This window comes from Myotis yumanensis, unplaced genomic scaffold, assembly GCF_028538775.1.
Source record: "Myotis yumanensis isolate MYYU_CA2020_CCGP unplaced genomic scaffold, mMyoYum1.0.hap1 SCAF_7, whole genome shotgun sequence".
Lineage (NCBI taxonomy): Eukaryota > Metazoa > Chordata > Mammalia > Chiroptera > Vespertilionidae > Myotis > Myotis yumanensis.
The window spans coordinates 29834198-29905875 of NW_027223758.1; the positions used below are offsets into that span (position 1 = coordinate 29834198).

Sequence of the window (71678 nt, forward strand, 5' to 3'; positions counted from 1 at the left end):
AATGTAAAAATTAAAATCATACAATCCAGTTTCACTTGGGGAACAAACTAAGTTCACATTTCTTATTTATTTAGTAAACTTATTTATTGAAGCATAATTAAAGTTTTTTAGCACAGAGGATTGCATGCAAAAGGAAATCACTAAAAGTCTGGTGAATGAACAAATGAATAAATGAATTAATAAATGAGCGAGCTATCTCATCTTGGGGACCAAGGCCTGTTTTTACTGTTAAGAATAAAAAATAATACTCTAGAATAAGTTACAATCTTATTTAATTCCTTTATTCAATATTAATTAAAAGTACTTTCTGTGATTTATATATTTTTAAATCAGAAAAGCTCACATAAAATCCAAATAAAGTTCTCCCTGCAGCAAGAGGGCTGTAATCCAATATGGCCAGCAGATGGCGCCAGAGGACAAAGTTCAACCAATGAGGCTGTTCTTGCTTCCAGAGACCCTGGGGTCAAGGGCAGCTCCTCCCCACCTCTCCCAGCCACGGTGAGAAGGGGAGCCAGCCCAGCCCTTCCTGTGTCTCCCTCAGCAACCTGAGACTCCCCACCAACAACACCGAGGATGAGGAAAGTGAGGATGCAGAGAGAGCATGTGTAGAAAATGCTAGTGTGAATTTTGACTATGAAGGAGAGGCAAGGGAAGGTGGTAGCAAGAGGAGGAGGGTGATAGGAAAGACATGAACACATTGAAATGTGGATGAAAGGATGTCCTAGAGAGAGGGGGAGAGGAACAGATAAGTTCCTGAGTTTGAGACATAGGATGTGAGGGAGGGGGTGTGGGGGGGATGAGGGGCGTCTAAAAGGACTGGGGTAAAGGCTGGCTATTTGTAGATTTGATGAGCAAGTTGCCTCCAATTGGCTTCTACTTTGTCTATGACACAGGAGACCATGTTGCCTGCTGACAGTGAAGAGGCAGGAGAGTCAGAGGTTGGCACCATTCATTTTGACTTCTTTCTTGTTCATTCATTCTGCAAATATTTGATAACCTACTATTACACCCGGTACTATTTTGGACACTGTAACTTACATTTTTGTGGGGGGGAGGGGAGGGGACGTGGGGATACAGACAAATAAATAAACATAAATAAACAAATACAAAATGACAGAGGGAAAGAGAAGGGCTAAGAAATGGATAAGGGGATGAAACAGTGTGCCAGAAGTGCTATGAAATGGGGTGCTTAAAGAAGTCTTCCCAGAGAAGTGACAGCTGAGTAGATATCTGAACAGAGTGAGGAAAAAAGACTTGCCAATACCTGGGGACAAGCATTCCAGATAAAGGGGACAACCAGGGCCAATGGGGGAGGGGAGGAGGCAGGAAGTGGGAGCCAGGGGGCAGAGCACATACAGCATTGGGAATCACCTTCTATGCTCAGTGTGGTAGGGGTCGTTGGAAACCAGGGAAACACATCACTGGATTCCTATTATAAAAGGGTCGCACTGGCTGCTGTGTGGAGAGCAGGCTAAGGGCGAGTGTGGAAGAAGGAACACCACACAGGAGGCTACAGCAGGCATCGATGGCAGAGATGAGAGGGACAGGGCAAAAGTTTCAAGTGATCAGATTCAGGATGTCTTGTAGGTAAAGCCAACATTTGCTGATGGCAAAACTGATGATCAGGTGTGGAATGGAAAGGAAAAGAAGTTGATGACTAAGGTGTTTGCTCCGAGCCAAATGGTGGAACCCCTTACTCAAATCAAGTAGAGTAGATTTGGGAAGGAGCAGATCAAGAGGTCTGCTTTGGACATGTGAAGTCTGTGGAAAGCTCCTGTAGGCAGTGTTGTGTTGCTTGCTTTGCTTTGCTGTGTTTGGGGCCAGCAGGTGTGGCTTCATGTTTTTCACCAGCTGTACCTACTGGTGACTCAGACACAACTGTGGAGAAAGCAGACAGTGGACCCACAACCGGGCTCTAACAGAACAAATGGCAAGAGAGTTGAGGATATCGGAAAGAGATCTAGTGAAATGATAGATAATTGAAAACCCCACTCCTGGGACCAATTTTAATTAGTCAGGACTAATTAACACTAGTTACAAAAGCCTAACCCAGGGGAGAGAACCAAGATGGCAGCATAGGTAATCACCTATACTTGCTGCCTCTCACAACCACATCAAAATTACAACTAAAAGGCAGAACAACTACCACCCAGAACCATGGGAAAGCTGGCTGAGTGGAAGTTCCACAACTAGAGAGGTGAAGAAAGCGCATTGAGACTGGTAAGAAGTGCAGAGGCACGGAAAGTGCTGGCACCTGGATATGCTGCTCTTTTAATCGGGAGAGAGATACAAGCTCCCGCTTGCTCTGAACTCCAGTTCCGGGCGAGACTCTGGGGGACCCAGACACATACAGGGAGAAACTGGATTGTCTGGCATCGGGACAGGAACACGAGGGCAGCTTTCTCTCAGAGGTGCTTGCAGCAATCATTGTTCCTGCACAGGGGCACAGGATGCGGAGACCCGGGGACCTCTCAGGTGCAGGGCTGACTGGCAGCCATTGCTGTTTTCTCCACCCTGGTGATTCCCAGAGACCCCGCCCCACCCAATTTACAATCCCACCCAAGCTGTGTGCATCTGCTTTTGCATATGAATGGCTTGTCCTCTCTCCACCTAAAACCTGTCCTGTCAAACTGCAGCTGGGTCAGAGAGCCCCAGAGCTTCCAAAAGAAGGCCCATGGCCAGCAGCAGCAGCCTTCCTTGCTTCACCGCTAGGCCTCGTCTGGGCACTTCCAAACCCCATACAAAGAGGAGGAATCTGCAGATGACTCTGTAGCACCTGCTGGGCGGCCCCAGGCAGTGGCTGACCTTGAACCTCCTTGGAGATCCAAGAGCCAGTGTACCCAGTGGTCAGAGTGAGACCATACCAGATTACAACTCTTCACATCCATAAGATTCACACTCAAGGGGCAGACTCAGTGAGCACCAAAGCCCCACTGAAGCAAGTCTTGCCCCAGAAGGGTGTCTCCTGTGCAACAGATCTTCCAGTGTAGACACAGCTGGTCACCACAGCCATTTGGCCTGGAGGTCAATTCCTCCCAGTGATACCAACAGCAATCAAGGGTTAACTACAACAAGACTGTGCACAAAGCCCACAAAGGGGTGCACCAAGAACATCCACCTCAGGTGACTGGGGAGGCTGAGCCACTGGGCCCTATAGGACACCTACCACCCAAGGCCACTCTATCAACTCAAGGAGACTTAGCAGCTACCCAGTACACATAGAAACAAACACAGGGAACCAGCCAAACAAAATGTGGAGACAAAGAAACAAGTCACAAGTGAAAGAAATGGATGAAAGCAAACTACTGGATATAGAGTTCAAAACCACAGTTATAAGGCTACTCAAGAATCTTCTAGAAACCTCCGAGAAATTTGGTGAGAACCTCAAGATATGAAAAAGGACCAATCAGAAATTAAGCATACACTGACTGAAATAAAGAATAATATACAGAGATCCAACAGCAGACAAGAGGATCCCAAGAATCAAGTCAAAGATTTGAAATACAAAGAAGCAAAAAACACCCAACCGGAAAAGCAAAAAGAAAAAGAACCCAAAAATATGAAGATAGTGTAAGGAGCCTCTGGGACAACTTCAAGCATACCAATATCAGAATTATGGGGGTGCCAGAAGAAGAGAGAGAGCAAGATATTGAAAACCTATTTGAAGAAATAATGACAGAAAACTTCCCCTACCTGGTGAAAGAAGTAGACTTACAAGTCCAGGAAGCACAGAGAACCCCAAACAAGAGGGATCCAAAGAGGACCACACCAAGACACATCATAATTAAAATGCCAAGAGCAAAAGACAAAGAGAGAATCTTAAAAGCAGCAAGAGAAAAAAAGTCAGTTACCTACAAGGGAGTACCCATACAACTGTCAGCTGATTTCTCAACAGAAACTATGCAGGCCAGAAAGGAGTGGCAAGAAGTATACAAAGTGATAAATAGCAAGAACCTACAACCAAGGTTACTCTACACAGCAAAGCTATCATTTAGAATTGAAGGTCAGATAAAGAGCTTCACAGACAAGAAAAAGCTAGAGGAGTTCATCACCACCAAACCAGTATTATATGAAATGCTGAAGGGTATTCTCTAAGAAGAGGAAGAAGAAGAAGAAAAAGGTAAAGATAAAAAATTATGAACAACAAAATGACAACAAATACATATCTATCAACAAGTGAACCTAAAAATCAAATGAATAAAAAACCTGATGAACAGAACAGACTGGTGAATGTAATAGAATCAGGGGCATGGAAAGGGAACAGACTGACAATTCTCGGGGGGAAGGGTTTGTGGGGGGTGTGGGAAGAGATTGGACAAAGAGCTTACACCTATGGACGAGGTCAGTGTGTGGGGGGGAAAGCCTGGAGTGGGGTGGGAACCGGGTGAAGGGGAGCTATAGGGGGAAAAAAGAGGAACATCTGTAATAATTTGAACAATAAAGATTAAAAAATAATAAAAAAATAAAAAATAAATAAAACAAAAGGCTAATATAATCTTTAAAACAAAAGAAAAAAGCCTAACCCAAGCTAAGCAAAAGGGGAACCAATAGCTGGTGTTTCGGGAAAGGGCACTGAAAGTGGCTCAGAAATGGGAAGGACAAGCTAGGAAACATCCGGTCTTGATCACGGCCTTGACCTAGGCATGGACAGATGACTATGTGACCCCATATGCCCCACACGAGAAGAGGAAGATAACAGATCCAAGACAAAAAGTAGTAATGGGCTCTGCAGTGAAATGGAGTGGGAACACCCAATCCAACCGATCAAAACCACTCACATACTGAGCTCATACTGAAATAAAACATGCCTGGCATGATCCCCTAACGGAGATCCAAATCTTGAACACGCTTGCAAAATCAGTGTTCAACAATCACCACTAGAAATGGGAGGCCAGAACAGCTTTTCTATCCATCATCTCCAGCTATGTAATATGAAGCAGGGCTGTGGCCAGCCTTTTTTTTTTTTTAATGTTTTTATTTATTTTAGAAAGAGAGAGGAAGGGAGAGGTAGAGAAATAGAAACATCAATGAGAGAGACAGATTGGCTGCCTCCTGCACACCCACTACTGGGGATGGAGCCCACAACCCAGGCATGTGTGCCGACTGGGAATGGAACCGGCAACTTCTCATTGCATGGAATGACCCTCAACCAACTAAGCCACACTGGCCAGGGCCAACCCTTTCTCTGTTACATGACATACCTAACATGAACTTAGATATCCTCGATGCCACCTTGGTACGGCCACAAATCCTTCTGTTTGATTTTCCTACACAAATCTCGAGGAGCCTCCACGAGCAGCCCAGCCAGTCATTATGAAAAAGCACTGCCTCATGTAAACACCACCATTATGTTCGGCAGACCATTCATTAGACAGGCAGCTCCGGAGAACTGCACAAGCAGCCCACCTCACTCTGCGCCTCAGGGTTACCCTCGGGCTCATCCCGACAGGCCCCAGTGAATGCAGGGTGAATCACACCAGAGACGCTTCACTCCTACGTTTGTGGGCAGGGCAGACATTCCAAATGGTTCTCGTAAAATGGGAGCTAACCTACTGCTCACCTGTCCAGTAGCAGCAAAGATAGTATCTGCCAAGTGCCCCAGGCCCCTTGAGGGAACATTTCTGAGGCTTCCACAAAACCACAACCGAACACCTTGCCCAAGGATTTACTGATGCTGATAGCACAGGAAACAATGCAAACAATTCTACACAGAATCCAGTGCCAGGAAAGAAGTTTCCTTTCAACTGACCTTCCACAGGTGATAGGAATTGGAGAGCAGGTGTTGGCCTGAGCATGCCACATTTTCCACCCCTGATCAAGTCCTTTGGGTTTCAATCAAGGCCTAAGCGGCTTCAGAAATAGTCCCAGCGAGGAACTCATGCTGTGTTGCTCCTGGTGCATCTAGTCCAGAGATGGCGAACATTTTGAGCTCGGCGTGTCAGCATTTTGAAAAACCCTAACTTAACTCTGGTGCCCTGTCACATATAGAAATTTTTTGATATTTGCAACCATAGTAAAACAAAGACTTATATTTTTGATATTTATTTTATATATTTAAATGCCATTTAACAAAGAAAAATCAACCAAAAAAATGAGTTCGAGTGTCACCTCTGACACGCGTGTCATAGGTTCGCCATCACTGCTCTAGTCTCTCCTCCCTTTTCGAAGACTCTTGCTTTTCTTTATCTGCTTTGAATCTGCTTTTTTTTTTTATTGATTTCAGAGAGGAAGGGAGAGGAAGAGAGAGATAGAAACATCAATGATGAGAGAGAATCATTGATTGGCTGCCTCCTGCACACCCCACACTAGGGATCAAGCCCGCAACCTGGGAATCAAACCGTGACTTCGTTTCAGAGGTCGATGCTCAACCACTGAGCCACGCTGGCCGGGCTGAATCTGCTTTTGAAGTTGCAACTCGTAAGTGCTACCCACATTACACAAGTATTTTCTGTGGAGGCAATGCATTGCAGGGCTGGCTGCTTTAGCAAACTCTCCAAGGCCACCCCTCCCGCACTGGTACCCATCTGTGTCCCCAAGTCACCCCCACTTTCCTCCCAGGGTCACTTCCTTCCCCTTAAGATGCCACAACCCCACACAAGTCCTTCTGGGAACCTGGATGTCCTCTGCTGGTAAACAATCCCCGCCTCCCTCATGAGGCCTCAGATGCCCAGAGGAGGGGGCACAGACAAGGGGTCTGGTAAATGGTGGCATCCTATGTAAATGCAAGGCCAGTCCCTATCACCAGACAGCAGGGCATCAGTAGGTCCTTCCTCCCTTATCTGCTCTCACAATGCAGCATCTCTGCTGCGAGGAAGAAATTCTCTGGGCCAACACAACACTATGTTTTGGGATGGGAGGAGCCAGAGAAGAGTATCCTCAGATTCTTTTTTAAACTTTTTAAATTGAGTTATATCATGCACACAGAAAGGTACATATATCTTCAGTATATAACCCAATGCATTTATACCAATGTATAAATGTAACCACCCTCTAGATCAAGATATGGAACATTTCTCTAACCCATAAAAGCACCCCTACACTCCCTCCCAGGCATTACCCATCCCCTCATTTCTAACAACACAGATTAGTTTTGCACATTCTTAAACTTCATATAAAAGAAAATATCTGGTATATACAAGAATACCTGCTAAGAGATACTGTGGTTTGGTCCCAGAGCACCGCAATAAAGTGAGTGTCGCAATAAAGCAAGTCATAATCTTTTTGCTGATGGAGGGCTTGCCTTCAATTGGTAAAAACTTACCATCTACAAAGCACAATAAAGTGAAGTGCAATAAAACAAGGTATGCCTGTAGCCTTGTGTCTGGCTTCTTTCACTCAACATATTTTTGAGATCAATACATGTCACAAATAGCAACTCATTTATTCTATTGGTATGCTAGCATTCCACTGGACAAATGTACTACAGTTTGTCCATTCTGCTATTGATGGACATCTGAGCTGTTTCCAGCTATTACAAACTGCTCTGCTATGAACATTTAGTGCGTATTTTGGGTGGACGCATGTGGGGCGCGGTTACGGTGTTTTGGCCAGGTTCAAGCCTCGGACTAATGAAAGGACAGGGTCCTCTCATTGCCACGTGCAAGTCCCAGCTGGAGGGCAGGGCCCTCCCAGTACAATTATAGCCAACGGCTGTGGTTGTAAGCTTGAACCTATGGTCCAAACACGTAGCCCCACGTGCCTTGTGATAGAGTTTGGGTGCATGTAGTTGAGTGAAGTTGAAACTCACGAGAATGCTGTAAACAACGTGATCACGCCCCTACTTTGCCTCGTGGCATCTGCTATAAAATAAAGACACGGCTTGTGGGCACTGTCGTTGTCTCCTCATCAGGGAGGCAGCGTCCCACCGAGACCCAGCTTTCATTCTCTTGTCTGTCTTTTCTCAATCATTTCACCCCCCCCCCACTCCGGATCACCCTTGGTCGTGCTGGCGTGGCACAAGTGGTGCCCGACCAGGGACTGAGTTCTGGGACCAGGGCCTGAGCTTTGGCCGTAACAGACGCATGCACTCATTTCTCAGGAGTGGAAAGGCTGGTGGGCATGTACCAGCTTTAGGAGAATCTGCCGCATGGTCTCGGCGTGGCTGTACCCATTTCCACTCTCTGCAGCCATGACCTAGGAGGGGGGTTGGTGTTTTTGTTTTATTTTGTTTTGTTTTGTCCCATTTTCTTTTGGATGGCACAAGCCTCTTTTTATTATGCAATAGAATGATCCTGCACTACGGAGTCAGACAGACTGCGATTCAAGTCTCAGCACCACCACCTACCTGAGTGACACACACTACCTGAGTAGTGTGTTACATTACTAACCCTGGGAGGTTTTGCTTCCCATGGGGATGTATTGCCCTCCCCAGCCTGAGATGTCCAGCATTTACAACTGACATCTTGCCTGGCAGGTGGTTAGCACTGAGCAAATATTCTCTCCCTCCCTCTTGCCCACACCGAAGCTCCCCACGTGCAGTCACCAAATAAAATGTTTCAGGCCTTTTCAACCTCAAGGAGTCCTTTAAAATTCCTACCCCTGTGATCCTGAGAATCTACTTACGACTTTCTTCCCCATTACTTACATGATGGGCCACTTCTGTCCATCCCATCACAGCTAGCGGGGGAAACCCAGGACAGAGGGAGGGTCCACGCTGGGTCAGTGCCTCCCGAGGTGAAATTAATAGAAGGTGCTTCCCACAAAGTAACCCGAGGCTAGGAGGGATACAGACACTCTGTGACCAAAGCAAGGTCCACATTTACATCGTCTGTTTAAGTACTTATTATAGAAAGAGCACCAAGATACATTATCTTAACTAAAAGGAGCAAAATTTAGACAGGATGACTACTTTGTCACTTTTGTATAAAAAAGACAGAGAAGGGTACAGTGGGGCCTTGACTTACGATTGTCCTGACTAACGAGTTTTTCGAGATACGAGCCATCTCTCGGCCGATTTTTTGCTTTGAGTTGCGAGCTAAAATTCAGGTTACGAGCCAGCTTCAGATACCCCACCGCTGGTTGGCACAGCGAACATCACAGTGACCGCCACAACATCAGCCCAGCATAGCAATCACGTGTCTCACTCGTTCACTTTTTGATTTGACATACGAGTAATTTGAGTTATGAGCTCCGTCACGGAACGAATTAAACTCGTAAGTCAAGGCCCCACTGTATATATCTCTACTGACATACCTAGAAATGGATATCTATGGGGAAATGTTTCAGTGTAGCCTTTTATAACTTTTGAGCTTTGAGAACCACATCAATAGCTCCTCTGTTCGAAATATTTTTAATGTCTATACTTATATATGTTTAAGTCGTGCATCAGGTGAATATAAATCCCTGACATAAATTCCATGAAGATCAACCCTGGCAGAGCAAGATGCCTGTTAGACACGTGCGTGCAGGTGAGTGTGCATGCAGGTGGGTGCAGGCGGGCATGCGCACAGGTGTGTCTACACATTGTACAGTCCCATCATAACCTGAGGTGATGGGGGAGAGGATGTAGAGTCATGTCAAGGGCAGTGCCCTAAACGTCCAAGAATAAGACCCAATCTAAGCTCATACAGAGTTAAACCAGGGGGCCCACTTGGCTTTTCACAACTTCCCCCACCACCCAACCCTTCAATTCTATAGGATTCAAACTCTATCAATAGAACTCTGGGGTAAAAATATGACTAAATGTTCTTTCAGGTTCAATGCATATGTGTGTAGAGGCAGCTGTGTATAGGTGGAAGGGTGTGAGATAGTGTATTTGTGTGTGGGGGGGGGAGGGCAAGTATGTAAGGGGTGTGTTTGTCTATGTGTGTGTTTTCACTCAGCAAAAAGAGCAGAAAAGACTACCCCCCAATAAGGGGTAGGCCCTTTGAACACAATAGGTGGGAAACACTGAGGGATATCTCGTGCCCCCAAAATGGCCAAACTGTCACCTTCCCAGAAGTCAACAGAGGCCACCTGAGGGCCTGACCCAGAGCCAGGTGATACTGATTAATAATTAACATAGCTGATCTTGGCACGGAGCCACAACAGGTGTCCTCTCCCACGGAACGCACCTTCATCCATGTGGCCATGTCATCCAGTTAAGCTCTGAGAAATCCAGTAAAGGGCCAGAGGCAGTTCCAGGCCTATCCTGAAGGAGCTGGGGTTGGGCAGTGAGGGGTCCTGATCCCCGAGGGGCCTCTCCAGGAGGAAGGCAAACCACCACAAAGGAGTGAGGGGATATCCCTTCCCGTCAAGGCAGGCACAGCCAGGCCACAGCTCCCCCACCATCCTCTCACTCAAAGGAAGTGCAATAAACCACACACACACACACACATACTAGTACATGTCTGAGAAAAAACAGGAGGAGCTGAGGAGCACAGGAAGGACAAGCCTCTTTTATTATCCCAAAATGCAAAGTATTGAAGGCACTTACAATAACAAGGTGGGAGGGGAGGGGTGGCATGGTAGGTCGGAGGTCAGAGCACAGAGGTAAATCAACAGGCCCCACCCTAGTCACCACCCAGCATGGAGAAAAAGAAAAGCTACAAAACCAGGTCTGAAGCCAGTCAGGGTGTCTAGCTCTACAAAAGGTACAAATCATTCTACAGAGGATTAGGAAATTAGGGGCACATGGCATCAAGAGGCAGGGCTGGCAGTCACGAGTTAGTGGTTCTTTAAGGAACACACTCAGCAGTAACAAGGGACCTCAGGTCCCCTGCTGGAAGAGGTCTCTGTACATCTCGATGAGACGAGCAGCTTCACGCTGTCCAGAGAGCAGAGCACCATGGGTGGTAGAGTAGTACTTGCGGTGGGTGGCCTCGCCGGAGAACAGCACCTGCATGGGCTGGGAGGGGGACAGGGAAATGAGGGTGGAGGAGTAAGAGAGGCCAAGAGTCTACCTATCTGCTCCAGAAATCCCCATCCATACTATAAGTCAGAGGTATGAGTAAGCAGGTATTGCTGCTTCCACAGGATGAGGAGTTGCCCACCCCACTTGGCCACCTTCCCCTGCTTCTGCCCCAAGCACCGGGCCTCAGTTCTGTCTGCTCTGAGGCTTTTAGAAATTCTGGCTCTGCAGTCTCAGAGGTTCACTGGACTGCTTTACCAGTGAACTCAGGGAAAGCAGTTTAACCTCCCTAAGTCTTGGTGTTCTCATCTGTAAAATGGGTTCCTACCACCGCTTCTGAGGGTTGTTTAAAGGATTAAATGAAATCATGTATCTAAAGCACTTAGAACCTGGAAGAACATAAGCACTCGATAAAGTTAGGTGGTAATTTAACAAACCTTTATGGAGCCCCTGTTAGGATCCAGGGACTGTTCTGGGCACTTGGAAGAGAAAAGGTGACCAGGCTGCTGCTCTGAGGAGCCTCCTTGCTGGTGGGGAAGCCAGACACGAAACCCAATTATTAACAGTGTTATATGTGGCGTGATGGGTGTCTGAGTGAGGCGCCGAGAGCCTAGAGGAGAGGCTCATGGTTGCGGGGCACACAAAGCTTCCCAGACGACAGGACCTTTGGACTGCTTCTTGGAAAACGCTGGGTAAATGAACAGGCAAAGGACGGCAGGGAGAAGGAAAGGGGGGCAAAAATGCAGCAAAGCAGACCGTGTTCAGGGGACAGGGGCAATTTTGGTAGAGCCAGGCCTCAACCTCGAGAAAGCAGGCTGTCCAGCCGGGCTCCAGGCAAAGCACAAGTGCTCACATCTGAAGCTTGAATGTGGACTTTCCCAGGGCTTCTCAAACGGAATGTGCAAAAGCACCAACTGGGGACTCCGGCGGAGTGAAGTTTTTAACTCAGCAGGTCTGGAGCGGACTGAGAGTCCGCATTTCTAACACATTCCCACGTGATGCTGGGGCTGCTGGCCCACAGACCACCCGCTTTGAGTAGCGAAGCTTTAACCCACCAACAAGGAGCACACAGAGCGGGTGAAACTGAAAGGGGGGACTCATATTATGGCAGAGGGCAAGCTGCCTACTCCCACACCCATTCTCCTTTCTCTTCAGTAACAAAGCCCTGATTTTTAACGGGGTCCACTGCCATCCAGAATAAAAATGATGTATCCTAGCCGCTCTTGCAGCTGGTATAGTCATGCGGCTAAGTTCTGGCCAATCAGCTTCGGTGTACTGTTGCTTAGAGACACTGATTCAGCCCCACGTGTCCCCCCCTGACCTTCCAACCTGAAATGCAGATGAGAGAAGCAGCCTCTGCAGCCCTCTTGGGCCACTAGGAGGCCTTGAAGATGAAGCAGGTTGCTAATGGTATGAGGTCCTGACACCTACTCTGGATTTCCTTTTGTGTGATGGAAGTAAACTTCTGTCTAGTTTAAGCCACAGCTATTTTTATTTGGTTTTGCTTCTTAGGAGGATGGCGGTAGCAGCAGTGAGGACCTTGTCCTTTCTCCCCGGAGCACAGCCAGGGCAGGCACCACGCACCTTGCTGGTTGGCTGACTCCACATTGGCGGATGGAGAGAGGCCAGTGGAAGCACCAATTCCACCAAAAAATCGTTTTAAATGTAATTCTGTTGGGGTTTTAGCATTTATTGTGTGTGCAGAGAGGGACTCAAGAATACTTTATGGGGACAGAAATATACATATAATTATTTCTCTCCTAGTTATTATCTTTCTCTATGTGTTATTTATTATAAAGTTGATATAATTTGGGGGAGGAGAAGTATTCTCAATTTTATATCCTAAAACATCTTGGCAGGTGGGGTGAAAACATACTGGGGAAAATTACTTTCATGGAATCAATGCTCTCCAATAGAGCTTCCCATGATGATAGGAATATTCCATAGCTACATAATCGAACATGGTAGCCACCAGCCACAAGTGGCTACTGAACCTGAAATGGAGGTAGTGCAACTGGGACCTAACATTTTAATTTATTAATTTAAATTTTAATTAATCCCATGAAATGTGACCAATGCCTACCATGTTGGACAGTACAGCATTAAATGGCCATTTTTATCATCTCAAGAAAGCGTTTAACACCTCAGTTTGATTCCATCTTTTCTTCCAGATGTTAAGTGCACAATTTCTTGTTTTCTCTTCCATTACAGGAGGTATTCCAACCCTGTCTCACCTGGTACCCCTCCGTGAATACACCTCCCCCTCCTCCGCCTGGACAAACACACATGCAGAATACGCACCAGCAGCCCTCCCAGGCCCCTCCCCACCCTGCCCCCCACACTCACCGCGGTCTTGGAGCTCTCGGTGTATGGCAGGGGCTTGGCCAGCTTCTCCACGTCAGTCCCAGTTGAGCCCACCTGCGTGTACGAATAGGAGCCTCGGAAGTAAGGGTTGCTGCCCCAGGCCGAGCGCAGGATTCGCCGAGGTTTGGGAATGTTGGGGTTCCCTGTAGGAGAGTCAGAAGAGCAGAGAGGAAGGAGGATAAGCAATGGCCACACAAAGACACCCTGAGTAGAGCACTCCCCGTCCACCTCTGGGGTTCCAGGAGGGCCGGGCTGCTGTGGAGAGGCTTGGGGGATGGAGGAGGGAGGCCGAGTTCAAGCTGCGTACCCCTTGCCTCCTCGTGACCCCGGCAAAACACCTCATCTCCCTGGGCCCTAATTTTCCTACCCGAGAAACATTCTAGATAATCCTGTTTCCTCCCAACTTCAGGGGTTCCTGTGGGGCTTTCCCAGGATAGTGGCTGAAAGATGTTCCACTAAAAGAATCCGACAGTAAAGCACAAATCCACCTCTTAGCAAGGCAATGGCTAGGATGCGGGCAATCTGAGGTTTTGCGGTGACATCCCAGTTTTTACCATCAACCCTTAGAGGAAACACAGAGCCTATGGTTTTGGGTGTCTCCGGCTCCAGGCAGGGGGGAGAGAGCCCACAATTTAGGAGCCCAAGGCTGAGACGTGGCGGCCGGTGGCAGCTCTCCCAGTGGCCGTGCCACCTCAGTTTCGCAATCTGTGGAGAGGCGAGCGACCACACGGTTCATGGGATTCAGAGGGTCTGGCCGGGGATGGTGGGTGGGTGGCTGGAGAGGTGGGTGACTGGAGAGGAGGGTGGCTGGAGACGTGGGTGGCTGGAGGGGCGGGTGGCTGGAGAGGTGGGTGGCTGGAGGGGCAGGTGGCTGGAGAGGTGGGTGGCTGGAGGGGCAGGTGGCTGGAGAGGCGGGTGGCTGGAGGGGCAGGTGGAAGCAGGCAGCGGGCGCAGGGCCGCACCTGTGAACTGCCGCAGCATCTCTGTGCAGATCTCGGCCACTGCCTCATCGTCGCACCTCTCCATGACGAGGGCCTCCTCCCCACAGATCCAGCCGCTCAGCACGTGGCCGTAGCGCTCGGGTGGGTAGAGGACGTCAAAGCCGCAGATCTTGCGGTACCAGAGCTCGGGCGGGTAGGTGAGGGTGCGGCTCTCCGCCTCGTCCTCCCACACAAACTGTAAGCTGTTGCACTCGGGGCCCCAGAAGGGCTCCTCGAACTCCAGGAAGATCTTGTCGGTGGTGCCGATGCCCAGGCGGTGGATGGCAGCCACCTTCTCGGCGGGCAGGCCCGGGCAGAAGAAGCTGGCGTGCTGCTTCTTGAGCACGCCCAGCGACACGGTCACGATCACATGGTCTGCCGGGATCACCTCGCAGTCCTCACACTCCACCAGCACCGGCCACAGCTCGTCCTCGTCCGGCCCGTGCCCCTGCAGCTCCCCGCCTCCCTGGCCGCCCTCGCCGGCATTGTGATTGTGGTCACCCTCACCGCGGGGCTCGATCTCGGGACCCCGGGGGCGGCCCGAGGCCTGGTCCCAGTGCACGCAGCGGACGGCCTTCCCCAGCTGGATGACGTGGGCCGGGATGCCCTCGGCCAGCAGCTCCACAACCCTCATGAAGCCGGAGGGGATGATGTGGTGGGCGCCGGGGATCTCCGTCCACTCCCCGAAGGCGCTCAGGGACACCTCGTCCATGCTGTGCGAGCTGCTCTCGCAGCTCTCCACCTGTGGGAAGAGCCAGAGAGAAGCCAGGTGACTCACAGGGCTGGGCAGGGGGCAGGGCTGGACCTCCGGGCAGCGTGCCCTCCTCGGACCCAGATTCCCGGGAATGGTCTTCCGGGCTCTGGCACCTATACTCAACTGAGCTCCCACCGGACAACGATACCTTCAGATACTGCTGGATCATGGCGAGCTTCAGGCGCTTGGTGGCCTCCGTGTCCTCAGGGTCATTCCTGATGCGGTTGCGCACCTCCTCCCGGGTGAACACCCCCACGCTGTTCTGACTCTCAGCATTGACTGGTTTACCATGCCGGAAGAACTCCTGGGTCAAGTTATAGACCTGCCGGAGAGACCCGAGGGGGCTGAGAACACACTCCCTCATCTCCCCTCCATCTCAGACCCAAGGGCCCCAACACTTCCCAGATGTCCCCAGAGAGGCCACGCCCACGGCCCCTCTCCCTTGGTGCCTCAAGGTGGTGCTCCCCACTGCACTGAGACTCAACAGGGTCCTGGTTCAGGGATGGCAAGCTCCCTCCCGTGGGCAGCCAGCCTCGTCCAGACGCTGCCCTCTAAAGCCACCCGGGCCTGTGAGGGAGCTGGGTGGGCCCTGGAGGCTCCGTTGCTGGGCCCCTGCTTAGAAAAGGGAAATGTCTGGTGCCTGTACAGTTTGTGGGAAAGGACCCACCCCTCGTGGGTTCTACGTGGCCAAGCCGACAACCCACTTTAGAACCTAGATCTGCACACTTTTCCCTTTTCCAGGAACCAAATGCACAAACCGCTTCCCTGCCACCTCTGCCCAAGCCTGCCTACTTCGCTCTCTCCCAGGAGGGCAGTCTGGGGCGGTGGCCTGGCCAGTGTTTTGAGGGAGAGAGAGCAGAAGGGGCCCTGAGGTCTGATCTCCCAGGAGACGCTGCCTGGCTCTGCTCAGATCCACACAAGGTGCTCCCTTTACGGTGGGACTCAGACTCAGGTAAGGAAGATGCCATGCTGGGGCAGGGTATGTGGAGGGCAGGGAGGCCCCAGTGCGCCAAGGAATGGGAATGCACTTCACGGGCACATTTTGTCAAGAACTTCAACCCACATCTCATCAACAGAAAGACACTAACAACCCCTGGCCTACTGCCTTCCTGCCTTTGTGGGATATCACCCCCATCAAACACTGGGCAGGTCTCCCTGAGAAAAGGAAGCCAGTCCTGGATCAGGCATGGGATTCCCCAAAAGGCAAGGCTTAAGCTCCAACATTCATCAGCAAACGTTCACTGGGCTCTTTGCCAGACACAGGTTGTAAAAGTGAACTAGACAGAGTCCTAAACCCCTGCCCTAAATTTGGGAGACATCATAAAATGTGCTGTGACAGGAAAGAGCCCAGGATTTGTGAGATCAACCCAGATAACCGTGGACAGTTAGGATAGAGTCAGGTTGGCAGTGGGAGGGAGAGGAAAGGTATTTCGGACAAAAGGAACAGCATATTCAAAGATGAAAGAGGAAGAAGGGGAGAGAGAACGTGAGATGCCTTGTGCTGAAAGTGGTTCGATGTTGCTGAAGTGAACAGCACGGGAAGGGATAACTTTGGAAAGGCAGGCAGGAGCCCAGCATGAAGGACTAAGGGGCTTGTCAAGGACTCTGGACTTTATCCAAGGCCCTGGCATCATTGAAGCGTTGTGAGCATAGCCACACACCCACTCTCCCTCCCGGAACACTGGAAATGCAGGCTCCCTGGCCAAACATCTGGGGCTGGTGCCCATTAACGGTGTGCTTCCCTTCCTAAAGTGTTCGAATTTGGTCAAGCACACACATTCATGGGAATGATCTGCCCTTTAACCCAGCCCTGGCACAGACTTTTGGGCTGCAGGGTGGAGGAAGGAAGATGGCATTGCCCATTCCCAACCATATATCTCCACAGGAGATATAAACATGAGTTAAACGTCTCTGAAGTATAAAATATAAAGAAGTAAATGAGTGAAATTGTTTATATTTCCTCCCTTCAGTCACAAGATGCTGGGTGTTTGGCCTTAACTAGAGTTCTCAGCAAATTCCTCACCCAGCACTACTGCCAAGGAGTCAGGCTTTCAACTTGCCTCCTCCTCCATGGGTTTTTCCTTGGGTGATAACCAACATGGTACCCAGTCCTTACCTTATGTTGACTAGAGGCCAAAATGCCAGCTGAGTAACAAATTCAGTCCATCTACGTGACTCTTCACCAGTGAGGACAGCCTTAACTGAATATGGGTTTTTCATATGGGTACAGTCTCCTGACCTGGGTCAAATGACACCTTTCTAATGTCACCCAAGGGAAATGAGACAAGCCTATAACAGCTAATACTCACCCCAATTCTCATTAAGCACTTTTCAACAGGATCTCATTTAGTCATCGTGACATTATAAAGTAGGTATAACTATGTCCCTTTTACAGATGAGGAAAGCAAGGCTCAGAGAGGCTCAATAACTTGCCCGAGATTACACAGCTAATAAAGGGTCGAACTGGTATTTGAATCAAGGCAGTCTCCCTCCAGAGAGTGAGCGCTATGCTACTGCAACTCATTTATTTGTTAACAAATATAATGCATTCAAATGAGAAGCCCTTCAAAGTCATCACCTTTGGAGGGAGGCTGCCTATCTGTTAGGAAACCACCCTCAGGCAGGGCTTCATGTGCTTAGAGTGCACCAGCACTGTTAACAGCCTCCAGCACTGGTTAACAGCCACACGGGGAACTCTATCTCTGGACCTCATGGTTAACACCCTTTCCTTCTCACATAAAGCATCACCCCCAGACCAATAACCCACCTTATCCATCTTACTTTCTACAACTTACACTCTTGATTTTCAAATATCAAGCCCACAGCAGAAGTTGATGATGATCTATTTTTAAGGGTTTAAAAGAGCAAGTCAGTCATGGACCCTGAGGGTCATTCTCAAAAGGCATCCATGCTTGAAATACTCACAATCAGAGCATGACTGATTCCCAGTAGACCAGGAAGTTCCATTTTGAAGAATACTAGTTCTTATCTACTCATCAACAATTCAGTCTCTTTGTACATGAGTGAAAACACATAATACCATGGGATTGCACACAACATACCTTGTGGGTGCACACACACTGAGCCAGCCTCCCTGAGCAGGAACTACCTCAAAACAAAGGTCATATCTCCTTTCCCATGCCCATAGAAAATGTACAATAGGTGTTTGTTGGCCAATTTGTGGGCCTAGAGTGAAGGGCTGTTATATTATAAACAACAAGGTATCAGAAAACAGGGACTACGTCAGTGATGGCGAACCTTTTGAGCTCGGCGTGTCAGCATTTTGAAAAACCCTAACTTAACTCTGGTGCCGTGTCACATATAGAAATTTTTTGATATTTGCAACCATAGTAAAAAAAAAAAGATTTATATTTTTGATATTTATTTTATATATTTAAATGCCATTTAACAAAGAAAAATCAACCAAAAAAATGAGTTCGTGTGTCATAGGTTCGCCATCACGGGCCTACATGTTACCTTGCTTGTCCAGTGCAGTTCACAGCACCACTGAAAGATACTAAAAATATTGACATATTTTTAAAAACCTGATAAGACAAGGATGTGTGCCACTTCTATCCAACACTATACTGGAGATACTGGCCAGTGGAAGAAAAATAAATAGTCTTAGGCTGTGCTGTTCAATACAGTAGCCACTAGACACTTGTAGCAATTTAAAATTAAATAATTAAATATTTACTTACTCAGTTTTACTACTACATTGCAAGAGCTCAAGAGCCACATGTGGCTAGTGACTACAATACTGGATAGTACAGGTATAAAACATCTCCATTATTGTAGAAAATTCTATTAGACAATGCGGGTCTGAGGATTAGAAAGGAAAAAATAAAATTCTCATCTATTTTTGTATAGAATTATATACATAAAATTCCAAAACATTATTAGAATATAAATTAACATAACATATCAACAAATACAGTATTAGAATTAAAATAATAATTTACCAAGGTAGTTGAAATCAATACATAAAATCAGTTATAGTTCTATATTCCAGGAACAACTAGAAAATAAAATTGTTTTTAAATTACCATTTACAAGAGTACCCAAAAGCAATAACAACAATCACTGCCTAAGTACCTAGTAATAAATCTAATAAAAGATGTTTAAGGCCTTTCTGGAGAAATATTTAACCATGTGTACCAACAATCTCTTAACTAGTAATTCTCCACTCACCATCTTCATTCTATCCACAAATTGTCCTGATATTCCAAATGCAGGGCCCAGAGAGTGTGCAAGGACATGACCAGGACCTTAAAGGACTTCCTGCACACTGCCAGGGGGTTCCCTGCCCCCTGCTCTATGCCTAGCTGGCCTGTTAACACCTCACCTCGTTGTATAAATCGCTGAATTCCTCAACCACGTCCTTGGGGATCCGGCGGCCGTGGTTGGTAAGGTAGCAGGCCACGCCATTCTTGGAGTAGAGGCTGATGCGGCCCACGCTGCGCTCCCCATCAGTTGTCTCTTCCAGAAGGCCATTGGCTTCTGCTAGATGATAGATGGGATTCCCCTGGGAGCCATGGATCCAGGTGGCTCCCAGCTCAAAGGTCGAGTGTCCTGATGGTGACAACAATGAGACCTTAGAGGGGTAGGGGTTTCTGCAGAGAGGGCTAGAACACTGCCTCACCCTCCTTCCTCCAGGAGAATCATTCCACCCCCACAAAAGGCAAGATGGGGGTTAGGGTCCCCCTCTGGCAACCAACCAAAGTGTGCAGTGAAACTGTATGTGGCACAAAATGGATTCCACTTTATAGCTGAGATAACTTCTCCCTGAATGACTCAGGGATTTGCCCACACTGGACTAATCAGAAGTGGGTAGACCAGAGGACACCAAAAGCCAAAACCCAGTGCCCTGCTTCTAGTGGGTTCCTGGTGGGTCCTGGGAGCATTTTTTACTAATCAATCTTTAGAGCCTCAGGTTTGAGGCTCCCTAAGAATCTTGCCTCGTATTAGCTCCCAATAGGGACAGAATGGGGCCAGCATCCTGGAGACCCTACTAAACCTGGGGACCCTCCCCGGGGCAGAGCAGGGAGCGCCAAGTCACACAGCCACTGGGAGGTGATGTCTAGGAATATGGTACCCTTCCTGGCTCCAGACACTCAGCAAAAACAGGAACAAGGGGAGTAGCTTGAGGTCAGCTGCAAGGTCAGTGCCACAGCCCTATCCACGAGGCTCTGCCAGGAGGTGGGGCAGCCCAAAGCAGGTCCCAGTCTGAGGATATTTCCTCTCCTCTCCCACATGCTTCTCCGCCTGTGTCATCCTTGCTACACCACTGCATCCAAAGAGTACCAGTTACTATCTCCAGGTCTACACACAGTGTCCCTGGGGCCTCTCGTCCTTGACCCCTGCTCTTATCACTGAGATTCACAGCTACAGTCTCACACTGCAGCTAGCCCAACTGCAGCCTGGGCTTTCAGCCCTGGGTGTCAGCACACACAACCCATGCACATATGCCCTTGCCTGGACACGCTCTCCCCTCTCCTGGCAGGTCTGCCGTGGTGTTCCTCACATATATCATTCCACAAGTATCACCTCATCCTTCTCACTACTATCCAACTTCCCCCAACACTTGAGACCCACCCAACCTCCCTCTCCCAGGGAAGGCTTCCTGCACGATTGTGCATCCTCTCAGGCTCCTGCAGCCCCATCTCTCCCTCCTCACTACCTGTACCATCATTTCACTGCACAGCATGTCTGGGCTGTCAGCTACCACTGAGACTGGGCTGTTTGCCCTGCCTTCTTCTGCTTCCATCTCAGAATGTCTTATCAAGACTCAAGAACCACAAATGCAGCAGCCCCCACTCTAAGACTCCAGGCCAGCCAATCAGGTGTTAAGCAAAGAGTCCCCCCCTTCCCTGCTGGCTGTCCCCACATTTACAAGTGCCTTGGATGCACTTTCATCCTTACTGCTAACATACTCTCCTGTGTGTGCCAGGGGACAACAGATGCAACTTCATGTACGCTACCCAGTAAATGCTATAGGGGAGGAGTCCTAATGTGGCCAAAGCCTCCGAAAGAAGAAAGTGCCCAGGTGTCCTCAACCTCTGCTTATTCTAAGCCTGACCACCTACTTCTCCTGCCCCATCCATCAAAAGTGGACACACAGAATCTTCTTGGCCTTGCAACCCGTGAGGGAACAGCCACAGACACAAAATCCTATGGTCAATACAGCCCACAGTGCATGGCCCCTACCTGCTCAATCTCCCAATGGCCAGACCCCCTGGCTGGGAAGCCCTGGCCTCCAGCGGCATTTCAGGCAAGTCCCCATCTGCTAGAATCCCTGGCGTAATCTGCCCACCCCTGTGGTAAGTCTCTTACCCGGCTGCTTTCTCCAGAGTCTTCATTACTCTGCAACCTGGACAGACCCTTTCCCCAGAGACCTGCCATAATCCACAAGGAGGCCCAAAATCCCCTTACACATCCACTGCCCTCAATTTCTATTGTCCCAGCTAACTCTCGGTCATGATACACTAATTCACACTCAAAAGTTAATGACTAATAGAAGCTCACAGAATTCCCCTTTTTGTGAACTAGAAACTGGTCCATCCACTGCTAAGAGAACTTGGTTCTGGATATCCCCTCCCTCCTAAACACTGAACCCTAGGTCATATTCCAAAAACGGAGGCCAGAACCCTGTCCTGCCTACCTCAGAGGGCTACTGAGAGGACAAAGGAAGCTTCTGGAAAACATCCAGGCAGCATGCATGGTGGAATAACTACCCCAGAGAAGCTGCTAAAGTAATGAGATTTCAGGCAAGGCCAAGGCATAGGGGATAAGAAGTGGCATTGGGAGGTAGCTGGGCTGAGGTGGCACTCACCGAGTTTCACGCTCTCCACACGGCCTCCGATGCGGCTAGAAGCCTCAAGCACAGTGACATCCGTGAAGCCCTGTTCCAGAAGTGCTTTGGCTGCAGCCAGGCCAGCCAAACCGGCACCGATCACTACCACGCGAGGCTGTCCCCTTCTCCGTAGGCCACGACTGAGAGGGTCATCCGCACTGTCGCCACTGGATTCACAACTTTGCATACCGTCCGCACTCGCCTCCTAGGAACCTGCAGGGAACAGGAATGCCGCAGCTCACCTACTATACCTTCACTTCCCACCTGCCCCAAGGGGCATTCACGGGCTCTGCTCTCAAGGAGAGACCTCGAGTCCACCCTGTCCTCCTCAAGGACCTGGAAATAAAAGCCATCTCCAATGGATGTGGGGAGGGAAGAAGAGAAACACAGAGGGAGAGTAGGAGGAAGGGATGCACTGTGGGCCCTCACCGGCAAGCAGGAGAGCTGGGGGCCCACCTGGAGCCCCTGAAAGCCATCAATCCCATTCAAAACCTGTTAGGCACTACCTCTTGCCCAAGGCTGAGAAACAAGAGCCAGCCAGGGAGAGAATGACCAAGAAGGTCAAAGTCAAGAGAAACTGCCTGGCATTGGACCAGCTGGGCCAGCACAGCCGCTGTGGTTCAGCCCCCACCAAACTGAGGATGCTCACACTGACCCCAGGATGCTTGCATGGACTTCAGGATGCTCACACCAACCCCAGATACTCTCCCTCTTCTCTCCCTCCCTTGCCTAGTTCTTCCCTCACACTCTCTCTTTCTTGCCCCTTCTCTTCTCCTCTGGATTTCTGTTGCTCTCTCACAGCCTCAGTGAGGTGGCAATTTGGTGGGCAGGACCTAGTCCCGCCCTCCCCCCCAAAATGCCACGAGGCCAGTATTGGATGAGCCTCTGCTATTCCGGGTAGACCTCTGGTTGTTTTCCCCAGCCACCCAGCCCCTCAGTCACCACAAAGCAGTAAGGAGCCCAGGAAACAGTGAACCGTGAGGACCGTGGCACCAGAGGCCAGACATCAAATTGACAGTTACACTGAGCCAGCTTGCTCAGAGACGCCAGGCCAGGCAGCTGATGGCTAGGAGGCGAAGGGGTCCCTGAATCTGGCCCAAGGGCTGGGAGAGGCTACCTCTCTATTCCCAGAGTGACCACAAAGGTCTAAAGGTGTCCACGGGTTCCTTCCCTGGCCCAAGCAACTTAGATTCCAGTTGCCTTTGCTGAGGTTTCAATGGCAGGAGTTGCAGACTCCAATAGTATCCAGGACCTACCAACAGGGAGCAAACATGGGTGGAAGGTGGTTGCTGGGCAGTGGACAGGGGCATCTAAAAAGCTGTCACCTGTACCTAACACGGCATATTCCACCAAATAGATATGCTCAAGAATGTTCATAGCAGCTTTATTCATAATAGTCAAGGCCCAGAAGCAACCCAAAGGTCCAGCCACAGGAGAATGAGTAAATATATCGTGCTATGTACCGCATAGCCACGCAAGGAAATAGTTCTCAGCAATAATCTCAACAACATTGCATTGAGCAAAAGAAGCCGGAGATAAAAGAGTTCATACTGTATGACTCCATTCATGTAAAGTTCACAGCGAGGTCAAATCAATCTGTGATGACAGAGGCGAGATGGGAACTGAACAGGGCCAGGAGGGAAGTCTCTGGAGTGGAAGAATATGTACCTTGGTGTGGATGGTGGTTACTATCCTATATAATAAAACCCTAATATGCAAATTGACCAAACGGTGGAACGACTGGTCGCTATGACATGCACTGACCACCAGGGGACAGACGCTCAACGCATCTGCCACCCAAGAAGGAGGTGACCAGCAGCGGCAATGGGGGGGGGGGGGGGGGGGGGCAAGGCCGGCCAGTGGGCAGCGCCAGGCCACCAGCCAAGGTGGGTGCCAGTGGGCCCCCCCGATTGCCCTGCCCCCAGGTCACCTCACAGAGGGAGGCGATGTGGCAGTGGGGGGCGGGGCCGGCCAGTGGGCAGCACCAGGCTGCCAGCCAAGGTAGGTGCCAGCAGGGCCCCCCCACCATCACCCTGCCCACTGGTTGCCCCACAGATGGCCCTGATTGCCAGCCAGGCCTAAGAACCCTACCCTATATATTGGGAATAGTCTCTTAGATTTAAAATTTAAAACCTGGCAAGGCTACTCTAACACTGAAAAAACAGGCTGATGCAGCGATGCCATGCATGGACTCTGGCTTGCACATTTTGTGGTCAGCCCTGATTCTGACCCTTATAACTATGTGACAAAGCCAATTACTTAACTTCTCTCTGCTTCAGTTTTTCCACCCATAAGATGGGGAAAATGGTACCACTGCCTCAGAAGGATCATGCTATAAACTACTTTTTATAATCAGGGCAAAAAAATGTAGCTGCCCATACAACAGCAAGATGCCTTTCATCTGTATGAAAAGTATGGTCACTGGTGCATGCAGCATCCTGGATTGTGAGAGGGATGTCCGACTGCCAGTTTAGGCCCAACATCCCCCAAGGAGTTCCGGATTGCAAGAGGACACAAGCTGGGCTGAGGGTCCCATTTCCCGCCCCCCCCACCCCCATGCATGAATTTTGTGCACTGGGCCTCTAGTGTACATATAAGAATCCACAGAGTTGGATATTTAGAATTTGTGCCATTCAATATATGTGTGTGCATACCTCAGTAACCATTCAGATATCCATTCCTGGCTTCCTATAAAAAAAATAATACCAGCACACTGACTTCCTTCTCCACATATCTCAAGGTATAGCAAAGAGTCTTTTTCTCAATATACTCAGGCTAAGAAACTGCTCCTCACCCCTCCCCCAGCCACTCCACCTCCCACACCACACCTGGGCATGGACTGCCTCCAAATGCCATCCAAGCTCCCCAGGCCCAGGCCAGCTCAGTGCAGAAATGATTCATCAGTGGGCCGGAAGGTGGTGCCATGGCCCAGAGCTCCTGGGAGGGAACTCCCCAACTCAGACTGTATCCAGGTTTTCCCCATTCCTCCTCCCTCCTCCTTCTTCTGTCCCTCTACACCCCCTCCCCCAGCCCCTCCTGATGTTCTATCCAGCTACATGGGGGGGTCAGGGCTGCCTGCAGTCCTTTCCTCCCCTCCACTTCCCCCCTCCAGGTTCTAACAGGGAAGTAAATGTAGATAAAGGTGAGGGTATGGCTGCCTGCACCCCCTGCCAGGGCAGCCAGCAGGGAGAAAGGGTCAGAGATTCAACGCAGGCAAGGAACCTGCTCTGCAGCAGGTCTGTAAACACACCGGGTGCTCCTAGCTGCCAGCTGCCACTGACGTCACCACTGCTGGGCACCCAATGACGCAATGCGATGTGGCTCTGCTGCCCTCCCTGCTGCCACGCCCGTTCCCAGGGGCTGGGGGCGCTCTGCCTGCATGCTTGTTTCTTGGCCTCCATCCCCTCCCCCAGCCCTAGGCCACCCCCCCCCCCACAAAAAAAAACAACCTCTTTTATACAATAAAGGGATGGGATCAACACAGTGGTTCTCAAATCTTACTGGTGGAACCCCTTCTCAAAAAGCTCCTGTGGAGTCCAGAGTGTGGCTGGGATGAAACTGGTCTCATCAGGGAACCCCCCCCACTACACTGTTGTGACAGTCAAATAAGGCCCTATGTGGATGTCACAAGATTCTCAAAAGCCTCATGTGTGCAAATTATTTGTAAAGTTCCGTAGCTAAATTACGAGCAGACTGTCTTTGGGACCGGGTTCAGGAATGGATTGTGGGGGGGTACCGGCGAGCAGCTTGCCTTTAAGATGAACACAGAAAGAATCCTGAGTTCCCAAGCATCAGACACCTTGAACTCAGACATCACACCTGGGGTGCCACAGTAGAAGCAGGTAAGTGAGCTGTATAGGTCACCTGCACCCCTGACCTTCACAGCTAATCCCAGATGGGCCCGTCAACCCCTAGCACCCCCAAGAAGCCAGAGAGGCTACACGCACAGCCCACTGAAGGCAGGTAGGTAAGGAGTCAGCGCCCTGTGTCCCCCATACCAGCCTTTGGAGCCAACACACCTCGGGGTCCAAACTGAAAGGGAGAGAGAAAATTATGTCCAGGGCCACCTACTGTGTGCTGGGCCCCAGCTAAACCCTGAACTGGACTTTTCAGGTGCCCTGTTATCTGATTGGGGGTGGGGAAAGCAATTTATTTTCCATTGGTTTGTGTCATCTTTCCCTTTCAAAAAACTTTTTTTAATTTTAAGAGAAAATGCCTTATTGAGGAAGAATCACTTAATGCTCCTCAGTGCCCACCTACCCTTCTCTAGATTTGGGGAAATAAATAAATAAATAACATCCGCTCCTTGATCTGTATGCACAGGAGAAACAGAACACCCTGTACTTTTCAAGCAGATAAAGGAGAAAAGAAAAAAAAGTGCTGGCTCAGCCAGGCAGGGAAGAGGAGGGGGAGGAGGAGGAAGAGGAGGAGGAGGAGGAGGAGGAGGAGGGTTGGGAGAAGGAGGAGGGATGGGGAGGAGATGGGCAGGGGCACAGGACAACAGCACTTGCCTTCTTGTCCCTGCTTACATGCCAAAATGGGGGTGGGAGCCTGTATCCCCAAGTCCACTAGCAGGCCAAGACCGGCAGCTTCAAGGACTCAGGCCAAACACTGCATGAGTGCCTCACCACCATTCAAGAGGCCCTGCTGCCCACCCCCATCCTCCATCCCATTCCAGCCTGCAGGCCACCACCTCCCCCTGCTGCCCAGAGCCCACACTGCCCTGACTGACCTGCCCAAGAAACCAAACTGGAAAGCAGAGGGCAGCAGGGGGAGGAGAGAGGACACAGGGAACAAAAACCCTGTCCCCTGGCAGGGTCACTAAACAAGGATGAATGAACACTAGGAGGCCACCCAACGGAAATGGGCACTAGCAGCCAAGCATGTGTCAACTTCCCCATCCACCTTCTCTCAATATCCTCACCAGTTTCACTTGTCACCCTGAGATTTACCCTCCAAGAACTGCCTCCCGATCACCAAATACCGGAGACATGTTTTAGTCCTGGCCTCCCACATGTGACCCTGCCCAGCCCCTCTTGGAAATGCCCAGAACTGAGCTGGGGTCACCACACATCGCCTGACGCTTTCCCCGTGGCAGTTAAAACTGCTGGAGTGCCATCCTTCATGGAAGACCCGCCCTTATCCATCGGGTCAAACCATGTCAACTCCACAGTCCAAATAACTTTGCCTCTACACTCAACGTCCCCAGGCGGGGCCTGCCTCCCCCGCCTGAACCAGGCATAAGGAAGGCCTTAGCACTTGACCCTCTGGACCTAGCTGACCTTTGTGGCTTCAGTTTGCACTCCGCCTCCTCAAACATACACACATACCCCAACTTCACTAAAGTGGAACATCCCCAGGGCAGCCCAGCTGAAGGCCTGTGGGAAACGTCCCTCCTGCACACATCAGAGGATCTGGCTCTCGGTTCTCTGATACGCACACCCTTGTGCAGGGCGCTGTGGTTGTGCAGCTGTGTAGCTGCACGGTTGTCTATTGCCTGAACCACCAGCAAGGCCTGCTCCGCTGATGTTTCCTAAAGCAACAGACACCCTGGAAATGTGAGCTTCTTATACTGGTTCTGCTCTGCAATCACCACTACCCGCCCCCTGCCTATTCTCAAAGCCTGGGCATCTCAGCCCCAGGAAATGCTGTTGCCTATTATTCTGGAGGGAAGCTAGAGCCCCATGATCACTGAGCAGGGCCACAACCACCGAGCAGGGCCACAGTCCCAGGAGTGAACGAACTGCAGGGAGGTTCAGCGGTCCAGCTCAGCACAAGGTGTCCCTTCTCCTTAGTGCTGGAGTCCACTTCCCTCCCCATCAATGGCTACTACAACAAAAACGATGCCACAAAGGGCTGTCCCCCCAAGTGCCCCACACCTTTCCAAGGTCGCCCCTCACAAAATACAAAAAATGTCCACCCTTCCTTGGCTCCCTTCTGAACATGGGCTACTCCCAAATGTGCCTGCCTCCTGCCCTTTTCTTGAGGTCATCCAAGTGCAAGACCCATTTCCCAGAGAAGAGCATGGCCAAGGCAGTTAGCCCACCTGGCTCCTCACCCCTCAGGGTCCAGCTTCCACCAGCTGAAGCACTCCAAACAGGCCCACCCCTTCCAACCAGCAGCCTCCTCCCTTCCTCTAAGCCCCATAGCTCCTGTGAGCCCTCCCAGGGCTCTGGGGACCACCTGCACCCTCCCCAAGCAACCTTGGGGAATTCCAAGTCTCTCCTCTCAACGGAAACTCCTAGTGCTCAGTGCTTGAGGGCAGCAGCCCTACCTCAGTTTCCCTGGAGGGAACTCTCTGCCTCAGCTTCCAACAGGAGGGGAGGGGGGCTTTTAAGGGAATCTCTTTGGACAGCCTGGCAGGTCTGGGAGGGATTTGGATTCTCGAGGGGCCCCCAGACAATGCAATTATTCTTCAGATGTAAAAACACCCAGAAATCCCAGACCAGCTGCTTTGCACAGCGACCCAGACAAAGGGGCTCTGTGTCTGCCTACAAGGCTCCTCCTACCCCTCAACCCAGGAAGGGGCTGGGCCTGAGCTCCTCCTAGCCAGACCCTCCCCAGTCCTCCTCACCCTGCCCAGCCAGTCAGGAAGTGAAAGAGGCAGGATAGCTGAGCCAGGCTTGGCCAGTGACTGGTGGGGGTGGGGGGGGGGGGGGGGGGTGCAGACACAGGACAAGGACAGCCTATGAGCCCAGGAGACACAAGGAGAGGGAGAGAACACGGGCCTGGAAGCCCAGAGACCCAGGCCCCAGCTCAGTCTCTCCCTTGCCAAGTGACACCTTCTCTGGGAAATTCCTGGCCAACGCATCTGAACTCACCCCAAAGGCACAGCATCTGTACCCTGCCTCCGGGACACACATGTCTAAGTCCCATCAGATGCTTAACTGCCTCCTTTAGTCTTCAAACTTTCCCATCTATAAAATGGGGACAGGTTCAGCTACCTGGTGGGACTCAGAGAGAGAACAAAAAGGAAAAAGTTCCCAAAGAGACTACTCTCTGTCTTGATCCTGACATCAATCAGACTATTCTCAACACTGTCTCAACCTACCCAGTTCTGGGGGTAGGGACAGGTATCAGAGATGGAATCATAAAAGGAAAAGGCGTGGGTGCCTCATTCCGTACAGCCCTCCCACCAGCTATGCCCCCTCGAGACCCAGATGAGGAAGAAGCTCTGGGAGGGCCCATCATCCTTCCGGGCACTTGCACTTCTCTCCAAGCACAGCGTCTTTGTTAGCCACATCTCTTCCCCACAGCCAGATGTGTAAAGTCCCTAAAAGAACAGCTCTGAAAGTCTTTGTAAGCCTTTTCTGAAGTGGGAAGCCTGTACTACGTGGAGAGAGGCAGCCTTCGACTATATATTTGGGAGGGACATGACCAACAGCACGGCCCACATAAGCACTAGTGTCATTCTTGGAGAGGTGAGCACTCTGGACCAGCCTCTATTTCCCATGATGCTCTGCAAGGCCAGAGAGACCCAGGTGGATTGTTCCAGGACCTCAGCTTATTGCTGCCTGTAGGGACAGACCCTGAAGACCACCAGCCTCTGGCTAGAAGCCTACTTGGGGACAGAGGAGGGGGAAGCAAACATGGAAAAAAGCCAGAGAAAGGGTAAGGTTTCTGATGGGCATAATGTTCAGCTCACAGTCTTGATGGCTGGAAAGAGAAACAGAGGTGGAGATGGGCCAGGACAGAGCCTAAGACTGAATTCCTGCTCCCATACCAACCCCAACAGCTTTACCCCAAACTCCACCCTAGAGATCCTACCTTCAGCAAAAGCATGTGAGTGGATCACGCTCTGACAATAGAGCAGATCAAGTGCTGGTGTTGATGGCTTCTAAACATCTCCTATGAACTTTAAAAATCTGGGCCAGACACCCTGGAAATGTGAGCTTAGCTTCCATCTCCAACCTAATGCACTGGTTTCCCATCTGTGTGTGTATCTACCCGTAGATGCCCTGTCTGGCAGGGTAGGCAGTCACCTGTCTGCCAGCAGGGCCCACATTCTCCCACTAAGATCCCAGATCTTACGGAGGCAGGCAAATTCCATTCCCCCTCAGCCCAGAGACAGGTCAGGGTTTCATATGACTATGCTACTTCTGGACACGCCTGGAGGAGATATAACCAGTGTGGCCTTTGGAGAGTCCATTGGCTTAAGCCTTGTTTTCCCCATCTGTAAAATGGGAATAGTCACTCCTACCGTTAACAAGGCTGGCCCTGACCCCAGACTCCATTAGCCAGTCTCCTGTGTCTCTGAGAAAAGTCCTATTGGCATAGGTTTCACTATGGCTCCCTTAAGCAAACTTTAGGATGAGACACCCAAGGCCTAGGTTCTCTCCTTCTAAGCAGTACCTGACACCCCAACTTGGGACCTCCCTCCAGGAAGTCAGCTCCCACAGGATTGTAAGGAACCACAAAGTTGGTCACTATCCTGGTTTACTACATTGGTGCCAGACTGCCTTTGGGGATAGCACACCAGGCTGTGGGCACAAGAGGACGGATATGAAATGGTACTCACAATCACTCACTTTCCTGGGAGGAAGTTCTCCTAGAAGGGCTGATCTTAGAGAGAAAACCAGCCTCAAAACCACGGCACCACCCAAATAGCCCCAGCAATCTTGAGAAATAAGGACAAAGTTGGAGGGGTCACAATATTAAACTATACTGCAAACTATACTACAAAGCAGCCTGGTACTAGCATAAAAACAGGCATATAGACCAATAGAACAGAGACCCCAAAAATCAACCCACACCATTAGTCTATTGATATTTGATAAAAGAGGCAAAAATATACAATGGAGCAAAGACAGTCTCTTCAACAAATGTTGCTGGAAAAATTGGACAGGCAGATGCAAAAAGATGAAACTAGACCAGGGTGGGCAAACTTTTTGACTCGAGGGCCACAATGGGTTCTTAAACTGGACCGGAGGGCCGGAACAAAAGCATGGATGGAGTGTTTGTGTGAACTAATATAAATTCAAAGTAAACATCATTACATAAAAGGGTACGGTCTTTTTTTTTTTTTTAGTTTTATTCATTTCAAACGGGCCGGATCCGGCCTGCGGGCCGTAGTTTGCCCACGGCTGAACTAGACCAACTTACACCATACACAAGAATAAACTCAAAATGGATGAAAGACTTAAATGTAAGTAAAGAAACTATAAAAATCCTAAAAGAAAACGTAGGCAACAAAATCTCAAACAGCTCATGTAGTAGAATCTTCACCGATACATCTCCTAGGGCAAGAGAAACAAAGGAAAAAAGAAATAATTGGGACTATATCAAACTAAAAGGCTTTGGCACAGCAAAAGAAACCAACATCAAAATGAAAAGGGAACCCACTGTATGGGAGAACATAATTGCCAGTGATATATCTCAAAAGGGGTTAATTTCCAAAATATATAAAGAACTCATACAACTCAACAAAAGGAAGACAAAAACCCAATTAAAAAATGGGCCCAGGAACTGAATAGACATTTCTTCAAAAAGAACACACAGATGGCCAATAGACTTATGAAAAAATGCTCAAAGTCATTAATCATCAGAGAGATGCAAATAAAAACGACAATGAGGTATCACCTCACACCTGTCAGAATGGCTACTATCAAATCAACAAACAGCAAGGGCTGATAAGGATGTGGAGAAAAGGGAACCCTCACGCACTGTTAGTGGGAATGCAGACCTGTGTAGTCACTGTGGAAAACAGTATGGCGTTTCCTCAAAAAATTAAATATGGAACTGCCATTTGACCTAGTGATCCCACTTCTAGGAATATATCCTAAGAAATAATCAGAAAGAATATATGCACCCCTATGTTCATAGCAGCACAATTTATAATAGCTAAGATCTGGAAACAGCCCAAGTGCCCATCAGTAGATGAGTGGATAAAAAAATTGTGCTACATTTACACAATGGAATACTGTGGGGCTGTAAAAAACAAGGATCTCTTACCCTTTGAGAGAGCATGGATGAATCTGGAGATTACTGTGCTAAGTGAAATAAGCCAGTCAGAAAAAGACAAAGATCACAGGATCTCACTTATTTGTGGAATCTAATGCACAAAATAAATTGACCGACAAAATAAGTCCCAAGGCATGGAGGCATAGAACAACATATCTCAGAGGGGATGGGGAGAGATAAACCAAAAAACTTATATACTTCTATGCATAGCCTATGGACACAGAAAATAGAGTGGTAGAGGGTAGGGGCCAGACCGAGGAGGGCACAGGGGAGGAAAATGGGAGACATCTGGATACTGTAAAAAATAATATATATATATTATTTTTATATATATATATAATATACATATATAATTATATATATATATATATACATATATAATTATATATATATATATATATATATATATATATATATATATCTCAACCCTGTTCTGAAGCCCCCAAGTCACCATGGCCCTGGAGGAATCTCAGATACACACAAACATAATCACAAAAACATACTTTACTGTGTTTCACTTGATGATGTAACTTGATAAATAGTCCCCTCCTCAGGGGACACCTTATAGCACCATGGTTTTCATACAGGTCTGGGGTCAGACCACTCGTTCTTTAATACACATTTTTCTTGATTTCGGAGAGGCTGGGAGAGGGAGAGAGAGATAGAAACATCAATGATGAGAGAGAATCATTGATCGGCTGCCTCCTGCACGCCCCACACTGGGGATCAAGCCCGCAACCCGGGCATGTGCCCCAACTGGGAATCAAATAGTGATCTCCTGGTTCATAGGTCAATGCTCAACCACTGGGCCACACCGGCCGGGCCAGTCACTTGTTGTTTAATGCCGGTGGTTTGAATCTCTACCACTTATTAGACGAATGACCTGAGCTTCAGTTTCCTCATCAAGTGAATGGGGATAAAGAATACCTGCCTTGCCCTAACTGGTTTGCCTCAGTGGATAGAGCGACAGCCTGCGGACTCAAGGGTCCCAGGTTCGATTCCGGTCAAGGGCATGTACCTTGGTTGCGGGCATGTCCCCGGTAGGGAGTGTGCAGGAGGCAGCTGATCAATGTTTCTCTCTCATCGATGTTTCTAACTCTCTATCCCTATCCCTTCCTCTCTGTAAAAAATCAATAAAATATATTAAAAAAAAAAAAAAAAAAGAATACCTGCCTCACAGGGCTGAGTGTGACAATGCAGAGTGCTTAGCCCACAACCAGGCATGTAACAGCAATGGTATATTTATATTCCTACAGGCCCGAGTCTGCACACTAGTGGGGTGACCACTGGGAGGGCTGGGCCAGGACACCAACTGTGCTAAGAGCAGGGGGAAGTCCAGCCAATAGAGAAGTCAAAGACCCTACTGTAGGATGATGACCTCCAGGCCTCAGAGAAACCACCTCACTCTGCAGTGGCACTGCTGTGATCTGACGACAGGGGAGAAACAGAGGATTGGGAGAGAAGGGCATCCAACAAAACCACTCCCAAGTTTCTGACCCACAGAAACTGTGAGGATACTAAATGTTTGGATAATAAATGTTTACTGCTGTCTTAAGCTACTAAGTTTTGGGGTTGTTTGTACACAGCACTAGGTAACTAATATAGTCATCAAATCTCTCTCCCTGGGGAACATCCCCAGGATGGGGACCCAGGGCAAATTCCCCATTTCACTCAGGGCCCCAGCTCCCTCTTTTCTGAAATTCGGGTCTAGGGTGGAGTGAGCAGAGAGCCTGGCCCAGCCCCTACCACTTACAAGGCCTAGGAGACAGGAATCCCTTCCCAGCCAGTGGAGATTTTTATAAAAGACTGATACCCAGCCCCCCTCTCCAACTGGATCATCTAAATCAGACTGTTTGGGGTTGGGGTCCCAGCATGGATATTTTTTTAAAGGTCCTATGTGAAGCTAATGTATAGCAGGCTCCTAATGCAGACTCCAGGCCTACCCAGAAATATCATGTCTGCCTATGCAGGACAGGAGGAGGCAGAGAGAACAGCAAGCCAGGCAGTGTCCAAGCTCCACTCCTCTACCCACAGCTTAAATTGAGGGTCTTCCTCTACCCCCCTCCCCACAGTTGCCCAGCTCCCTAAGCCCTGTGCATTCCAAGTCTATAAAGCATCTCAAGCTAGACAGGGCCAACCTCTGCCCTTGGGGACTGCTCCTTCGAGAGGACCAGGGTGCAGGATGGGATCTAGCTCTGAGTGATCTTGGGGAAGACTTTGTTTCTTCATCTGAAAAAAATGGGAATTATATCACCCCTGCTCTGCTCTCTAAGGGGTCCTAGGCTCCCAGCCCTGGGAAGAATACAGCAATGGGTTAAACAGACAGGTACACAGCCAGTTAACTCACAGGTATCACATGCAGTGATAAGGGTTCGATAAGGACTGTAATGAACAATGTGGGAAAGGATGAGGAAGGGTGCCTAATGGGGAAGGGAGAGGGGACAGAGAAGATTTCTAGGAAAGAAATTAGAAATGCCGAAACCGGTTTGGCTCGGTGGATAGAGCCTCGGCCTGCGGACTGAGGGGTCCCGGGTTCAATTCCGGTCAAGGGCATGTACCTGGGTTGCGGGCACATCCCCAGTAGGAGATGTGCAGGAGGCAGCTGATCGATGTTTCTCTCTCATCGATGTTTCTAACTCTCTATCTCTCTCCCTTCCTCTCTGTAAAAAATCAATAAAATATATTTAAAAAAAAAAAAAAGAAAAGAAATTAGAAATGAATTCCAGCAGAGGGAACTGTATGTGCAAAGATTCAGAGGTGTTGCTTTCACTAGTAAGATCAACTCTCAATACTGTTTTTCCTTCCCTCCACGAATCACCCTGCAAGCCCCACATGGCCACTCACCTGGCCTTCCTCCAAAGCTGCAGCAGCCACTACCCAAGCCACAATGCAGGCATGGAGGGCTTGCCCTGAGCTTCCCCAAGCCAGTCAGCCACACATGTAAGCACACCCCTATTGGGGCACACAAGAGGAAGGGCAGAATGGCCCCAGCTCCCCAGATTGCACAAGATCCTACAGGTAGAGGAATGTGGAGAATGGCCCCTCCACTTTGTCAGGCATCACCTGCAGTCCCAACCATCCAGAGAAAGTGGGAGGTGGGCAGGACGGTCACTCGGCAACAGTACAGGCACTGCAGAGCCAATGCACGATGCGGCGAGAAGTCTGGGCTGAGCACAGGACATCCTGGGGATCCCCCCTTATCCACAGTTTTACTTTCCCAGGTTTCAGTTACCCACGTTCAACTGCAATCCAAAAATATTTAATGAAAAATTCCAGAAATAAACTATTCATATGTTTTAAACTGTGTACCCTTCGGAGTAGCATGATAAATCTCACACTGTTCCAGTCCATCCTGCCTGGGATGTGAATCATCCACACTGGACATACAGTACAATAAGATATTTGACAGGGGTTAAAACACATAGCGCCAAGAAGGTGAGCAAACATATTAAGAACAGTATGCCATATATGCCAGGTCCCTTGAAACAGCAAGGATGGACCGGCTCCCGGCACCTATTGTATGGGCTCACTGACTGCTTACTTAATAAATGATTGAAATGAAAAAAAAAAAGAAAAAGATATTTGACAGGGAGAAAGCCCACATTCACATAACTTTTATTATAGTATATTGTTATAATTATTCTATTTCATTATAAGTTATTGTTGTTAATCTTACTGTGTCTACTTTATAATCTTTATCATAGGTCTGTATGTATACTAAAAATCACAATGTATATGTAGTGTATTCACAGTTTCAGGCAAACACTGGGGGTCTTGGAACATATCCCCTATGGATAAGAAGAGACTACTTACAAATGGTTAAAATGGTAAATTTTATGTCATGTCTATTTTACCACAATAAAAATAAGAACAACAAAAAACTTAGCGAGCCCTACTCTGTGCCAGGCACTCGGACACAACAACAGCCTCCCCTTCGAGGATCTAACCAATCAGAGGTGACAGGTGCCACAAGAAAAGCAAAGCAGGGTTCGGGGAGACGCAGCTGCTCTGTGCGGGGAGGTCAGGGAAGCCTCTCTGAAGAGGTGACAATGGAGCAGAGGAAGTGGCTGCAGGGGATCAGAAGGAGAAGTGCTATGGTGACCTTCTGGGAACTTGCTGAGTGACAGGATGTGGGGATGAGGGCAAGGATGACTTGGGCAACCAGTCATGACTCCGCAGGAACCAACCTTGACAAGTTCTATGTCAACTGGTCATCCCTCTCCCCTTGACAACAAGCCTGTGGGGTAAGAAAGACAAGAAACTGAGGCCAAACAACTTAGTGCAGGACCTGCAGGTGGGAGGGGAGCCCAGATGGTCTCATTCCGGAACCCAGTTCTCTTCTCAAGCCTACACCAGCACTGGGAACACTTCCCGAGGCCACCTCCCATGGCAGGGCCCAGCACACCCCACAACACACAACCTCAGTCCCTCTGCCAACCCCACTCCATCAGGCATCACCTGCAGGCACTGTCCTGACCAGCTCCTGACCGGGGTCAGTGTCTCCACACAGACACCCACCCATTCTGCACCTGGGGCACTTGAAGCCTGGGAGGTGTGAGCTGGCAGATGAAGAGGTGGCTTCCCTGCCAGGTTTCTACCCTCTCCCTGCCAGGAGCCGCAGCCCCACAGTTCTGGGGTGAAGGAAGACTGCCCCGTCAGCACTTTCCGCTGACTCTTTCAAAACCACTGACAAGAACTGAGGCTTGTGAGACAAGCCCAAGCCCGGGCACAGTTCCCCCCTGCCGGCCCCCTCGTGACTCTGCACAAAGCCTGACTGTGCTTCAGCTCCAGCCCCCAGGAGGAGGGGGTCTCCTGCAAGCCCATCCTCTCTCCAGAGCCACCGGGTCCCCCCTCTGCCAGCTCTCTGCCCCCGAAGAGACACTGCAGCCCACATGGCAGAGCTAAGTGTCCAAGGCTTGCTGGGTCCAGGCAGTATTTGTGGGGAGGGGGTCCCCCTTCACTGTGAACTCTTTTCCCACAAAGCTCCCTCTCCTACGGCCCCCACTCAGCACAGATGACAGAGTGAAGGTGGCATGCAAGATCACAAGGGGAAAAAGGGAAAACATCACCCCAAAATCCTGCCACCAGATGAACCACACAGTAAACCCCTATCTATTGAGTCCTTCATTATGAGGCCCTGAGCTGGGCACTCTCCATTCATGGCAACATTTAATACTCCCAAACATCCAGGTGCCCACTTTACAGATGAGGGAGCAGGCTCAAGGTGGTCAACAGACGTGATGGAGGCCACCCTGATAAAGCGAGGGCAGAGCAGGGCTTGACAACACAGAGCTCATCTCTTTCTGTCCAATGCTTGCTCAGTTCTCAGGCCCCCAGTGGCCTCCAGGGGCAGCAGGCCTACGGACTGCCCTCCACCTGGCACTTCTACTGTCTCACCCCTCCCCACAGACTGGCACTGCACACACTGTGCCAGGCACTCGGGACTGTCCGGCAGGAGGCATCCCCAAGCCTAGCGGCTCAACCTGGCTGAACTGCCAAAAACAAGGGCTGCCATCTGCCTCCTGCCCAGGGTGATGGTGAGGTGATCAGTGGGCTGCCTGAGTCTCCCTGTCCCACAGGGACTGGCTCGAGGTTTGCCAGGCACTACACTAAGCCACAACCCTTTGGCCCTTGGTTTTATCCTCCAAAAACAGGGACAGGGATGCTGGTCTAATTACTGTGCCTATACACACACAAAAAAATTCTAAGAGCAACTCACTCCTGCTACCCTCTAGACCACGGGTGGGGAACCTTTTTTCTGCCAAGGGCCATTTGGATATTTATAACATCATCTGCAGGCCATACAAAATTATCAACTTAAAAATTAGCCTGCTATCATGGGTGAAACTTTTAATTAACTCGCCCCTAATGCTGTGGCAGGGCCAGAGCAAATGATTGACGGGCCTTATACAGCCCGCAGGCCGGATGGCCACCACCCCCGCTCTAGATCGTCCCCTCTTCTCTCAACGGCCCAAGATTTTCCCAGCGTGGTAACTACAGGGTGGTGTAACTGTGGTCTTCTAACAAGTCCTAACACAGGATCTCCTAACACAGGATCATCAGTAAAGGGCTCTCCATTAAGTTCAACAATGAAGCAGGACCCCAGAAAGAGCTGGCACCAGGTCTGAAAAGCCAATGGTGTTCATTTCGAAATGCTCATGTTGGTCCTTAATGCATGATTCAATCCATAAAACACCTATGGAGTTAAGACACAGCTTGGATAGTAAACATATTCTTCAAGTCCTTTTGTTGAATTCAAAGAGAGACTTAATAACTCACCAGCTTTTGAAATCAAGAAATGCTTGCCCTGGTCAGTGTGGCTCGGTTGGTTGAATGCCGTCCCATGCACCAAAAGGTCACCAGTTTGATTCCCGGTCAGAGCACATGCTCAGGTAGAGGGCTTAATCCCCAAGGAGGGGGCGTTTTGTGGGAGGCAACTGACCCATGTTTCTCTCTCACATCGATGTTTCTCCCTCTCCCTTCCTCTCTCTCTAAAAAAAAAAATCAACAAAAAGTCCATGTTTCTCTCTCTCTCCCTCTCTTTCTAAAAATCCAATAAAAACATTTTAAAAAACCACAAATACTTGTTCTTATAATTCTACTAGAGACCCGATGCACAAAATGTGTGCAAGGGGCTTAGCCCTCACAGCCCCAGCTTTGTCTGGAAAGTCATCCAGAAGGTCATCCAATTGATTGTTCTGCTGTTCGGCCATTCAGTAGATTTGCATATTACACTTTTATTATTATAGATCATCATCATTATCAATATTTTTCACTAAGCACATCTGAGGTACAGAGCGCAGCGCTAAGCATTTCACATGGTACGTATAAGTGAATCCTCGGTCAATATCCCCATTCTACAGAAGAGGAAACTGAGGTCAAGAGAAGTCCCACGCCTGCCACCTAAAATAAGGCACTCCAAAATTCACTTAGTAAGATACTAAGGCTCAGGTTTTACTCTTTTTTAAAAACCAAGGAGTCAATTTCATTGTCTTGTGTTACTTTTTCATATTAAATCAAAATTTTCCCATTAATTGTGTATGATTTTTTAAATTAGTTTTCCAAAAAAAAGAGAGTAAAGGGGATCTGTATGTTTAACATTTAAAGGCCTCATTTAAAAAGCTTTCTCAACAATGTTTGTTCATTGATGGTCCTGAGTGTCTCTGCTTGAGTCATCTTAAAATCTAGCTGACTCAAGGTCTAGCTTTTTGCAGTTCCGAAAGCATCCAGCAGCCCCTCCTCCCTGGGGTCAGGAAGTCGGGGAGCTGGGTTGGCCTAGCCTGGGGTGGGGAGGGGAGGTCTGGTTGTGGTGAGAAGGCATGGTTAAAGGTTTGTGGACAGGCTCTGAGGGGTCTGAGATGAAGAATGGACATTGGACCGGATGTCCAAGAACCTGGGTTAGAGACCCAGACATATCATCTGCTGGTACTACCAGTGTGGCATCGTGAGGAGAGGACAGGCACTCTGGGTCTGCCAGGGCCTGGTACAAAGTTGGCAGGGGATGGCTAGGTTCTTTGTTCTGTTTCTAATAAATTACAACTCATTTCCGAGTGCTTCCTCTCCTGGGCTAAATCACACCTTCCTTTACACCCTCCTCCGAGAAGTAGCTAGAGGATATAGGAATCTGGATTGGGATATCAGGGGTGCTGCGCTCCCCGAGCCAAGCCACCCTGCTCTGGCTGAACCTAAATGCTTTTCCTCCCTCTCCGCCCTCCCAGCATGTTTAGAGAGAGCCAGAAAAGCCCCGGACTCTGCTTGTTTAAAAAAGAAGGAGAAGGGCAAAGCAGGACAGGAGAGTGTGGCTGGGCTGGGTGAGCAGGCTCACTGAGCATCCTCTGCCAGGGCCCTCCGGTTTGCCCGGCTTTGTACCATTAAAGCAACTTCTCCTGGGTCACTGTTTGAAATGCCACCCCCCGTCACCCCCCCCCCCCCCCCCCCCGAGCTGCTGCACAAAGAGTCCTCACACTCCAGAGGAAATGAGGTGTAGCAAGGAGCAAGGCAGGACGGTCCCCACCAGCCACAGGGGAGGAGTAGAAGGGAGCAAGGGCCCTGGAACTCCCCCTCCCCCCTTCCTGTACTTGCAACACCCCTTCCAGGAAGGCAACAGGATGAGATTCCCAACCTTTTGGGGAAAATGACTCAGAGCTCTGAGAATCTAAGGATAAGGGTCATATAAGCAACCTGACCCCTACCCATGCTTTGGGTTGTAAAGGGGCACAGCTAGTCAGTGAGGAGGTCCAATGTTGGGGAAGATGTCTTGCACCTTCAACCCACCATCACACCTCTGTCATGTTTCTCACCAAAACACTACTCTGATCAAACCACTGTCCTGCTCAAAAGCCTTCGATGGCAGGCCCTGGCCAGGTGGCTCAGCTGATTGGAGCGTCGTCATCTTGTACACCACAAAGGTTTCTGGTTCGATTCCTGGTGAGGGCACACACCTAGATTGCAGGTTTGATTCGCCAGTCAGGGTACATTCGGGAGCATATGAGAAGCAACTGATTGCTGTTTCTCTCTCACATCGATGTTTTTCTCTCTCTCCACCCATTCCTCTCTCTCTAAAATCAATTACATATATATAATGCGCGCACACACACACACACACACACACACACACATGCACACATGCACACACATTCCCGCAGGTGAGGATTAAAAAAAAAATAAACACAAACTTTCAATGGTTTGCCATGGTCTAATGAATGAAGGCAGGTCCGCGAAATCTCCTCCCTGTCCTCAGCTCCCCTCTCCTATACCCACCCACCATTCCCACCAGATCCTCTGACTCCCACACCCAGACCAGTTCCCTAGGGCCCAAAGTGGCCTGTGAAATCTCCTCATTCTGCCCAAATCTCCTTACCCTGCCAGCCACTCCTCCAGGAAGTCAGTCCTGGCTACCCTCGCCCTCTCTTTCTCCTCCTCTACAGAAGACCCCTCCTCTGGTCTAATCAGGACCCCACCCCAAGCCTCACCATGCTCTCTGCTGGCCTTTGTGCCTCTCACGTCCCTGACCACTGTCCCCTTTCCTAGGCCACACTAAGAGCAACCAATACGTATTCAATGATCACAACCCTACAAGGGAAATAATGTTAGTCCCACAGTACAAATGAGGAAACTGAGGCACCGAGAGGTTTCGCTTCTTGCCCAGAGGACACAACCCGCTCTCTTCTGAGACGAACAGCTGGGAGAGAACTTGTAGAGCGAGGAGATGGCAGGTGCAGTGGGGTGGGAGGCACTGCCAGAATCCCAAAGACCCAGGCCTGGCAACTGTTGGGTCCTAGGCACCAGACAGGTCCTCCCAGGTCTCTTCCTCACCCACCCAGGGAAACAGAACTGTCACCATGAAAACCCAGAGCTGGTTCTGACCCATGTCCCTCCACGCCATCCCTCCTTCTGCAGTGTCCTTTTCTTCCATTGACTGTCCAAATGGTACCTGTCTCACCAAGTCCACCTCCCCTAGGAAGTTATCCACCCACCCTCCCTTCCCTCCCCGGCACTTCTGGACTTGGACTCTACCCATGTTTGTAGTCTTTCATGGAGCAGCGCATTTCCACATCAGCCCTTCCCACCGGGTGTTTTCCTGGTTGGTGGGATAGTAGGAAGTTAAAAAAAAAAAATTTCCGTGATCAAATCATTTTGGGAAACACCAAATGGCTTCTTTTCTGCAGGACTTGTCAGAGCCTTTAATTCTCTTAGAGAGCATTCTGAACCTCCCACTCTGTGGTGGAGTGAATTTGCCAGTTTCTACCCTTATTTGAAGTTTCTCAGAGCAGTCCTTGAAAAATGCAGCCCCCTCAGGAGAGCATGGCACAGCAGGGGCACCCAGGCAGACACTGAGTCCTACAGTCCTTTCAGGAAGTGTGTGGGATATTTGAGGAATTCAGCTTGAGAGCCCCTCTTGGCATTGCCCAGGGCAGCAGAACTGTACCACCTTCCTTTGGGTGAGGTGACTGGCTACCCTCCTGCCAGGGTCTAAAGAGACCTCATCTGACCAGTGCCCTAAGATACCGAACCCCAGGCCATGCCGAGCCCAGAGAGCAAAGGGCCTTGGGAGACCCCCAAAGCACACTGGACAGTTCTTTCATGCCAATTGCTCATTCTGCTCCATGATTAGCATTCAAATTTTAATATTAAAACAAAATTAAAATGTATTCAGCTGCCATTCTAGGAAGAAGCCATACCCCACCCAAAAAATCCTGTGACCCTCTCCCCTGCTCCCCAGAGAGAGAGGATGGAATCCCTCAATTTACAGAAACTGAGGCCTCAGAGGGGAGCAGACACTTGCCTGTAGTGGCCCAGCCAGGGTCGGAGCAGAGGGAAGCATCTAGGCCTCCCCACTTCCAGGTGCACCGGGGAGGGGGCCCAGTGGGAGAAGACCTCAACAGCAGCAGCTCATGTAACCATTGGCAGTGGCTGCAAGAATGCAGGCCAGGATAAGGGATGCTGCAGCTGCTGGAGGGAATGGCTCGAACGCTGAGGAGACTCTGGGGGCTTCTAGGAGAAGATGCTATGTCTGGGACTGAAGTCAGCTATTTCCCCAATCTCCTTGGGCCAAGCCTGGATAGAAGAAGAATGCTCACCCCAGATTGGCTACCCACAGGGCTGGGCTCAGCTGTGGGCACAGATAAGATGCCTACGTGCCGCCTGCATGTCACCCTGCCCTGGGGCAGTCACCTAACACACCTTATTGTAGCCTTGGAAACTCGTCACTGCCAGACACCCTGGAGATCAGTCCTGGTTCCTGGCCTGAGACTCAAGCCCCAGACACCCCCTCTCACCCAGCCCCACTTCCCAGCACCCTGCATCCTGCACCCTCTACACTATCCCCTACCTCCACCTCAACCCCCACAGAGGCAGTCCCCACACCTCCCCCAACACAATCCACAGGAGCCTGGATGGTCTCCTTTACCTGTTTTAGGTCTCACTTGACCTGCACCCGTCCCTGCACCTGCCTGGCCCGAGTCCATAATCTCAGCCCTTACTACACAAAGATTGGCCCATGGAACACCTCCCCACCCCCATTGGCCACTTCACACCACCCAGGTGCTTGTTAGAAATGCAGAGTCTCAGGCCCTACCCTAGACCTACTGAGTTTAGAATCTGCGCTTTTAGCAAACTTCCCAGGTGTATGTTGAAGTTTGAGATGCACTTTTATAGAGCACTGTTCTAATCAAACCATTGCACCCATAACCTTTAGTGGCTCCCAGGGGCTTAGTGAATCAAGTCCAGACTCAGCAGTTTGGCAGTCAAGGCCCTCCCCAACCTGCCTTCCACCCACTCCTCCAGGCTTGGGCTCCCCTCCACCTTGGGAATGCCAACTCCTCCTCTGTTGGCCAAAGTCGCTCAGGATTTCAGCACCCTGTAAAAGCACCACCTCCTCGAGGAAGCTGGTCGGAACTGCACCTCATTATATCACACCTGGCATGGCTCACTCTTATTTCCTGGAGAGTGAGGATCCTGTCCTGTGTTGCCAGTGGTTGTGAACACTGGGCTGGGGCATAGGAGATGTCAAATGATGCCTGAAGGTAACAAGGGCCCATGTCCAGTTGTCAAGAAGTCCACCCTCAGCTCCAGTCTGCCAGCCTCTGGCTCTGCCACAGCTTTCACCTCAATCCAGCAGACAAGGACTCGGGCAGTGTGGATAAGCCTCCTGCATACTCCCTGCCGGAGAAGGGACTCTTCCCAAAACGATGGGCCTGATGAGCTTCCAGCAGCAGTCTGCTTGCTCTGTGCCTCAGTTTCCCAAAATACAGAAGAGAATGCCACCAACTTTGCCTTCCTCTTTTCCTGGTGGGCTGGCAGAATCTGCCAAGATAGATGAGCAGATCCCTTAAACTCTGAGGCTCAGAAATTGGAGAAAAGGGACTCCATCCCTGTGTGGTCAGCAAACCTCTGCTCGGCCAGCCAGCTAGGCCCCTGGGAGACCAAGTCACCTGTCCAGAGGCGTTTTGTTTTGTTTTTAATATATTATTTTATTGATTTCAGAGAGGAAGGGAGGAGAAAGAGAGAAACATCAGTGAGAGAGAATCATTGATTGACTGCCTCCTGCACGCCCCCTACTGGGGATTGAGCTTGAAACCTGGGCACATGCCCTTGACCACAATCGAACCCGGGACCCTTCAGTCTGCAGGACGACACTCTATCCACTGAGCCAAACCGGCTAAGGCTAGAGGCATCTTTTCATGACTAAACAGGAAAGCCTTGCAGGACAGGGCTGCCACACCGCCTGGCTCCCTCCTTCCTGGCCCAGTTCCTCAGAGCTGGTGTCCTATGGGAAGTCCTCCTTCATACTGAGCCTGCAAGAAGACATTCAGGAGTTACTGGCTTCCACAACCTCTGGGGAGCAAAGGAAAAAAGACTCTCTAATCCCATTTTATGGACAGACAAAAAGAGGTAAGGACAGACCCAACCATGAAGTGGATTAAGCTCTTTTCCGTTCCTATTTCTCTGTTCCCCCAGCTCGGCTCCCACATCTGACCCAGCCCTACTCTGACCCCCATCCAGGTTTCCAAGGCCAAGTCTGAAGCTCTACCTCACAACATTCCAGATGGAATCCAAACCAGGCCAGTGTATTGTTAGAGCCCCTACCTGGCCTCCCTGGGCTCTCCAGAGGCAGAGGAAGAGGTCAGTGCTAAACCCAGAGGGGTGGCATTCTAATGGTGGCATCTCAAGCAGGGAGCTGTTTTAGTACCAGAAGAAGTTGATCTCCCCAGCACCCTAATGTCACAGAGTGTATGATGCCCAACTACTCAGCCTGGGCCTGAGCCTCTCTTCTGGAAGAAAAGGTAGGACATGAAGCAGAGAAACTCACTGAGCAAGGATCCCTCCTACCTTAGAGGTTATGATTTCTTTCCCACCTCCCCAGTCTCCAAGATATGCAGCCTGCATGTCATCCTGCAAGTCTGGAAAAACCATTTGCTTGTTAAGAAGCCTTCCTCAGCTGGTGCGTATCTGAGAGGCATGAGAAAAGTGGTAGAGTGGGATGGTCTACAGCAGTGGTCGGAAAACTGCGGCTCGCGAGCCACATGCGGCTCTTTGGCCCCTTGAGTGTGGCTCTTCCACAAAATACCACGTGTAGGCACGCATGTACAGTGCGATTGAAACTTCGTGGCCCATGCGCAGAAGTATTTTGTGGAAGAGCCACACTCAAGGGGCCAAAGAGCCGCATGTGGCTTGCGAGCCGCAGTTTGCCGACCACTGGCTACAGCATGGATTCTGGAGCCAGGTTGCCTGGGTTCATTTCCTTATTCTGTCACTATTGTGTTGTACGACTGCACCTCAGTCCTCCCATCTGTTAAATGCAGTAAGACCTACCTTATATGCCCTAGCTGGTTTGGCTCAGTGGATAGAGCGGCCTGCGGATTAAAGGATCCCGGGTTCGATTCCGGTCAAGGGCAATGCCTGGGTGGCGGACTCGATCCCCAGTAGGGGGCGTGCAGGAGGCAGCCCATCAATGATTCTCTCTTATCATTGATGTTTCTACCTTTCTCTCCCGCTCCCTTCCTCTCTGAAATCAATAAAACTATATTAATAAATAAAAAAAAGACCTACCTTATAGAACTAGTGAAAGGATTAAAAGAGATAATATTTGCAAAGTCCTTAAAACATTGCCTGGCACCCCGGAGTATATAGCAGGGCCCTGCCCAGCCTCCTGTCCTCTGCCTGATTTCCCACCCAGGATACCCTCCTTGCTCCCAACTATCCCAGACCAAGGCCTTTCTTAGATATGCCAGCCCACAGTGTTACCTTGGTTCCTCACCAATCTGCCTGGCCAGGGCCCAGCTCCCCTCTATTTCTAAGGTCCCCTGGCTCTTGGCGCTGCATTCTGGGAGCACCAGCCACACAATTCAATTCTCAGCTGGCTCCTCTGTGCAAAGAGGAAAGACAAAGGTCTAATAGTGAGACCCCCAGCCCATTTGTCCCACCCTTCCAACTCCCCGTCCGCCGAGGATGGGCACCCAGCAGCCAGAGAGCAGCCTGAGGTAAATCCCCAGCTTCCCAGACCATTCCCATCTCCCGAGTTAGAGAACACACACACCCCCGCCTCTGTTAACCTAGCCTGGATGCCCACCAAAGAGAGCAAAGGAAGTCATTTGTCCCTAACCCACAGCGACCCACACTGACTCCACATCCCCCAGGCTCTCGAATCTCCCCCCTGGGCTTACAGGCCCACCTTCGAGACACTTGACCTTTTCCATTTCCCTTCTTCACACCCCTCAGATTGTTACAGCCATTTGCACAACTGCTTTTATGGAAATAAAATAAAATGTTAGGGGTCATTTGAGGTTTTAAGGGGGCTCCTGCACTGACTGCAATACCCACCTCCTTCTGCCTAGCCCCGTGGTCGGCAAACTGCGGCTCGAGAGCCGCATGCGGCTCTTTGGCCCCTTGAGTGTGGCTCTTCCTAAGCCTTAGGAGTACCCTAATTAAGTTAATAACAATGTACCTACCTATATAGTTTAAGTTTAAAAAATGTGGCTCTCAAAAGAAATTTCAATCATTGTACTGTTGATATTTGGCTCTGTTGACTAATGAGTTTGCCGACCACTGTCTTAGTCCAACGCCAACCTTCCCACCTGGCTCAAGATTTCCTGAGCAGCAGCTGTGTAAAAGGGACTGTGTAGATGCTCCAGATACAGCAGTGGGGCATCCAGTCAAGGTTCCAGCCAGGCAAAGTAGAAAGATAATTGTAACAAACAGTTATGGACTGTGATAAACATCATGAAGAAAGTAAAACAGGAGCTTTGGTGAATTATGGGCTGGGGAGTGGCCCTCTACCAAGACTGGGAAGGCGTTTGAGTTGAGACCTGAAAAATAAGGAGCCAAGCCAGCCCAGTAGAAAACCCTGGAAGGACATTACAGGCAGAGAACACAGCATAAGCAAAGGCACCAGGACAGAAAAAAGCTTGGGATGTTCCAGGGCAAAGTGATTCAGGTGTGGATGTCCGGAAGCAGACACAGGGACAAGATAAGGCTGGAGGAAGTCAGAGATGGCCAGATCATAAAGGGTCTCATAGGCCAGGGAAAACTTTGAGATTTTATTCTATGTGCAAGAGGGAGCTACTGAGGGTTTTAGAGAACAAGAGTATCTTAACCAATATTTTCCTAAATACTTCTTTATTAAAATAGATTAGAGCAGCATTCAGGAATGACATAAAAGTCCTGAGGCAGAAGCCTAGGGTGGTAGCAGTGGAGTCAGAGCTTAAAGAACACGCCTGAGATAGAATTTGCAGAAAGGACTAAAAGGATATGCTGTTGGATTGGTTGTGGGGATGGAGGCAAAGGGAGGAGTTGATGCCACCTGGTTTCCTGTCTTTAAAGCTGGGTTTACTGAGATGGGAAGGCCTGTGGAGGATCGTGTTTGGGGAGTGCTGTCAGGGTTCCGTCTCATCCATATGAAGTTGTTCATACCTCTGACACAATCAGGACACCATAAAGCATCACATGGGTGGTTGGATAAGATAGGCTAGAGATAAAATCTGCTACTTAAAATCATGAGAATGAAAATTATGTACATTTAAGATCTTTGTGTTTGTAAATCAATGCTTGACTTTAAAAGTCCTAAGAAAGAATGAGAGCTTGGGGGCGGGGGGAGGGGGGGAGGGGGGCTCGGGAGGGCGGGGGGGGGGGGAGGTTGGGGGGGCAGGGGAGTGTATGTCAACAGAAGGGAATTGGGGAAGAGGAGGGGACTGGGGACAGAGCCCTGAGATCCTCCAACATTCAAAGTTGAGTGACATTGTCCCCAAAAATGACTTAGGAAGGGCTAGGCAGAGAAAGAGAAGAAAACCAAGAGAAGCCAAGAGAGATCATTGGTTCTAGAAGGAAAGAATTTTCAACAAGACAAGGGAGGTCAAGGAAAACTTGCTTGTGGGGGTGTGGAAATCACTGGAGACATTGACTGGTGTGGGGGAGGGAGGGGGTGCCAGGGCAGTTTCAGTGAATGGTGGGACAGAAGCTTCTCTGGAGAAGCTTTGCTGTGAGAGGTGGGTCTGTGGCTCAGGGAGAATGAGGGATGAAGGCAAAAAGGGGACTAGGAAATGTAGGGTGTGATGGAGGAGGGTGCCAAAGCATGTTCTTACACTGTGTGAATAACCCAGGGGGAGGAGGGGGAGAAGCCACTTCTAACACTGGAGAGAGGGGAAGTCATTGAAGAATGGGGGACAGGAGCAGAGCACCTTGGAGCCCAAGTGGAGGCGTAGGCCTGTGGCAGGAATTGGGATGCTTCATGTCCCTAATGAGAGAGAAGGGGAAGCGAAGGGGATGGAACGCAGCTGAATGCAGATGTGGGACCCTCACTGTACGCACTCTCAGATGCATGCCTACACACCCCTCCACGCGTGCTCACTTCCATGGCCCCTGGGGCGCCTGCCTTGTTTCACTGCTAGGACAAGTGGCCCTCCCGTAGACTGGCACGGGATGTGCCACCACCAGCAGGTTCCGCAAACAACCTGTGGACATATCTCATCATATGTGTCAGCCACAAGGCTTATCATATCAAGCCGTACCCTTTCCTGGTGCAAGCTTGGAGGGGGTCCACGGGCCCCCCACCGGTTCCACCAAAGCCCAGCCCCCACCCCCAGGACAGAGTCGTCCCTCAGCCCCTCCCCCAAAGTGAGCCCTCCAACACACTCCCCTTTCCCGAGCCTGGCTCTCGCCAAGCCCGTCGCAGCCCGTGAGCTGCTAGTTGGCCCATAGGCGAGAGCTGCTCCCACCCTGTCTGGCGTCCCCCCACCCCGCAGACGCCCGCAGGGAGGGCGGCCCGGCCTCTCCCCTAGTCCCGGCCGTGGCCCCAGAGCCTTCTCTTCTCTCCCCAGCGACCACCCTCTGGGCGGCCCCAGTCGTCGCGGAGCGTCGGCGCCCGGCTTTGTCTGCGCCCACAAAGCGCGCCCACCAGGCGCCCCGGGCTCCCCGGCAGCACGCAGCCCGCAGCCCGCAGCCCGCGGGGTCCAGCCTGCCCTCCATCCCGGCGCGCTCGCCCGGCCCGCGCAGCCCCCTCTCGAGATGACCGACCCCCGGGCCCGACCACCGCCTCCCCAGACGCGGGCGAAGGGGGCGCGGCGCCCACCGCTCCCCTCGAGCCTCGGGGAATGCCGCGCACCCAGCCCTCCGTCCCGAGCGCGCTGGCCCCGGGAGCCCCGCACCGACCGCGTCTCCGGGGCCGCTCCGGGCCCCTCGCCCGCCCGCGGCGGCCGCAGCCCCTGCCTGCCCGGAGCGAGAACCTGGCGCCGGGGGCCGGGGGCCGGGAGCGGGGAGCCGGCTCTCCATACCTTTCCCTGCTGAGCCGGGGAAGTGAGTCTGCGGCGAACGGCGCTCCAGCCTCGACCTCCTCCGCCTCCCCTCCTCTCCAGCCGCCGGGCTTCCTCCTCCAGCCGCCACCGAGACCGTAGGGGCCCGAGCCAGCCGCCGCGGCCTGTGTGGGGCCCCGCTCCGCCTCGCGTCCCCGGCCCACCCCGCCCGGTCCGCTCCTGCCCGGCTCCCGCTCCGCCTCTGGGCGGGGGCGCGCGCAGCTCCTCCCCGTCCCGCCCCGTCGGGGGCGGGGAAACTGGCGACTGCCCGGGACGAGAAGCCGGGTTCTCCTACCTCCAACTCTGGGCCCAGCGCTCCCCACCGGGGCCCCACGCCCCCTCCCCTGGCCAAGCTGAGCGCCCAAAGTCCCCACCCATCCCCGAAAGAAAAGTAACCGGCCCAGCCCAGTGCTGGGCGGAACACAGGGCCCAAGCGACCCGCAGAGCCGGGACGCGGACCTCAGTTTACCCGCGGAGTTTACCTTTCGGAAGGAAAGGGCACCTCTCTCCTCCTGGAGCTGCCTTCACCCCCGCAGACCCTCCCCTGGGGTCAGAGGGCTCGTCCCCGAGGGCCACCCCGAAACTCATTTTCTCCCCAACACCCCTGCTGCACCCTCCACCCCACCCCCCAGCCTCCGAGAATCGATCTCAAACCCCCAACAGCCGTGGGTGATGGGGCACTCAAAACGCCACCGCCTGTCCCTTCGCAGCCCACGACTGTGAGTGGAAGTGGCCTCTTTAAGAAAATATCCTTTGCTGGTACCCACTGTCTCATCCTTGATTTTATAAAAACCGAAGCTAATACAAATGTCAGGGTCACTTTTGTTTTTAAATCAAAATTCTTTGGAAATTATTTATTTGTTTTCTGTTTGAGATTCTGGTTCCTTGCAGTTTTTCATTTTCTCAGTTGGAGGGAGAGGTGGGGGGGAAAGGGGCTCTGACAGTTTCATTCTATTTAGCCCTGTCAGCATTTTCAGAGCTTCCTGGGGCTGATAGAGACCCAGTCGAAGGGGTGCAACCCTTCAGGGGAACTGTCTTTCAGACTGAGGAGTGTGCCTCACCCAACTCGGACCCCACAATGAACCCACCAGGCCCCAAGGCAGAGCATAGACCCCCCTGGGTGCAGAGGCCCGGAGGACAGAGGTTTCCCTGCAGTAAGGGGTTTTGATGCTCCTCTGCAGGAGGGACTGATTGGGTACAGGTGTTGGGAAAATTTCCCAGGCAAGAGTAAGGGGACTTACATGCCAGGCTGATCTTCAGGGTTGGCAAGAAGGCATGGCTATCTGCTCACCACATGGCAGGCCCTAAGGAATTATATAGGACCCGGCAGGAAGAGTAAGGATACTGGTTGGTGACTGACTCCAGATAGTAGGCAAATGCCTTACATGCTTGCTAGGGCAAAGGCCTGTTCCATGAACCAGCACACATGGGCTACTGGGAAGGGGTGAATTAAACAGTCTGGGGGGATTTGAGGAAGCAATCCCTGTTCTGGCCAGGATCTAGCTGGTGGGTCTGGCAGCGGTCACACCAGGAACAGTCTGTCCTCCACAACAGGCTGAAGGGCATGTACATGGTGAATTTCAGGTGAGGTTTCTTCTTTGCAGAAAAGGCCTTGTCATTGTCCAAGCTATCCCCTCCGCCTAGAAGTCTTTCACGCTTGCTCCTGACAAACCCGTATGTCCCCTTGGAGTTAAATGTTAGGTTAGACGTCACACATTCCTCTGTGAATCCTTTTCCATCACCAAGGAGAAAAGAATGTTTATGAGTGGGCTCTCAGGATTAGATTTCCTGGGTTTGAATTCTGCCTCCATGTGGCCTCTGTGTGTGTGTCAGTTTCCTCATCTATAAAATGTGGTTAATACATAATACCTATTCCAAAGACTTGTTATGAATATTCAATAAGAAAATTAATATGGCCCTAGCTGGTTTGGCTTGGTAGCTAGAATGTCGACCTGAAGGGTCCCTGGTTTGATTCCAGTCAAGGGTACATGCCTGGGTTACGGGCTCCATCCCCAGTAGGTGTTGTGCAGGAAACAGCCGATCAATGATTCTTTCTCATCATTGATGTTTCTATCTCCCTCTTCCTTCCTCTCTGAATTCAATTAAAACATAGCATAATATATATATGCAAATATATATAAATATTATATATATATATGGACTTGAAAGTTTACAAATAAGGAGAATCTACTAAAATTGACTTGGTGTAAGCAAATAGGAAATTTGTATGTTCACATAACAAAAGACTCCAATGGTATAATTTATTTGGGCACCAAGAGGCACAAAAAATATCAAAACTTAGTCTTCCTCTCCTCACCTCTCATCTCTGTTTCTTGCAGCAGCAAGATGGCTGCCAGCAGCTCTAGGCTCCATCCTCACAGCCCAAGACCTCACTTCTTTCAACTGTCCCAGCAAAAAAATCAAGGTTACACCAAGTTGGTTCTGATTGGATCACATATCATTGTGATCCAATGATATGTGATCCAATCAGATGCCCAACCCTGGTATCCAAACCACCACAGGGATGGAGAGTGAGGAAGGGTGATGTCAAAGTACTGTTTACAATTACAAGGTAAATGGACCCAGAACTGTGTGCCAAGCACACAGTAAGTTCACACACACACAGACACACACACAAATTTAGTCCTGGCCAGTGTGGCTCAGTTGGTTGGGCATCAGCTGTGCACCAAGTGGTTGCTGGTTCATTTCCCGTTCAGGGCACATTCCCAGGTTTTGGGCTTGATCCAGTAAAGGGCATGCAGGAGGCAGCCTGTCAATTTTGCTCTCACATCGATGTTTCTTTCTCTCTCTCCCTCTCCCTTCTGCTCTCTCTAAAAATTAATAAAAGATCTTTTTTAAAATTTTATACACACACAGAGGTGGGCAAAAGTAGGTTAAATTACTACCATCATTACCTAAAAGATAAATCATAAGTAAGGATACAAAATAATAACTAATAATATGAAGACAAATATAAATAAACTAGAGGCCCAGTGCACAAAATTCGTGCACGGGGGGGAGGGGGGTCTCCTTCAGCCTAGCCTGCACCCTCTCCAATCCAGGACCCCTTGGGAAATGTCCGACTGCCAGTTTAGGCCCAATCCCAGGCAGTCGGACATCCCTTTCACAATCCTGGACTGCTGGCTCCTAATCCCTCACCTGCCTGCCTGCCTGATCACCCCTAACTGCCCCACACCAGCCTAGTTGCCCCTCATTGCCCCCCCTGCCAGCCTAGTCAACCCTTACTGCCCCCCCTGCCGGCCTGGTCGCCCCATGCAGCCTGCTTTCAGTTGTTTGGTTGTCCCTTACTAACCCCACTGCCAGCCTGGTCATAGGTAGCCATCTTGTGAGGGTGTGAGGGTCAATTTGCACATTACCTCTTTATTATTTAGGATCATACAAAAAAAATAAATGATAATACAAGAGTAAACTCACCCTAGCCAGTTTGGCTAAGTAGATAGAGCAGTAGTCGGCAAACTGCGGCTCGCAAGCCACATGCGGCTCTTTGGCCCTTTGAGTGTGGCCACGAAGTTTCAATCACACTGTACGTGCGTGCCCGCACGTGGTATTTTGTGAAAGAGCCACACTCAAGGGGCCACAGTTTTCCAACCACTGGGATAGAGCATCAACCTGTGGACTGAAGGGTCCTGGGTTCGATTCCAGTCAAGGCCATATAACTTGGTTGCAGGCTCCTCCCTGGCCCGGGCCCTGGTTAGGGCGTGTGAAGGTGGCAACCAATCAATGTGTTTCTCTCACATCGATACTTCTCTCTGTCTTTTCCTCTCCCACTCTCTCTAAAAATCAATGGAAAAATATCCTCGGGTGAGGATAAAAAATAATCTATATAAATATAAAAGCCTAATATGCATATTGTCCCCGCAGGAGTTCGACCAGGAGACCAGGAGTTCGATTGCTCACTATGATGTACGCTGACCACCAGGAGCTGGTGCGGAACAAAGGAAGGCCCTGGCCAGCAGCCAGAAGGCCCCGATCAGCCCTGATCACCAGCCAGGTCTAGGGACCCTACCCGTGCAAGAATTTCATGCACCAGGCCTCTAGTAAAGAATAAACTCTGTGTTTTGCATACTCACAACTGTAAACCTACTTTTGCCCCCCTCCCCCAATAAATATATACATATTGTATTGACTGGGCTCAGCTAGACAGTTCTTTTGCTGCATGTGATGTTAACTAGGGACATCAGCTGGAAGCTTGGCTGGGCCTAGGACAATATAAATGGCTTCTTTCTCCAGGTGACCTCTCCAGCAGGATAGCCTAGACTTCCTTACAACATGGCAGCCTGGCTTCTCAGAGGGAAAAATGGAAGCTGCCAAGCATCTTAAGACTTAGGCCCAGAACTGCCAATTCATGATTTCTGCCACATTCTATTGGCTACAGAAAGTCACGAAGCTAGCCCAGGTTCAAGGAGAGGGTAAACTGACTCCACATCTTGCTAGGAAGAGTGGAATGTTGTATTCGTTTACTAGGGCTTCTATGACAAGGTCCCACAAACTGAGTGGCTTATTCAACAGAAATTTACTATCTCACAGTTCTAGAGGCTGGAAGACCAAGGTCAAACTGTCAGTCAGGGTGGTTCCTTCCATGAGGGAGAATCTGTTCCATTCCTTTCTCCTGGCTCGGGTGGTTTTCTGGCAATCTTTTATGTCCACTGATTTGTAGATGCATCACCCTGATCTCTGCCTTCATGCTTTCATCTTCACATGAGTTCCCCTTGTGTGCTTGTCTCTATCGCTGTGTCCAAATTTCCCCTTCTTATATGGACACTAGAGGCCCGGTGCATGAAAATTCATGCACTGGAAAGGGGGTCCCTCAGCCTGGCCTGCCCCCTCTCACAGTCCGGGAGCCCTAAGGGACAGGAGGTGATCCGGCGATCAGAGGAAGGCGACACCCTATCACACCTCTGCTGCTGCCACTGCCAGCAGCGCAAGCCTCAGCCGGCCCTGGTTACCTGAGCCTCGGGGGGCCCTGGGCGGCTGGGCAGCCACCATTCGAGGCTTACCCATGCCTCGGGCATTGGCTGGGCAGCTGCCATCCAAGACTTGCCTGTGCCTCGGGCCAGCCCTGGGCAGCTGGGTGGCTGAGGGGACTGGGGGACTCCAGAGGCAGGCACACAGAGCAGCTGGGCCTGCCTGGGGGTGGGCCCAGCCTTGCCACATGCCTGCTGCCCCGGTGGGGCTGAGGGGACTGGGTGCCGCCATCTTGTGGCTGTGGGCACTGCCATCTTTGAGGGTGTGGCAGTCAATTAGCATATTCCCTCCTTATTGGCTGTGGATGCCACCATCCTTGAGAAGGCATGAGGGTCAATGAGCACATTCCCTCTTTATCAAATAGAATGAGCGGATTAGTGTCCACCCTAATGACTTCATTTTAATTTGATTACCATTGTAAAGACCCAATCTTCAGATAAGGTCATATTCTGAGGTAGTGGATGCTAGGACTACAACATATTCTAATATATTCAACCAATTTATGAGGGTGGGACATGATTCAACCCATAAAAAATGCACATACAGGAATGGAAGGACTCCTTGGTAGCCATCATTGCAGATAATCTACCATGAAGCAGAAACTCAACAATAATGCCTCTCCCTTATTTTTAAGAACATATTCCTGGGGTTGGCAGGTTCAACTAGGGATGAACCTGAATTCAAACACTTCTTGACTTCCTGCATCCACAGCCTTGGATGTAACCTGTTTTCCTATCCTCTCAAGGTGGCCTTTGGAGAGCCTAACTGATGCAGAATGGATTAGAGCTAAAACAGTTCTTCATTGTTTCCTCCCAGAACAACAAAGGGGAAAAGGCCAGGCTCAGGCACCTGACCAGCTGTGAGTCCTTGAGTAAGTTCAGCATGTTCCCTCTTGTCATCCTTAAAATGGGCCTAAAGATAAAAGCCTGTCTCTCGGGATTATGGTAGGTATTGCAAGTAATAAAGGGAATAAGAAGTGATTTCTAAGCCATCAGGCTCCTTCTAAGATGTCAGTAATTATTATCTATATATTGCTACAGCTGACTTAGACTCTGTCTTGTGTTGAAACATTAGCAAAGCACTGATCACAGTCAGATTTCTCATGTGTAGAGCACGTCACAACTTACAAAGCACTTCCACACTCTCATCACAGGGAACAGGATGCCCTGTGCTGACGGCAGAGTAACAAAGAAGGACTTTAAGAAGTGTTAGTTACAGCCCAGCTGGCGTGGCTCAGTGGTTGAGCATCAACCTATGAACCAGGAGGTCACGGTTCAATTCCCCATTATGGCACATGCCCAGGTTGTGGGCTTGATCCCCAGTGCGGTGTGTACAGGAGGCAGCCAATCAGTGATTCTCTCTCATCATTGATGTTTCTCTCTCTCGCTCGCTCACTCTGCCTTCCTCTCTGAAATCAATAAAAATATATTTTTAGAAAGAAGAAGTGTTAGTTACAGTAATGCTGGCTGCTGTAACAAAGAGACCCAAGAATACAGTGCTTCAAACATAATAGAAATTCAAGTCTTACCTACACAATAAAGAGGTGCTCCCATTTCATGATGGCTTTCCTGTACATTCAGCAGTCGAGGCTCATTCTAACCTGTACCTCCAGCAACCATTAGCTGCTACAAAGCCAGCAGCAGAAAAAAGCCTTAGCTTGAAAAATGGCTTTACTTCTACATATATACCATTGAACAAAACAGCCGCATAATCACACCTTACTCAAGGGAAGCTGGGAAATGCATTCCAGCTGTGAGCCTGGGAAGTGGGAAAGTGATTTTTTTTTGAGGGGGTGGGAGTGATTTGGGGGTAAAAGGCAGCAGTTTTTGCCATTAAGGTGTTTATAAAGTTCTAGAAGGAATGGGTCACAAATCCCCAAGGGAGTGTTGCTCCTAGTTGGAGGATGTAAATTTCTCTATCTGACTGATAGAGAAGCACAAATAAAAAGTATCCTTGCTCACCCAGATTTGTTCATAAGTTATATTGAGTCCATCTGGTTGAAGAAAGAGTTAGAAAACAAGAGAGTACATGGCTCAAAACCAGATCTGCATGTCCAGGCAACAAGTGAAGATTGCATCTGAAGTCAAGGTCACGCTGTACACTTCCTCTTGCCTCTCCACGTATCCTACCTGGTGTCCTTAGGTTTCTCCACCAGCACAAGACTCCCTGATCCTTAGCCAACATCCTTGGTTACTGTATGGCTGTCCTGATGGGACAATGATGTGTCAGTGAAAAGACACTAACAGACCCAGACAAAGGATACAAGTTCCATGACTGTGGGCAAGGCTCCAACTTCATACACCCAGGAGTGGGAGATCCTATAGCAGGCTCTGATGGAGACACCAGCACCTGTGACCTTCAGGTCCCCATTGAAGGAGACCAGCTCCTGCTGAGACCACCCCCTGAAGGTGAGGCTTCTGACAGGTCCACTAAAGCAGGGCTTCTCAGCATGCATATGAAGCACCTGAGGACCTTGTTAAAATGCAAGTCCTGATTCAGCAGGTCTGGGGTGGGGCCTAAGACTCTGCATTTCTAACAAGCTCCCAGGGCAGGCTGATGCCCCTGGTCCTCAGGCCAGACTTTGAGTAGAAAAGCTTCAAAGCAATGATACCACTCTCATCTGCACATTGGAATAACCTGGGAAGCTTCAAAAGGCACTGCCACCGGTGGCACCCCCAAGATTCTGATGCAGGGGGTCTGGGATGCTACTTGGGCCTCCTGGTTATTCCATTGTGTAGCCACTGCTCTCAAAGCACCTTTTGCTGTTTTCAGGGATTTTACCCTCCTGCCTCCTTCCTACTTTTTCCCGGAAGTTCTGGCTCTCTCTGCCTGCCCACATTTTATTTTACCAACTAAGGGAATTTGCATTTTTTAACTAAACTAATCCTCATTTTGTGAAAGAAGGGACAATTAAACATATATCAAAAAGGCAAATGGAATCCTTTAAATTAAACAAATGTGGCCCAGTATGGCTCAGTGGTTGAGCATCAACCTATGAACCCAAAGGTCATGGTTCAATTCCTGGTCAAGGGCACATGCCTGGGTTTCGGGCTTGATCCCCAGTGGTGGGCGTGCAGGAAGCAGTAGATCAATGATTCTCTCTCATCATTGATGTTTCTATCTATCCCTCTCCCTTCCTCTCTGAAATCAATAAGAATATATCTTTTTAATTGAGCAAATGTGACCAGATGACACCCCAAGTCTTCCTCCTAGAGTTGGCCATTCAGATAAGCAGGGTCTTAACTAATCCACAACCGGGTATAAATAAGTGGGAGATATTTGCCTTTTAAAAATGATAATTTAATACCTGCTTACATCAAAACAAGGATAGAAACATGGAGAAAACATTAAACTTTATGTGAAGTTTTGAGATGAAATCCCAGACATCAAAGTAATTCAGGGTGTGCTGCTATTACCTTGGTTTGGAGGTGGGGGCTGACCTTTGGAAGGCTTGGAAAGGTGGCCAGATTTAACAAATAGAAAATGCAGGACACCCAGTTCAATCTGAATTTCAGACAATGAATAATTTCCTAGTAGGAAGATGGCCCAAGTCACACAGCTGTGAGTGGTAGAGTTGCCCCCACCAAGCCCTGGTCTACTGGCTCTTCACCATCACAGTTGGTCTACAATCAGGCCATGAGGCAGACCCTGGCAAGCTCCAGATGGCCACAGGAATTCTGAGAACCACCTAGACTCTCAGCTTATGTGAATTTAACTGTGTTCCTTGGCCTTTTTGATTGACAATCTTTGTCTGCTTGAGCCCCGGTGCTCTGAGTTTAGGAGTTAGGTCCTAGTCAAACACTTTGAAAACAAGAGCACTATCTTCTCAGCCTTGGTTCCTCTTTGCCTCTATTAAAATGCCCATCACCACCGCCATCTGTTCCCCCACAGAACTGGCCTTGCTCCCATCTCTTTCCCCATTCATACCACCAACCCCTGGAAACCTTGTCAATCTCTACCTAACACTGAATAGCAGCAATTGCAAAAAATTGAGGGGAAGACAAGAAAAACAAACTGAGATGTGTTTCAAAACACATGAATTAAGGAAGGAGGGGCCCAATCCTGAGAAGCAGGGCAGAAAGAGGATGTGGTAAAGGGTGACCCAACCTGAAAGTCCTTTGCCTACTCTGTGGTCCTAACTCCCTCGTGTAGAAATGGGAACTCTGAGCAAGATGCTTCTAACATTCTGGGCGCTGCACTTCTCACATGCGAGACCTCCCCACCCACGGAGGAACTGTGCACTGTGCTCTCAGCCTCAGTCAGGAGATCTTTTCTGAGCCCTGGGTCTGTGCCAAGCATGCAGGGTCATCGACGTCAGCAGCAGAGGAGGTGACCTCAGCCCAGCTGACTGTTCCACAGCATCGTAGACAACAGAGAAGGAAGCTTGGGACCCACTGGTTCTGTGGGGCAGACTGACCTGGTAATGGCTGAGTGTGTGTGCCTGTGTGTGTCAGCCTTCTGGTCGCCACCCCACCCTGGGAGGCTGTGGCAGACAGCTCTCTGTGTCAGCAATAAGTAAACAGGATGGGTTGATTGCTGCCTCCATGAGCAGATGCCAGTCGCCATCTAAACAGGAAAGAAAACATTCAACCATGACGAGGGGAGCCCTCACCACTCTCTGTGATGTAGGAGAGAGGGGAGGAGACCAATAGAGAGAAAAACAGATCGACAGAGACAGGCTGTGAAGGAGACAGGCAGTACCGAAACCGAGGTCTTGGACTGCTGTGTTTTCACCAGCTGTTCTGAGCCCTTTCTTGCCAAGCTCCCCTGCCTCAGGCCAGCCTCCCCACATCTGACCTCCTGCCTCTCCTCCTGGGCAGGCCTCCCTCCTCTCCTGCAGGCCCTGTTCAGGCTACAGCTTATCCTAGAAATCCGCAAGGATGAACCACCCCACGGCTCCCTTCCTTTGGCAGAGAAAACTTCCATAGTGTGTCTCCAGGCAGATATATTCCCAGAGGGCTCATCTTCTCTCCTTTTGGGCACTACCGGGTAGCTCACATTGTAGGATACATGATTTCTCCCATTTTCAAAAAGGGACACTGAGCCCTTTCTGGGTTCACCCAAGGCAACCAGCAAGTGAAAAACAAATTTACCTTCCTGCATGCTAGACTTTCAACTCCATCCTCTTTCCTGGTCTACTTATCGCTGATCTTGCTTGGCATATATCCCTAGATCTTGGTGGCAATACGTGGTGAGGAGCACCCAGGGCCAATGACTCAGGTAGGGGGAGGCTGGGGCTGCCAACTTCCTGGGAGGAGCTCTTCTCTATTAAACAGACCATCCTCTGAGTCACTGGGATATCCTAGAGGTTGGGAGAGGCTGACTCATCCTTGTCTTTATTTCAGCTCAGGAGGAGAAGTCCTCACACGTAGGAGAATGACTAGTTCAACCGTGTTTCCCCAAAGACTTGAAACCTGGAAGTGAGCCGTGTGGAAAGATGGAACGGGCCTCGGGAAGGGCTTCTTGGGAGGCATGGGGAGGGCAAGGAAAGCCCAGGGTCCTTTCACAGCACTGTGGGCAGGTGTGAACATCAAGACACAGGAAACTCAATATTCAAATTCAGACTCAGAAAATAAAAGTATATTTGAAAGATGGTGTTTGCCTTGCAAAATAATCTCTTATTAGAAAGCTCAAAGTTCCTTTAAATGGCCTTCCACTCTTGGCAATTTGCAGAGTTTGCTTATAGATCTGTCACTAATCAAGAGAGAAGACACACCCAGAGCTCATAATACTAGGAACTTCCACCCCAGAGAATGGCACCAGTTGGCACCTACAAGTTGCAGATCATCCCCAGTGCCCTTCATTCCTTCACTATAATTCAGAGCTTCTCAAACTTTCCAAATCACCTGGAGAGCTTGTGAAAAACACAGGTGGGCGGGCCTCACCCTGAAGGTTCTGATTCAATAGGTTTAGGGTGGTAACTGATCATTTTTCTTTTTCACAAGTTCCCAGGTGAAGCTCATGCCACTGGTCCTTGAAGCACACTGTGAGAACCACAAACGAAAAAAAAAAGAAAGAAAGAAAGGAAAAGAAAAAAGAATCACAATTGAGTCAGACCCACCTGCCTGTGCTTGCTGCTAGAGAAAGTCACTCAACCTTGTCACTGGTCTCCTTTTATAATCAGGGCCACAGGGCTCCACAGACCCCCTGTGTAGCCTTCCCCATTCTTTGCTATGACTTATTTGCATTTCTCCTCTGTACTCAAACACCCCCTCCTGTGCCCAGCTCAGCGGTGAGGAAGCAGAAACCATTGTTTCATTGCTTCACTCCTCATTGAAGAAACAGATGCTATCATCTTCCCACCACCAAATCTTCAGACCCACCCGCCCAGGGCCCACTGTCTCTGCCCATTCTCAGGTGGAGGAGGTGCCCAGCTCCCATACATGGCCACACACACCATTCATGTCCCTCTCCTTCAGTTCTCCCTTCTCTCCTAGTTCTGCCCTCGCTCTCTCTCTCTTATGGAAATATTGTCCCACGCCCACCAGCATACAAACTTCTTACAGTATCTCTCATCTTTAAAAAACAAAAGAGGCTGCCCTAGGCCTCCTTATCTGCCTCCCTCTACCACCCCATTACTCAGCTAATATTTACAGCAAAACTTCTTCAAAGTATGTGGATAGTTCCCATCACTACTTCTTTCCTTCCCACCCCACCTCAGCCTGCCTTTCCTCCTTCTCATGCTGCAGAAACCTTAATGGTTCTCTCACTGACAAATCCAGTGGTGCTCACCTCACTCAGTCTCTCAGAAGCAGTCTACACTGCTGACCACTGCCTCCTGCTGAGAAGGGTTTCTGTGCTTGGCTTCCTCCGCCCCACCTCTCCTGGTTTTCCTCCTACCTCACTTGACGGCCTTTTCTGAGTGTTGGAAGCCCCTGGTCTTGAAACCAACCACCACCCCTTCCCCATACTCTCTCTCTCTGGCCTCTTGACTCCAACATGGTGTCTGTTAAATTCCCATCTACAGCCCATAATCACTTACCTGAGGTGGGATTTTTATCCAACTACCTGTGAGCATTTCAAGTTCAACATGCCCAAAGTAAGACTTCTTTTGATTTCCTGGGTCCAGCGTGTGTGTGTGTGTGTGTGTGTGTGTGTGTGTGTGTTAAAAAATATGTAACAGAAATTTACCACTTTAACCTTGTTTAAGTGTACAATTCACAATAACATTAAGTATATTCACAATGTTGTGCAACCATCAATCACCAGAATGCATTTCCAGAAACTTTTCTTTCACCCAAACTGAAACGCTGTACCCATTCAATAAAAACACCACTTTGCCTCCACCCCCAGCCCTCAGTGCCTGGTAACCACTATTCTGCTTTCTGTCCCTATAAACTTAACTATTGTAGGTATCTAAGTGGAACCAGGCAATATTTGTCTTTTTGTGTCTGCCTGCCTGCCTGACTTTTTCCTCCCCCAAGTTCCCCCAATACCCAATTGCCCAAGAACAGTCCCCAGCAAATAAGTTTCTGAGCTGTTGTTCTTCAATTTTATTTTTTTCAGTTATTTCTGTTTTGTTGTTTAAAAATTTTTAATATAGCCCGACTGGCATGCCTCAGTGGTTGAGCATCGATCTATGAGCTAGGAGGTCACGGTTCAATTCTTGGGCAGGGCATATGCCCAGGTTGCAGGCTTGATCCCCAGTGGGGGATGTGCAGGAGGCAGTCAATCAATTATTCTCTCTCATCATTGATGTTTCTATTTCTCCCTCTCTCACCGTTCCTCTCTGAAATCAATCAAAATATATATATTTTTTTAATTTAAATATTGACCCCATAAGCATGCATCTCCTACTTAAACTCTAAAGACCTGCAAGTCTTGCAACCAGGGAAGCAAAGAGCAGCAGCAGCTCATCCCAGGCTAACCCCCTAACCCTGTCTCCAAGCCCCCTTTTTCTCTGACTGTTCAGTGAGCTACAGCAGCCTTGCCTTGGCTCATTTCTTTTCTATAACATTTCTAGAGCCAAAGCAGCCCACCTAGTCTCTCTTGTTGCTTCTTCTAACCTAGGCCCTTTCTTATTTACTGACGCCAGCTTTCATAAATGTACTCTCAAAATAAAAAATAAAAAAAAATTAATATAGAAAATAAAGTAGACAAAAAATACATAACAGCATGCTCCTGCTTCTCCGATGTAATCATTATTAACATTTTATGTCAGTGGCTTTGTCATTTTTAAATACAAAAATAAAGCATTGCAATCCAAATTGTCTTCCTCTTTAAAACCCCTTCATCAGATTCAACAATAGATAAATTAAATATGCATCATCTAGCCAATTTTATAGTATACACCTATATTATATTTAATCTAATCGTAGACACATCAATTGTAAAATGCACTATTATATTAAGCTCCATTTAAAAATAAAAACACCACCAATTAAACTATGACACCATATTTTCTAATCTTAGATTTTATTTAATAGTTATTGAAAGAATTTCTTTAGGTTTATTTAGACATATATATTTTAACATATTACATTTCACCAAATCTAAAATGCTATCTATTTTAAGATGCATCCTTATTCAGGTATTTTTTTAAATATATTTTTTATTGATTAAGATATTACATATGTGTCCTTATACCCACGTTATCCCCTACCCCCCCCCCCCCCCCCGCTCATGCCCTCACCCCACCCCACCCCCCCGTTTTTCGTGTCCACTAGTTAGACCTATATGCTTGCATGGAAGTCCTTTGGTTGATCCTTCCCCCTTACCCCCACCCTCCCCTACCTTCCCTCCAAGGCCCGACAGTCCAATCAGTGCCTCTCCGTCTCTGGATCAGTCCTTGTTCATCAGTTTATGATGTTCATTATATTCCACAAATGAGTGAGATCATGTGGTATTTATCCTTCTCTGACTGGCTTATTTCACTTAGCATAATGCTCTCTAGTTCCATCCATGCTGTGGCAAATGGTAAGAGTTCCTTTTTCTTCTTCCTCTTCTTAAAGAATACCTTTCAGCATTTCATATAATGCTGGTTTGGTGGTGATGAACTCCTTTAGCTTTTTCTTATCTGTGAAGCTCTTTATCTGACCTTCAATTCTGAATGATAGTTTTGCTGGATAAAGTAATCTTGGTTGTAGGTTCTTGCTATTCATCACTTTGAATATTTCTTGCCACTCTCTTCTGGCCTGCATGGTTTCTGTTGAGAAATCAGCTGACAGTCTTATGGGTACTCCCTTGTAGGTAACTAACTGTTTTTCTCTTGCTGCTTTTAAGAGTCTCTCTTTGTCTTTTGCTCTTGGCATTTTAATTATGATGTGTCTTGGTGTGGTCCTCTTTGGATTCCTTTTGTTTGGGGTTCCCTGCGCTTCCTGGACTTGTAAGTCTATTTCTTTCACCAGGTAGGGGAAGTTTTCTGTCATTATTTCTTCAAATAGGTTTTCAATATCTTGCCCTCTCTCTTCTTCTGGTACCCCTATAATTCTGATGTTGGTACGCTTGAAGTTGTCCCAGAGGCTCCTTACACTATCTTCATATTTTTGGATTCTTTTTCTTTTTGCTTTTCTGGTTGAATATTTTTTGCTTCTTCGTATTTCAAATCTTTGACTTGATTCTTGCAATCCTCTTGTCTGCTGTTGGGAGTCTGTATAATATTCTTTATTTCAGTCAGTGTATGCTTAATTTCTAGTTGGTCCTTTATCACAACATCGAGGGTCTCACTAGATTTCTTGAGGATCACACTACATTTACCGGCGGTTTCCATAAAATTCTTGAAAAATTTTAGAAACGTGGTTTTGAACTCTATATCCAGTGGTTTGCTGTCCTCCATTTCTGTCATTTGTGACCTGTTTCTTTGTCTTCGCATTTTGTCTGCTTCCCTGTGTTGGTAGAGTGGCTTTGTGTGCTAGGTGTCCTACAGGGCCCAGTGGCTCAGCCTCCCCAGTTACCTGAGGTGGACACTCTTGGTGCACCCCCTTGTGGGCTTTGTGCACAGTCTTGTTGTAGTTATGCCTTGATTGTTTTAGGTGTCACTGGGAGGAATTGACCTCCAGGCCAATTGGCTGTGAGAATCAGCTGTGTCTGCAGTGGGAGAACTTCTGTGCTAAAGACACCCTTCTGGAGCAAGACTTGCTTCAGTGGGGCTTTGGTGCTCACTGAGTCTGCCCCCTGAGTGTGTTCCTTATGGGTCTGAGGAGTTGTAATCTGGATGGTCCCACTCTGACCACTGGGTACACTGGCTCTTGGGTCTAAGGAGGTGCTAATTAAGCCTCTTCCTGAGGTTACCCAGCAGGAGCTACAAAGAGATATGCAGATTCCCCTTCCTTTTATGGGGGTTTGGGGGTGCCCAGATGAGGCCCAGCTGTGAAGCAATGCAAGCTGCTGTGGGGCCTTGGGCCTTCTCTTGGAAGTTCTGGGTCTGTCTGGCCCAGCTGCAATTTGTTAGGTTATTTTCAGGTATTTTTTTTAACTGTGACTTCAGATCAATGAGTTATGGCTTATCACTTTTGTGCATGCATAAGAAGGAAAGTTCAAGCAACATAAAATTGGTTAACTAAACTTCTCACCCAAAGCTCATCTGCTGCATTGCTTTTTAAAAATATATGTGTTTATTAATTTTAGAGAGAGGAAGAGAGGGAGAGAGAGTGATGGAAGCATTGATGAGAGAGAAACATCCATCGGCTGCCTCCTGCATGTCCCCTACTGGGGATCAAGCCCACAACCCAGACATGTGCCCTGACCAGGAATCAAACTGTTGTCCCTCTTGGTGCATGGGACAACACTCAACCAACTGAGCCACACTGGGTAGGCATTTTTTTTTTTAATTAATAGGCTTTCTAAAATACTTTTAGGTTTACAGAAAATTTGAGCAAAGAGTACAGAGTTCTCATGTACTCTCTCACCCTCTCTCCCAACTTTCCCAATTTTTAACATCTTGCATTATTGTAGTACATTTTTCATAATTGATGAGCCAATATTGATGTCAATATGTTTTTTAATTTCAGGTTCTGTTTATTTTATTTTTTAATTTTCATTTTTATTTTATTTCTGTTTTAAAAATCATTTATTTTTCAATTATAGTTGACATACAATATTATATTAGTTTCAGGTGTACAACCCAGTGATTAGACATTATATAATTTACTAAATTATCATCCCACTAAATCTCCTACCCATCCGACACCATACATAGTTATTTAAATATCATTGACTATATTCCCTACGTTGTACTTTACATCCCATGACTATTCTGTAACAACCAGTTTGTGCTTCTTAATCTCTTCACCTTTTTCACCCATCTCCCCAACCCCCCTCCCATCTGGTAACTGTCAAAATGTTCTCTGTTTTTTCTCTTTGTGGTTTCCATCACACATTTAAAAAAAAAAAAAAAAAGAAAGAGTCATCATCTTTCTGATGACAGCAAATACTCTGGCCTTGAAATTATTTTTTTCTCAACGCCCTAAAGCAATGGTTCTCAACCTGTGGGTCGCGATCCCTTTGGTGGTCGAACAACCCTTTCACAGGGGTCGCCTGAGACCATCCTGCATATCAGATATTTACATTACGATTCATAACAGTAGCAACATTACAGTTATGAAGTAGCAACGAAAATAATTTTATGGTTGGGTCACAACATGAGGAACTGTATTTAAAGGGCCAGAAGGTTGAGAACCACTGCCTAAAGCATTTGGTAGCTGTGGTTTTATTTCTACTATAGAACCTCCTGAGCACTGGGCAAATGGCAGAACCATAACAAGGGAGTGTGGTTTAGTGCTGGAAAATGAATGCAATGGAAAAACACATGAAGATATTTACTTTTTTTTATGGAAAGATGATTTAGCTGGGTATAGAATTCTAGTAGTTTTTTTTTTTTCCCCAACACATTGAAAATATCATTCCACTTTCTTCTCCCTTCTGTTGCCATCTAATTAAGTGGAATCTGCCTTATTTTTCTCTCCTGGCTGCTCTTAAGATTTTTCTCTGTAGTTTCACTGTGGTGTATCTAAGTACAGATTTCTTTTTATGTAGACTGTTTAGAATTGAGCTTCTATAATCTGTAAATTGGCATCTTTCCATCATTTTAGCTATTCTCTGAAAAGTGCAGAAACTTTTCAGCTATTCTCTCTTCAAATATTACCCCTGTCCCTGTCTTCTGTCGTGCTCTTCAACTTCTGGAACCTTGATTAAAAATATATTAGAATTCCTCACTGTGTTCTATCTCTGGCCCTCTTGTCTGTATTTTCCTTCCTTTTGTCTCTTGAATTTATTATCTCATTGTTCAAATAAATGTTCACAAAATGAATTAAGATCATTGTACTGGGTGGATTGGTTGCCCATGACTCCTATATACCTATTCTATGTGACTTTTAACTAATCCTCCAATGGCTGAGCTAGCATCCATCAGTTATTTTATGAAGTCACACTAACATTTCTGAGAAAACTCTCATTCTCAGAAATTGCTTTATAATTTAAAATTAGGGTGACCTGAGTTTACTGAGGACATTATCTGCTATCCTTACACAAGTATCCATGACTCTCTTTCACTCTCATTAAGTCTTCTGTTTTGGAAATTAAACTATATGAACACCTTATTCGTATTAAATATCATGCATCTTTTGGTTAACAGCAGCTTCATATAACATCTCAGTGACTTGCTTCCTTTGGTAGCATGTTCTTACTATAATAATTTATTTAGTGCTTTTATAATTGACAGTACACTTTTGAGGAATTGAAAAAATGTGTGATTTTGTCACCATTCTCTATTTGCCTAAATGTATGTTTTATTTTGCCCCCAATTGAATCACAATGCTAGAAGTTAAACAGCTTCTGTTCAAAGTCAGCAGAAAGCTTCTAGGAAACTGATTTTCAAAGCTTCCGCAATGGTTCCCACATAACACATCAATCATATCAGCTTCTCAGTGTTTTGAAATGTCTTTCAACCAATTAAAGGGTGTGGGAATTTCTCCTGCTTTTAGTTGTATTGCTTGGTGAGTCACAAGCAAGCTTTTAGCCCTATCACAACTTCTTCTGTTTATAGGTGTGTGTGTTTTATTTCATAAGATTCCTGGTAGTTGCGCTGTAAAAAAAAAAAGAAGAAGAAGAAGAAGAGCCCTAACCAGTTTGGCTCAGTGGATAGAGCGTCGGCCTGCGGACTCAAGGGTCCCAGGTTTGATTCCGGTCAAGGACATGTACCTTGCTTGCGGGCACATCCCCAGTGGGGAGTGTGCAGGAGGCAGCTGATGGATGTTTCTCTCTCATCGATGTTTCTAACTCACTATCCCTCTCTCTTCCTCTCTGTAAAAAAATCAATAAAATATGTTTTAAAAGAAGAAGAAGAAGAAGAAGAAGAAGAAGAAGAAGAACAGTAATTCCTTCAACACCATTTAGGTCAGTGGTTCTCAACCTTCCTAATGCCGTGACCCTTTAATACAGTTCCTCATGTTGTGGTGACCCCCAACCATAAAATTATTTTTGTTGCTACTTCATAACAGTAATTTTGCTGCTGTTATGAATCGTAATGTAAATATCTGATATGCAGGATGTATTTAGGCGACCCCTGTGAAAGGGTCGTTTGACCCCCGAAGGGGTCGCGACCCACAGGTTGAGAACCGCTGATCTAGGTGCTTTTGTCTTGTTGCTCTCTCTCTATACATAGAATGTACACAGCTTTCATTTCAATGCTGAGTTAATGTAATGCTGTTAAGAAATATAAAATGGCCATTTACTTTCACACTTGATGTACCCACATCACTTAAATGAAATGATGACAACATTGACAACCATGACCAAGAGAGAATGGTACTTTGCCATTGGTTGTGAATTACTCTAGGGTCAATTTTTGTAAATATTATGTATGTGTTTGAGAAAAATAATGTTTTTTTCCCTCTTGCTTGGTGCAGGGTTCTACATATGACTTTTATTTATTTATTTATTTATTTATTTATTTTTAAATTAAAAAAATTAATGGTTTAAGGGAGAGAGAAACACCCATTTGTTGTTCCACTTATTTATGCATTCATTGGTATGTGCCGAGACTGGGGATTGAACCCAGAACCTTGGCATATTAGGACAATGCTCTAACCAACTGAACCACCCAGCCAGGGCCTGCCTTTTATTTTTTTTTATTGTTATTTTTCAGTCAGAAAAGAAAGATAATTTAAAAACACATTTCTAAGTCAGTTACAGATAAAATAATAAATGTATATAAAATCATGAAATACTACAAATATGAAGTAATAAAAAACTATATTCATAGATGTAGTAGCTGCTGTGGGTGCCCCAGCCTCATTTCTTTTTTTTTTTACCACTAGTCCTTTAACAGGTCAATGGTGCATCTCCAGCTTCTATGCGTGTTGCCAGCTCGCAGTTCATGGCTGCCCTTCTCCAGAGACCTGCCCTCGTTTCATGGGAACCATCTGACCTGGAGCGTATGCCCCCACCTACCATCCCATGGCAGTATATAGCCAATATTTGACTCAAATAGGGTTGCCAAAGTCCAGCCCACCTGCCTCAAGGTGGGACCAATTCTGTGGCCTTTCATGCTCCAGAGCCTATGGATCAGGCCCAGGGACCACATCCTTTCTGAGCTCTTTCCTCTACCTTATCCAGCTTCTCTCAGCTCCCTTATTCTGAGAGCCCTCTCAATAAATCATGTACACAGGAATCCCCATCTTAGGCCCTACTTCTAGGAAACATGACGCACAACTGACTCATAGCCATACATGATAATATTAGGAAAACAGAAAGGCTGGAAATGGTTGAGCTTACCAGCCAACATTAGAAACGAGGAAAAGAATAATAGAACAAATCCAAAGAAAGAAGAAGTAACTAAAGAAAATTTAGAAATTAAGTATATATACAATATATAAGAAAGAAGACATAACTTAGCAATGTAAAAAATAAAAAAGGTGCATAATGATAGAATAAAACAGAAATTTAAATTATAAACAACGATAAAGTATGAACAACTTTTTGCTACTAAACTTAAAAGCTTAGATGAAATGGGTAAATTCCCGGAAAATATATCTATCCAAAACTGACATAAAAAGAAATTTAAAAGCTAACTAATTTTATAACCATTTGAGAAATTTAATTAAAAGTTTAAAAATCTACCCTGTAGCCTGGCCGGTCGCCTAATGGTTAGAGCGTTGGCCCAAGGACCAAAAGGTAACAGGTTCAATTCCAGGTCAAGGAATTGTTGGTTGTGAGTTTGCTCCCTACGCCCCCCCCCCCCCCCGCAACCAATGGAAAAGACACACTGATGTTTCTCTCGCTCTCGCTCTCTCTCTCTCTCTCTCTCTCTCTCCCCCCTCCTCCCTCCTTTCCACTCTTTCTAAAAAAAATATCAGTGGAAAAATATCTTCAGGTGGGGATTTTTTTTTTAAATCTACCCTTTAAAACATAGGCTTTGATAGTTGTTGTTTTTTTAATCCTCACCCAAGGATATTTTTCCATTGATTTTCAGAGAGAGTGAAAGGGAGGGAGGAGGAAGAGGAAGAGAGAGAAACATCAATCTGGTTGCAGGGGGGGAGGAGTCCACAGGGGGAGCAGGAAGCAAACCTGCAACGGAGGTACATGCCCTTGACTGGGAATCGAACCTGTGACCCTTTGGTCCACGGGCTCTAACCACTGAGCAACTGGCCAGAGCATCTCTGACAATTTTTTTTTTCTCCCCCTTCCTCATCTCTGTAACCCCCTCTCTGTCTCTCAGAACCAGGTCCCCTCACCTCTCTCTCTCTTTTTTTTTTCTGACTGTGTTATTTTTTTAATTAAATCTTTATTGTTCAGATTATTACAGTTGTTCCTCTTTCCCCCCCCCCCATAGCTCCCCTCCACCCAGTTCGCATCCCACCCTCTGCCCTTACCCCTCCCACTGTCCTCATCCATAGGTGTATGATTTTTGTCCAGTCTCTTCCTGCACCCCACACCCCTTTCCCCCCAAGAATTGTCAGTCCACTCCCTTTCTATGCCCCTGGTTCTATTATATTCACCAGTTTACTCTGTTCATCAGATTTTTTATTCACTTGGTTTTTAGATTCACTTGTTGATAGATATGTATTTGCTGTTCATAATTTTTATCTTTACCTTTTTCTTCTTCCTCTTGTTAAAGAATACCTTTCAGCATTTCATATAATACTGGTTTGGTGGTGATGAACTCCTTTAGCTTTTTCTTATCTGTGAAGCTCTTTATCTGACCTTCACTTCTGAATGATAGCTTTGCTGGATAAAGTAATCTTGGTTGTAGGTTCTTGGCATTCATCACTTTGAATATTTCTTGCCACTCCCTTCTGGCCTGCATAGTTTCTGTTGAGAAATCAGCTGACAATCTTATGGGTACTCCCTTGTAGGTAACTGACTTTCTTTCTCTTGCTGCTTTTAAGATTCTCTCTTTGTCTTTTGCTCTTGGCATTTTAATTATGATGTGTCTTGGTGTGGTCCTCTTTGGATTCCTTTTGTTTGGGGTTCTCTGCGCTTCCTGGACTTGGAAGTCTATTTCTTTCACCAGGTAGGGGAAGTTTTCTGTCATTATTTCTTCAAATAGGTTTTCAATATCTTGCTCTCTCTCTTCTTCTGGCACCCCTATAATTTGGATGTTGGTGCGCTTGAAGTTGTCCCAGAGGCTCCTTACACTATCTTCATATTTTTGGATTCTTTTTCTTTTTGCTTTTCTGGTTGAATATTTTTTGCTTCTTCATATTTCAAATCTTTGACTTGATTCTTGGGATTCTCTTGTCTGCTGTTGGATCTCTGTATATTATTCTTTATTTCAATCAGTGTATGCTTAATTTCTGATTGATCTTTTTCATATCCTCCAGGGTCTCGCTAAATTTATCGGCAGTTTCTAGAAAATTCTTGAAAAACTTATAACCGTGGTTTTGAACTCTATATCCAGTCATTTGCTTTCCTCCATTTCTGTCATTTGTGACCTGTTTCTTTGTCTCTGCATTTTTTATGCTTCCCTGCGTTGGTATAGTGGCTTTGTGTGCTAGGTGTCCTATAGGGCCCAGTGGCTCAGACTCCCCAGTTACCTGAGGTGGACACTCTTGGTGCACCCCCTTGTGGGCTTTGTGCACAGTCTTGTTGTAGTTAAGCCTTGATTGTTGTAGGTATCACTGGGAGGAATTGACCTCCAGGCCAATTGGCTGTGAGAGTCAGCTGTGTCTACAGTGGGAGAACTTCTGTGCTGAAGACACTCTTCTGGGGCAAGACTTGCTTCAGTGGGGCTTTGGTGCTCACTGAGTCTGCCCCCTGAGTGTGTCCCTTATTGATCTGAGGAGTTGTAATCTGGATGGTCCCACTCTGACCACTGGGTACACTGGCTCTTGGGTCTAAGGAGGTGCTAATTTAGCCTCTGCCTGAAGCTACCCAGCAGGAGCTACGAAGAGATATGTAGATTCCCCTTCCTTGTTTGGGGTTTGGAAGTGCCCAAATGAGGCCCAGCTGTGAAGCAATGCAAGCTGCTGTGGGGCCTTGGGCCTTCTCTTGGAAGTTCTGGGTCTATCTGGCCCAGCTGCAGTTTGTTAGGTAATTTTCAGATTGCAAAGGGCCAGGGCATTCATATGCAAAAGCCTCTGCCTCAGCTGGGGTGGGGCGGGGTCTCAGGGAATCAACAGGACAGAGCAAGCAGCTATGGCTGATCCTCAGCCCTGCCCTAAGGGGCCATGCGTCTCAGTGTCCCAGTAATCGCTGCAAGCACCTCTGAGAGAAAGCCGCCCTCGAGTTA

General features: G+C 48.5%; 1 protein-coding gene across 3 annotated transcripts; it reads right to left on the reverse strand.

Moving 5' to 3' along the window:
• Nucleotides 1-10349: 10349 nt before the first annotated feature.
• Nucleotides 10350-49178, reverse strand: SMOX (spermine oxidase). 3 transcript variants are annotated; one of them, XM_070419962.1, is made up of 8 exons: nucleotides 49007-49178; nucleotides 21759-21992; nucleotides 19272-19498; nucleotides 15075-15248; nucleotides 14155-14914; nucleotides 13175-13335; nucleotides 11266-11355; nucleotides 10350-10825 (listed from the first exon to the last, which is right to left on the reverse strand). In XM_070419962.1, the coding sequence occupies exons 2-8, from the start codon at nucleotides 21964-21966 to the stop codon at nucleotides 10688-10690; spliced, it is 1758 nt and encodes a 585-aa protein (XP_070276063.1). In that variant the 5' UTR covers nucleotides 21967-21992; nucleotides 49007-49178; the 3' UTR covers nucleotides 10350-10687. The 3 variants fall into 3 exon arrangements, with proteins under 3 accessions (XP_070276063.1, XP_070276065.1, XP_070276064.1); XM_070419964.1 differs by lacking the exon at nucleotides 15075-15248; XM_070419963.1 differs by lacking the exon at nucleotides 11266-11355.
• Nucleotides 49179-71678: the final 22500 nt, after the last annotated feature.

Coding starts and splice junctions, on each gene's coding strand:
- SMOX (XM_070419962.1), bottom strand. CDS start 21,966: ATGCAAAGTTGTGAATCCAGTGGCGACAGTGCGGATGACCCTCTCAGT. Junction 15,249..19,271: donor TCAGCGATTTATACAACGAG/GTGAGGTGTTAA, acceptor TCTCTCCGGCAG/GTCTATAACTTGACCCAGGA. Junction 14,915..15,074: donor TGATCCAGCAGTATCTGAAG/GTATCGTTGTCC, acceptor CTCTTCCCACAG/GTGGAGAGCTGCGAGAGCAG.